At 45.8% G+C, this 72,089-nt stretch overlaps 1 protein-coding gene across 1 annotated transcript; it reads right to left on the bottom strand.

Annotated features, from left to right (window-relative positions):
* Positions 1-48,143: 48,143 nt before the first annotated feature.
* On the bottom strand, positions 48,144-69,570 carry SEC22C (SEC22 homolog C, vesicle trafficking protein). The gene is made up of 8 exons (XM_035554405.2): positions 69,493-69,570; positions 64,647-64,741; positions 63,862-64,071; positions 61,336-61,499; positions 59,281-59,463; positions 54,247-54,365; positions 53,547-53,612; positions 48,144-51,783 (listed from the first exon to the last, which is right to left on the bottom strand). Exons 3-8 carry the CDS (start codon positions 64,041-64,043, stop codon positions 51,583-51,585), a joined length of 915 nt encoding a protein of 304 aa, XP_035410298.1. The 5' UTR covers positions 64,044-64,071; positions 64,647-64,741; positions 69,493-69,570; the 3' UTR covers positions 48,144-51,582.
* Between the last annotated feature and the right edge of the window lie 2,519 nt (positions 69,571-72,089).

The raw sequence follows: 72,089 nt of genomic DNA, 5'->3' as shown, positions 1-72,089 counted from the left end.
CTGCACAGCAGTCAGGGCTACCACAGCTTTTGAAGATGCCCACTAAAGACACTCCAGCCCTAGTCCAAAAGAAAATAAATAAACGCCCTCCTGAGATGACTATTTTTCACAGATAAAAGTCAGAGCAAGTGCTGCGTGCATCTGGAAAAATCCCAGAGTGCTGCTCACTTCACACACACTCCCTCTGTTAGCAGAGCAAAGGATGCACAGCGATGCTGCCCCAAGCCCTGCTGGGGAAAAACCTCACTGAGCTGGGAGTGGAATGGAGCATTTGGTCAAAACCTTGAAGTTCGTCTACAAGGGAATGTCCCAAAGGTATGTGAGCCTGGGGAACTACAGAAACAGCCTGGGAGTTGTTCAGGGTGGTTATTTTCATATCTCAGACCAGCAGGCAGCTCGGACAGGCTTAGTTTCTTGTCAGTGAATAGCACCAAAACCCCCCCAGACTCCTCGCATTGCTTCTGCCCTGAAATGTGAAGACCCCTGGATGACAGCTTTAACGGGCTGTATCTTCCAAATGCTCTATGTGGGATGAAGCACAGGGAGAGGTGTTGGTGGGCATACGGCCTGACAGGAGCTGTACCATGCCAGAGCTCTGCTCCTGCCTTCTCCAGCCCCTCTGGCTCACAGGTCAGGCACCAGGCACAAGGCCACCACTGCACAGCACCAGGCACTGCCCTCGCCGTGGGTCAGGGTGTGCTCAGCTCACACGCAGCTCATGAGACTTGACAGGCCTGTGAGGATTGGCACGGATCAATGATGAGCGCTGGAGAGCTTCGTCAGGCAGCAGTGCCAGCTGGAGCAGAAGTGGCCAACAAGCTTTGTCCTACAAGAGAAAAGAGAGGCAGCCTAGGTTTAGATATAACAGTCCTCTTGAGAGATATCCATGGCTCTCAGGATCTTCTTCTGCTGGAGCCATGCCCCAGAGCTCACAGCTGGGCTCTGGGAGGAGACCCTCCATCTGCTTTGCAACAGCAATGGTCGAAGCTGATGCCCTCAGGTCAGACTCAGCAAGGAGCTTGGATGTCTGGTGGTCCCCACCAACCTGGGCTCCCTGCAGACACCACCACCCCTCCGCTCACCTTCCAGTGCTGTCCTGCAGCCCACCAAAGCCTGGAACCTTCCCCACTGAGTCACCTTGAGTAGAAACCTCCTGCCCAAGCCACACACCTGCAGAGACCTCAGGAGCCCCCAGTACAGCTCGACCGATGCTAAACAAGCCCATCCTTAACCCCATGCACTTCCCCTGGGTGAAAAGCAGGGTGGAGATGAGGCACAGCACACTGCTGTCCCTCTCTCGCCTGCATTTCCCTGATGCTGCCAGAAACTAGGACAGCTGCAGGATCATTATCTGTGTGCATAACTTCTGCTGTCAGCCTGCAAAGAAATATCAAAAAGGCAGTTCCTGGTGCTGCAAACTTCCTAAGAAAATGAGACAGGCCTTTGTCTTTCTTATTGCTGTGGGCTTGCAGGCAGAGCCTGGCAGCAGCATGGGAACACCCCCTGTGTGCCACCCCGTCCTGCTGCTCTTGCCCATACAAGTCACACGCCTGGAGCTACATTCTGCAGTCACACGAGTTTTGACATTTTTTTTGAGAACACGACTCTAAAGAAAGAAGCATAAGCTGTTGATTTCTGACTATTAATAAGCACAATACATATGCATATAATATGCATATTAATTCTGTGTATTGGGCACACAGCAGTCTCTAAGAAACTGAAGCAGTCTGAGTACAGAGCTGTGATTTCTTGCACTCTTCACCATTTATTCCCTAACAGCAAGGGCAGCAGCCCCACTTTTATACAGACCAGGTACAAGGCAAGCCTGAATCTATGACTGCTTTTACAAAATGTTCTTCAGTCTCAGAATGCCTCAGGGCACATCCCAGAGCCATGTTTCCCTGGTTCTGCCAACTGCTTACTTGGTTCAAGCTAAGGGAATATCCATTAGAAATCAGTAAAATTAAAGATCACATGCAGGAGAGCAGTACATGCAGATACACTAAGGAGCAAAGGGATCTTTGACAAAGTTCCCTTCCCTTCCCTTCCCTTCCCTTCCCTTCCCTTCCCTTCCCTTCCCTTCCCTTCCCTTCCCTTCCCTTCCCTTCCCTCTCCCTTTCTTTTCTTTTTTCTTTTCTTTTCTTTTCTTTTCTTTTCTTTTCTTTTCTTTTCTTTTCTTTTCTTTTCTTTTCTTTTCTTTTCTTTTCTTTTTTCTTTTCTTTTCTTTTCCTTTCCTTTCCTTTCCTTTCCTTTCCTTTCCTTTCCTTTCCTTTCCTTTCGTTTCCTCTTTTCCTTTCTTTTCCTTTCTTTTCTTTTTTCTTTTTTCTTTTCTTTTCTTTTCTTTTCTTTTCTTTTCTTTTCTTTTCTTTTCTTTTCTTTTTTCTTTTCTTTTCTTTTCTTTTCTTTTTTCTTTTCTTTTCTTTTCTTTTCTCTTTTCTTTTCTTTTCTTTTCTTTTCTTTTCTTTTCTTTTCTTTTTTCTTTTCTTTTCTTTTCTTTTTTTCCTTTCCTTTCCTTTCCTTTCTTTGCCTCTTTTCCTTTCCTTTCCTTTCCTTTCCTTTCCTTTCCTTTCCTTTCCTTTCCTTTCCTTTCCTTTCCTTTCCTTTCCTCTTTTCCTTTCCTTTCCTTTCCTTTCCTTTCCTTTCCTTTCCTTTCCTTTCCTTTCCTTTCCTTTCCTTTCCTTTCCTTTCCTTTCCTTTCTTTTCTTTTCTTTTCTTTTCTTTTCTTTTCTTTTCTTTTCTTTTTTCTTCTCTCTCTCTTTATTATTTTTAATAGGGGTGTGCGAGTATGTTCCAGATCATGATAACTATCAGAAAAGGGGAAAAAAAAAAGTCTGGTGTTTGTTGTTTGTTTGTTTGTTTGTTTGTTTTTCTTAGAAGAAAATTATCTTAATATCTCCCACCAAAACTCCATTGTAAATCTCAACATTTTTTTGCCATGGAGAGGGCTTTTACAAACCTGACAAAGAGAAGGAATGGAAATGCTTCAAATGCCAGATAGCCTGTGATTAATCTGAGAGAGGAACATAAATAAAACATAGTCTGCTTCTCTTCAACTGATAGACTCATAAATAATAAAGCTATGAGATGTGGAGCCCAAAGTGAAAAGCTTCTTTTCAGTGGCAGGAACAGTGGGAAAAAATCTCCAAAAATTATGTGGGAGAAGATAATTTAGAAGCTCCTGTTGCCTATTCAGTGCTCTGCCTTCCTTCACCCCCTTCCCACAGCATCCTTCCACCTGCACGAGGCATTAAGCACCCAGCACTGAGATATCAGTGACCCACTAGGTAGAAGATGTGATCTAAGTCACACCTAGCTGCCTTTCTCAGCTATACTAGTGACTTAAGAGAGCATGAATTAACACAAGAGGTAATAAATTCCTCCCTTGCCTTTAATTATGCCAGCAGAAAGTCATCTTCCAGGAGCAAAAGGTTCAGGAATGAAAACCAAGCCAACGACTTTCCTTGATCATAGGTCAGAAAGCGGACTCAATTCAATGATTAACAGTTTGACTTACACAAAATAAGATAACTCAGTGCTATAAAGAGTTATATGAATGTACTTTACAGAGGTGAAGGTTGGTTAGTGTTCGTAATATCCAATTGTCTTTAGCTGATGAAGATGTGATCTCTGTGATAGCAGAAAAGGGACCCGGAGGTGTCATTGCTGTGGCATGGGACCTGTGTCCATGCTTAAATTCCCACCTGCAAAGGCCCAGCTCTTTGGATACTTAGTTTTCAGTTTGGGTAAGATAAGAAAGATGTATTGGCTCTTGATTTTAAGTGATCTTCAAAGCAAAATGTGGATCTATAGTTCTGATTTGAATCTAAAGCTTTATTTCCTTTGCCATCTATTTGCATCTCTTTTATTTTTTTTCTCTACTACTACACACAGAAATTTCACAAGTGGCATAAGGCTGCCATGTAGGAATTCTTCATGCCTTATTTGAATTGCTCTTTTTTTTACTAATTAGGATATGTTTAACATTTTAAGCAAATATTCCTTTCTATTCTATTTGTTTGAGAGACTATTTTTTTCCTGAGTGGGTTCCTTGAACTCTCTGTTCAAGGCTGGGGGATACAAAAAGATTAAAGGAGCCTTAAAAAACAACCGTGTCTGCTGCTCCCTTGGTGTTTTCAGCAGTGATGAAGCTGAGAATGGTTGGACTTGGGCTGCAGTTTTGCTATCTTTTCAAGTGCATTATAGTGCAGTCTGAAATTAGCCACTTAGATCAGAGCAGTCAAGAAGCCATAACCTTAAACTATCTCATGGTGAACTCTGGAGACCTGTAATTGTGATCAACTGTGCTAGCCATGGGTAATTGTGTTGCTCCAACATGCTGAATGCAGGTAGAAATGGAGAAAAATGCATTGCAAAGCAACATGCCAATGCAATGCAAAAAGTCTGTGTGCACGCTGCCCCAGGAGAGGGAGGTGAGATCTTAGCTCTGCTGCCCGTGGTTTTCTCCTTCATCTAAGGTGGCTCGTGACTGTCTTCTGGCCCAGCATGAGCTACCCGTGCTTCTGCAAAAAGTCCACCCTCCTCCAGCTGCTGAATTCTCCTCATACCTAATGGTAAAATAGCTAATACGGGGTTATTTTCTTTAACAGTCAACTTGCAGAGTGGTGGACAGGACACCAGGTTACCTCCCTGGTGTCAACCAAACACATTCATTTTTCATGGCTACTTTCATTCTTCAGCACCTCCCAAAATGACAGGTGGAACGCAGCTGAGCTTTTGGTTTTGAATGACTCCTGGAAATCTGTGTGGAAGTGGAGGGACTTCAGGGTTGCTAACCTGGACAGAAACCGGTGGCTGATATGGAAAAGTATTAGCAAAGCCAAAGGCATCAGATCAGAAGCATATTCTGTCTGTGCTGGGAAATCCTTTCTGGGCCTGCCCTTAACAACGATGGGAACGAGAATAAGCCAATGCACCCATCTATCACAGTGACAGTATCTCTAAAGACAGCACTTTTCATCTGAGGAAACATTATGCATTTATCATAGTGACTGTCTACAGAGTTTGCGGTACACTTCTCAGCCTGGTATCTACCTATCACCCTCAACCCTGTCTGTGAGAAAGAGAGATAAATGTACTGTTCAACAGAAACTGAAGTGCTGGACAGTGAGGGTGGTAGAAAATAGCTATTCAAATGGCAAATCAGCCCTGGAATTAAAATGCATGCAAATGTATTAGTCCAAGAAGGTGCAAATCAGCTGCCCCCATCGTTTCTGGTGCTGCACCCATGAGCTGGAAGGAGGAAGGATGTCCTGATAGATGGCACTGCTCCTTCCTCCATGATGGGATGCTCTTCAGGGGCCTTTGTGTCCTTCCCAACCACACCCATCCAAAATTATGTTGTGTGTACCCCTCCAGAGTTTGTGACTAAATACTCATCTAATCCACGGCAGTTTCTGCACCAAGGAAAATGGAGGAGCCTGAGCCCCAGTAATATGAATTTGTGAATCCTGCACAACAGGATCCCAAAAATATCCTCACAGAGGCTTAATGGGGCTTTCCCATCCATCTGCTCTTCCACTAGCAGGTGGGGCAGAGCAGGCAGCTCCAGCTCTTTATGAGGAAACATTTCCCTTTCTGTCTGAGTGAGGGACAACACCTACATGCAAAGCACCCTTTACTAAGACAAAGACAGGGCAAAGGAGGTATTTGGGTTTCCTCTTCTACCTTGAGCAAATTGAGAAGCATAGTTCAGCCCTGTTTGCCCAGGGATATGCTGGAAGGAAGAAGAAAGCAACCATCACCTGACAAAGATAGGCACAACTGACTTAAGTCAGTAGTGCCGTGCAAGTTTTAGAATTTGATCAGATGTAGTTTCAAGTCAGGCTTTAAGCAGCACTCTCCAGCCACAGAGAAGAGTGAAGGGCCCAAACCTGTTGCCAGAGGATGCTGTGGAGTTGCCATCCAAGGTTGTGTCACCAACACTAAGGCCCCAAAACTTTAAACAACTTTTAAAACAAATCCTGTGTACCTCCAGCCCCTGCTATCATGGCTTGCTCTCCCAGTTACACCCACGCTCAGCAATGGGGGCGACTTCTCCTCCTCCTCTTTGGCCCAGTCAGGCCTGTCCTCGCCAAGTCCCTGCCTCTCCCCATCTGCTCCGCTATACACAGAGGGCCCAAACCCTGCTGGTTCTTTTTGCTTCTTCAACTTCAGTCTCAAATATCTCCTGAAAACCCTCAGAACCGGTGGATACCCAGTTTTGCAGTATCTCACCATCACTAGATTGATCGGTGTCAGTCAGATATTTCTTCAGTGAAGATTTGGTAGCCAGGCTCTTCCCCAGCAAGCACATCACAGGCCTGTCCCCTGCTTGGTCTCCACAGTTGCCTACGGGAGCTTGTTATTTTTCTCTTGGTGGTACTCAAACAGCTGCAAGAAGCAGATGCCCTCCTAGGAAGAAGTCTCATTTTCTCTGTGTAACTTCAACTCCAGTATCTTAAGGTCTGAATAATGTATCAGAGCTGTGATGCCTACCATCCCTTCAGCTCCGTATTCGCCCAAGTCTCCTGTCATCTTGGCCTGATGCAATCAAAGAAATAGCACAGGATGTTTTCCTAGCTCCTGGCTACCACTGCTGAAAAGTCTCTGATCACTGTTAATAACACTGGTTGCAGCAAGGCCCAAATTCTAACGCAATTAACAGGGGAGTAACAAAATCAGCTTTACTGCTTCTCCTCTGGGGACACACAAAAGTGCCTCAAGGCCTATTGAGGCTGTGTGTAATTCCATGGGCTTAAACACTTTTCCTTCACATACCCCCATATATGAAACTGCCAGAAGTTTAATCACATTTTTCTTCCCAAATTGCAGCGTCAAGGTGACTGGGTGACCTATGGCTGAAAATCTCTTTTACAGAGGCTCTTGATTTATTCTGATTAAGATGGATAAGCCCATCTCATATTCCCGGCAGAGAAAGGCAAGTTTAGGATTGATATGCACCACTGCTAGATGTGCCTCCAGCAGTAAAATCACAATTTCCACCAGGTAACCAAATGCACTTTGAGCAGAGCCGCGCAGCTGGCAAGGAGGGTGGGTGGAGGCTATTTAAACCCAGTTCTGATTGCAGGTCTCAGGAGGGAACTGGCTGCTGCTTATTCAGCAGTTCAAATATTTTGTTTCCTCTCTTCCACAGCTCTCTTTTTCCTTTTCCAGTTTTACTATGACTAAGGGGAAAATAAGAAAAGAGAATGGGAAGAAGGCAAGTGAATCTTGAACATCTACCCCAGATGGGCAGGTTGTGCAGGCAACTTTCATCGTTGCATTCATTAGGCTTTGGTTGCTTGACTTTTATGTTTTGTGAACGTTGAATGTGTAGGTATGCAATCAGAGAGGAAGAAAAATGAGTGAGCAAGACAGATTCTCTTTTTCACGTGAACCGCTTATCAACATTTGTGGAACACTGTATCTTTCTTTTATCAAGCTAAATGTGAAAGTTCAAAAAGCTGCCCTTCTCCCGTGCCTGGATAACAATACAGCCTGAGCAAAGTGCCACATTTAAGTAGGCACAATAATAGTAAGGTCTTTCTTTCTCTGAAATTGTGCTCCAAAATGCCTCGTGTATATCAACAAAGCTTTTGAAGTTTTTCTGGTGAAAACCAGTGAAATTTATTGAGCTTTAGCAATAGCCGGTGCAAATTCTAAAAGGAATTGACTTGTGTCATGACACAGTTGAAATATAAAATTAATTCCAAAAATACTTATTGGATCTAGAGGGAAAGTACCCTTCTTGGCCAGTAAGCTGTGGCCCATATTAGCATGGGTGCTACTGAGACTGTTTGCTTGAAACAAGCAGGGGGAGGAAACCCAGTGTACCACAAATTTGATCACTAAAATTCAGAGTTTACTGTTGAGAGGAGGGAAAGTGACAGCAGCTAATTCCAGTCCTCTGATGTCATTTTAACGGCACAAAACCTGGCATCACAACATTAGCATTTAAGACCACCTGCCCTACTTCCTAGGTGTGTCCTGGCTGGGAGAAACAGGGGCCCAGGGAAATTGGGATTCGGTTCACGCAATGCTGGGCATCTCCAGTGTAGATTATCTTCAGCTAGGCTAAGCACTGCAGGCTTCGTTTGGTGGAGGCAAATGGGCACGTTCAGTGAGTGTTTCTTTTCACCTATTTTAGATGCCTTCTCTAGGACAGGCTGAGCTCCATGGCTGGCATGGCTGATCTTCAGGAACTGTGGTGTGCATCTCTGCTGGTGTACCTAGGGGTGGACCTCATCACAGTGCCAGGGTCTGTCCTGTCAGATGAGTCTAGCCTAGGGGTCTTTCTCTTGCCAAGTTAAATATCTGGAGTTGAAAATTCAAGAAGAAGGAAAACAAAAACAAAAAAATCTTCATGCTCTCACTGTAATTCACATAATTTTCAGAGTTTCAGATGAGCAACCAGGGGGCTGATCTCCTCAGCATAAGCTCACCTGCAGTCCACTTGGCTGGGCTGGGGAACTTCCATTAGCTCTGACCCAAGGCATGTGGCACTTCCTAACAGGCTCTGTGATGACATTTTGGTCACCAGGCTCAACCTAATAAAGTAGAAGAGGAGGAAGGCTTCCTAGACAGCTTTGTGAGCTCCAGGTCTCATTTAGGAAGGCAGCACCAGCTGATTTTCTCTGAGATGGGAGAGGGTCAGGTGTGTCCTTTGCTGGACTTGCATGCACCTTGTTCTTTTCCATTTACATGCTAAAATTCAGCTAATTGGTAATGCCATTCTCTCCTAAATCACAGATTCTCTTTCCCATTCCTTGTACCAAGAGTTAAGGCAGCTTATCAACCTTTCAGATGTGGCTCTTTATGGGCCAGTCAGATTCCTTGTCCTTTCCCATTACCTTTAGCAGGGTTCAGGTTTTGTCACCCAAACTTCAGGATTCCACACGTGGTGAAAAAGCTTTCACCTGTCACTTCCAGAAGCCCCTCGGTCGAATCACTGGAAAATTCAATTATTCTCCATTTAATACCTGCAAAATTCTAAACTGTGAAGTTCTCTCCTCATGATATTTTTACTGCTTTAGTAGTGACACATAGATCTTTTCCATATTCAAGCCTGAACTGATAAAGTTTTGCTCATGACTGCTGGGTATGCCAAACTCCAGCAGATAAAATAGTAATAGAGATCAAGCAGTGAATGTGTCCAGAACAGCTTTAACACCTCCAGAATAAGCATAGAGAAACCATCCTCAGCTTTTGACACGTCTCCACATGCCAACCCAATTCACAGTAATTATGGGCTTGTCAATAAATAAATCCAGTTTAGCATATTCCTAAAAGAGGTGGATTAGAAGTTATGCTGGTATTCAGCACCTTTTCATGAGTATCTCTCTCCCCTATGAGAAGCTGTCATGATCTGTATAGACATGTATGAACACACAGCTTCCAAAGGACTAAAATACTGTGGATGTTTTGAATGCATTGATGTGACTATGGGCCAGAATCTCTGCAACCATTGCTCTCCTGAAGACCTGGTGACAGTGGGGAAGGTGAAGATGGGAACCTACTTCTGGGCCTGACAAGTCTGAAATGCTGATATTTGAACCTGTACTTCTCACCCCAGTCTCCTATAAGCAATAGGGAGAAATGGGCACATCCAGAGGGCAATTTGCCTCACCATAAAAGAAACGTGTAAGGTCCGTTTGGAAATGATCCTTTGGAAGGGCTCACTGACAGATACTGGTCATAGGGCGACCTCAGGAGAACCAGGAGAACGTCAGGTGTGGACTCTTCTCTGTGTTTGGGATTAAGGAAGCAACCCACAGCAATGTGGTGAGGGTGAGCGGGTGTTCAGCCACAGCAAGAGAAGCACAAACTGGAGGTCAGTGGGAAGAAAAGAGTAAATCTAAGCCCAGTAATCCCCCTGGATCAGTCGACTAAAGCAAATAAGGCTTCACCAGTGAAGGCCACCTGTGTTTAGGTTACATCCAAAGCCCTCACTCACAGAACATACGATGAAATCCTGTATTTCCTAGAGAGCTCAGTTTGGTTTATTTTCTGCCTTCCTTTCTACCCTCCCTTGGGAATAGGTTGATAAGATCATCGCAATTGCATAAGAGGCCAATCTTGGCTGAATCACACCCCGTCAGGGGAGCGCTGCTTCATACCACATGATGACAAAGGTGGCACGCCTGAATTTTTACCTGTGCGGTGAGATGATTTCAGCCTGAGCTGGACTCATTATAGAGGCAGAGCAGCTCCCATGCTCTGCATTCATTTACGCTTGGAGGCATTCTCTAAAAGTTCATCTTTTTCCTCAGTACTGGGAAATCATTTCACTTGTCAGCACGACAGAACCTTTTTGATCAGCCTCAGACAGGATGTCTTACAGTAAATACCTTGCTGCCTGCAGCAAGGTGCAATCTGCACTATTTTCCAGGCATCATTTCCTTTGTTTTCCACCCTCGAGTTTTCTTTCACAAAACCACTGCAGACTGGGACAACTCGCACACTGTTGGAACCCATTAGATAAGTTTTCAGTCCCTGTGAGCCCTTCCACTATTTTTTTTCTTTAAGGGTCCAACAGAATTAACTTTACTGGACAACTTTTTGTTTGAACTTGCCCCCAGATGTGTCATAAACACTCCCATGTGTAGGCTGGAGGAAATTTCAGCAGCCAAATCTTGGTCTCAGGCCTGAGAAACTGACCTGCCCACGTAGTACAAACAGCATGGTGTAATGTTCTGGGGAATGAGGGAAAAAAAGAGAACAGGTGATACCATCCTATGATACAGCCGTGCTGCTATGTTGTTCTCCTAAATGAGCAATTCCAAAACAAAAAGAAAATGAGCATTCTTAAAGAGTTCAGATGTTTTGATGACATTTTTGAAAGAAACTATTTCCACCCACACGAGCTTTTCATTTTCAAATTTTCCTTAATTGCTCTATTGTTACCTGAGTACTCAAACTTTGATCAGAGCACTTTGATTCAAATGAAATGTTTTATTCTTAGTTGCTAGTAGCTCAAAACATCACTTACTCTAACTGCTCTAATTGCAGAGGAAGAGCAATTTGCCTACTTAAAGCAGGAGGTATCAAATGGCCTTTTTGCTCCTAGAGCCAGAGCTGAGGCACGCAGGTCACCACAATGTCCGGACTAGGATAAAAGCAGTATTCTTTTTTTTTATTTTTATTTATTTTCTGTAAAGGTTGGTCTTGTGAGAGAGACAATGGAGAGGGATGTGAAAGTAAGGGTTCAGCTCCATTTTTTTCTTAGGCAGCCTGTGTGGCGTCCAACTCAGTAGGCTTAGCTGCCTCTCTCTGAGCTCTTCATCCCAAATGAAATCAGTCAAGGGGGTAATTCAACACATCCTAAAGAGGATGTAAAGTAGGTGGTCAAACATCTCACTCTGTAAAAGTACCAGCCTCTCCCCTAAGTCCGTAATCAGAGGCTAGAGGCATAGTTTAGTTGCCTAAAAGCAGACTTCTAGTGGCTTTTGAAACCCATAGGGCTCTCCCACCTCCTGTCTGCTTCTTCATAAGACCCCAAGTATTTTGTAGGTACAGCCAGTCCCATTCAGATGTCTCAGACCTGAGAACATGTAAAAAGGCCCTAAACATGTGTTTAGTCAACTGAACAGAGCCGATCACAAACTTCAAGAGATGGAGAAAACAGTAACTCCCTTAGGAGTTTGCTCCAGTAAGTGAATCACCCTCTCCATTAATATTTTTCTCCTTGCTGCGTTGTGCTCTTGTCAAGATTAAAGAGCCCATTAGCATCCAATATTTTCCTCTCAGTGATGTACTTTTAAAGACCACAATCAATCCCCCTATTGACAGCAGCAGGGTAGATAGTTTGTGAGGTCTTGTAGTAAGATCTATTTTGCAGTTCTGAAATCATTTCCAGGGGTAGCAGCAATAGGCAGCGTAGGGCAAAAATAATCTTTGAATGGAAACTGGCTCTTAAAAGGAATTAATTCCCAGTAAGTGCACATAGTTCACAGGACTCAGAATTGCAAGTACACAATAAAGTCTGCTTAAAAACCAATTTCTGACCCTTCAAAGCATCATTTCTAGCACAGAATGTCACTCTTGCATTCAGGAATGAATCTTGCTCCATACAATGCGAGTAGTCTCCTCTAACCTCATCTCAGCTCTAACCTGCTCTTAGCTACCATGGGGTAAGCAATCAAGGTGAGCTCTCTAAAGGAATTGCTAGTAAGACTAGGAAAAAAAAAACGTAGCATAAGTAGCATGTGAACTACCGAGTTCCCTTGATGCCAAGGGCATGGGGGAAGGGAGCTCTGCCAAACAGCCAAATAGTTGAAGGGAAAGTCATTTGTTCAGTCACCCGTACTGTTGGCTTTTATTACCGTGCTATCAACCTCTACCACTTTCAGCAGGAGGAACAGAGACATTTATTACAGTCGTCAGCTAATGCAGGGAAGTAATTATGTTAATGAACAAGACAAACAGAGATTTGTGAGGCAAAGTCAGAGGAATTAGCTCATGCAATACATCAGAGTGCATTTTAGCAGAGTACAGGTGACAAATGTCCTCGTGACTGACAAATGAGGGAACTGAACCAGCAATCTCAGGAACAGAGGTGCAAGCAGTTACTGCTGCCCTGGGAAAGAAAAAAAAAAAAAAGAAAAAAAAAAGAGAGGGAGAGAAATCTAAATGATAAGGATTGTAGAGTACCTGGCCAGAGACCTGTTAGACTTGTGCAGTCCATGCGTCCAACCTCTAAATTTTATCTGACGGACATAAACCTGCTGATTTACAGCTGAATGCCACCCAACTGCCTAGGACATCATCAGAGAATGAACCACCCTCTGGAATTATCTGCTTCTCCTGACTGGAATAGAAAGACCCCGGAAGAATAATTTAAAATTATCACTTATCTTTTAAACATCTGAGAGCACAGGTGAAATGTATCCTTCCCTTCTTGTTTCAGAAGGAAAGACAGGATGACCACTTGCATGGAGGAAAGGATGAGCCTGTAAAATAGAGTCTACCTGGACTGCTTGAGCTTAGGAGTATGTGTGCCTTACTGATTTTCTAACTGTTTTTGTGGTTTTGTTGTAATAAAAAAGTAAAGTCTCAGGGAAGCAGCTTCAGCTTCTGCACTTGGTATAAGTCCTCCCCCATCAGATAGATATCTCTTCCCTCTCCTACCTGTCTGTATGAGAGGGGACAGGTGAAACCACTCTTCTCCACAGCAGGTGCATTTCAGCAGCCCCCTGCTCCTCTTCTTTGTCAAGAGTTTCCCAACAAACAAAGTTTTTTCCCCACCCTAATCCTTGCACTTGCTTCTAGTTGTCCATGCAGAACCAACAGAGGAGCCCACGATGGCCCTGCTGACCCCACAGCTCCCCAGCTGGGCTGTCAGTGCCTTACTAGCCTGCTTTCCCCTGGCAGGGACTCACTTGGCTGATAGGGTTTTGCATGTCAGGGGGCTTCAATGAACAGTGCATGTCTCTTGTTTTTTGTAGAGGATGCTTTCAGGGTGTACTAGATACCTCTGGCAAAACATGCTGCCTGGGGACACTTAAAAACCAGACAAGGAGTTAGTCATGGTGAAGTTTTTGAAATATATGAAAACTATACTTCTGATGGACTAAAAGCTACATATTTGGTCTATTTTTAATGTCACTGGCAAAATATTACAGTGAATATAAATACAATGTTTTAGAGGATGAAAAGTTACAGATCAAGTCCCCAGTTAACTGATGTGTTCTTGGCTTGTTCCAATGACAGTTGTCCTAACCTGTTTCCTTGCTCACATTTGTTCCCTGTTGAAAGTCCACCTGTAACAAGTCACCTTCACTCAGCTGATAGACGGCAACTTGTCCATGGGCAAGTTGTGCTGATTCAGATCACTGTAATTAAAGTTATTTAACACCCCTCAGGCCAGTTTGGGCATAACGATGCAAGAATGAGTGTGTCAAAATAGCTCATTCCCATAAACCTTAAGCAATGGTAGCATGATTGAGATGAATCAATTTAAATTCAGAAGGGTAAATCTGAATGTCTCTCTACACTTACACCTTACACTGCTAACTGAGGTGTAAGCAAATACCTCACGCATTCTGTGAGAAACAGAGTCAAAAGTTATTCTGGACACACGGTGCCACTGCACAACCCTGGTTAACAGAAATATATGTGTCTTGACAAAGCTGGCACCTGGGATTGGGGCAGGCTTTTGACCAATTTCAGTAGAAGAAATGGAATAAATGACATTGCCTTGGCCATCCTTGGCTGTCCTGGGGGCTGGATGCTCCTAGGAGGCAGTCTTAGCACGGCACTGGCTGTGTGTGAGTTATCACTTAAAAATCAACAGTCTGTGGATGAAAAAAATAAAATAAAATAAAATAAAATAAAATAAAATAAAATAAAATAAAATAAAATGGAGTTTATGCTGAATGTCAGGCCACAGAAATCCAATGGCTTGGAAAAACTGTGACTACAAATAGAGCAGGAGCAAGAAAAGGGGACAGGTTGTCTTTCTGACAGCACATTAGCTTTTGCTTCAGGTGCTTCAAAGCTGTAATGCTTAAGAAAACACTGCCTACCAACCCAAGTGGTGTAAAATGTTACCTGAGGACCTGGTTCAAAGTTCACGTGTCCCATTCTACCTGGATGGAGGAAGAGCTTACCCTGCACAGCTCCACGTGGTGCCAGGGCACGGTCTTCTCAGGGCACTGCCACCAGACGTCAGTAGGAGCAGGATGTCACCTGCAGTGCAGAGACCAGCCCTGAGCAAAGAGCTTCGTGTGAAGGACACGTTATTTCTTCCTCCTGAGGAGGACCAGACATGCAGAGGTTCCTGGCCTCCCTCCCCACAGGGTTTAGCACACCTCCTGATCTGAATGCACCTCTCTGTCACTCCAGAGTCACCCACCAGGACACCCCAACATTCCACACCCTGGTCTAGCAAAGAAATTGAGAATGCCGACTTTACTGCAGAAAAACAACCAAAGTCAGGAACGACCTGAAACCAGGCAGCACAGCTTCTACCTCAACCATAAATCCTCCTCATTTCGCAGGACAGATAGGAGCTCTGATTTCCTGGTCTAATATTAGCAGTGAAAAATCAATTACACTGAGGTTCTTTAAACTTACTGAGCAAATGCATTAGTAGGTACATGCTGTCTGGGCATTCACACAGGCAGGCACCTAAGGAAAAAGTGAAAAGCGGTAGCAGAACTTACTCATGATTGATTTTAAACATATATTCAGAACTGAATTGAGGGATATATCACTGTTCACTCTCCGGAGAATAATGGAGAGGGCTGAATAACTAAGGAGAGTTTTGGATATATGTTAGTCTTTCAGGTTAAATAAGGAGCCAAGACAAATTAAAAGAATTAAAACGATGTGGTTCTTGGGTTATTCATTACGGCAATAATTTGGCTATGGGCATTTCTGGCATTTGCATGCAATGGATCCTTCATGAAAGGCAGATGGAGACATAGCCACATCCACATTTTGAATTTTGTGGGCCTTGGGGTACATTTCTCCAGAGTACACAATTTATCATGACTCTTGGCACAGACTGGTCATGACCTGGCATCAGGGAGGATGCACAGCAGAAACCCTCAGAGATCTACCCAGAGCGTTTTGTGGTTGCCCAGGTACCTCACATCATTGACATTGGCTCTTCACAGCTCTTCTGTCAATGTGCTGCCTTTGCAGCACAAATATGGATCTCCTGAAATGTGCTGTGCTACTGAAGCCTTGAACATGTCCTTTCCAGACATAGCACAGACATGTAACAAGGGCAGATATCTATGCTTTGAAAATGCAGCTGCACATCAGCTGAGCTAGAATCATAGGACCAGAGAATTATAGAACCATAGAATCACAGGATGGTTTCGGTTGGAAGACACCTTAAAGATCATCTAATTTCAACCCCTGCCATGGACTGGGACACTTCCCACCAGCCCAGGCTGCCCCCAGCCCCATCCAGCCTGGCCTTGGGCACTGCCAAGGATGGAGCACCCACAGCTCCTCGGGGCAGCCTGGGCCAGGGCCTCACCACCCTCAGAGTGAAGAATTTCTTCCTTATATATAATCTAAATCTCCCCTCTTTTAGTTTAAAGCCGTTACTCCTGGTCCTGTCACTACACTCCCTGATAAAGAGAGAAATCACAGAATCACGGAATATCCTGAGTTGGGAGGGACTCACAAGGATCATTAAGTCAAACTCCTGGATCTACACAAGACCATCCCAAAAACAGACCCTATGTCTGAGAGCATTGCCCAAACTCTTCCTGAACTCTGGCAGGCTCAGGGCCGTGACCACTGCCCTAGGCAGCCTGTCCCAGTGCCCGACCACCTCGGGCTGCAGAACCTTTCCCTAACACCCAGCCTGACCCTCCCCTGTCCCAGCTCCATGCCGTTCCCTCGGGTCCTGTCACTGTCCCCAGGGAGCAGAGCTCAGCGCCTGCCCCTCAGCTCCCCTCACGAGGGAGCTGCAGGCCACCATGAGGCCTCCCCTCGGCCTGCACTGCTCTGGGCTGAACAAACCAAGGGACTTCAGCCAATGCTCATAGGTCTTCCCCTCTAGACCCTTCATCAAATTCATAGCCTTCCTTTGAACACTCTCTAATAGTTTTATGTCCTTCTTGTACTGTGGTGCCCAAAACTGGACACAGTACTCAAGGTGAGGCAGCACCAGTGCAGAGTGGGACAATCATTTCCCTTGACCATTAAGAGAGTTTTCCTTAACACAATGGGACTTTTCTGAAATCACAGGATGGCAGATCACATCAGAGCTCTGCAGTCCAGATGGAGGCTAGATTTTACATGTAGAGAACGAGACTGCATTCAGAGAGGAGGTGAAGGTTGCACATAATCTGCTCTTAACCCCAGAAACATCTTCACAGAAGATGAAATTAAGCTCGTCCTAGGGAAACGGGAATATCGTAAAGCAAGATTTTTGCTGTTACACATAAGCATAAAATGTTAAAGACCATAAACGCCATCAGTTCATGGATGCAGAGAACAAATTCAAGTACCATTATTTCTGCTTGACTTGCGCTTGACAACACAATTTCCTCCCAATGCTTGTTAATGCCAGCATAAACAGAGGCCAACCACTGACACATACCATCAATGCTAATAAAAAGCACGGTTGCTTGGCACACAAAGATTCTTCCAAGAGCTCCTAATAACTGAAAAGCTGCTGCTAATATAACTACAGCCTCTATGAATGTAAGTTAAAGCACCTCTAAATGGAGGGAGTAAAGTGCAAGGGAGTCATACCATCTCGGCTGATTTTATGGAGGCAATAACATTTCAATTTCTAATTCATCATTATTTCAAATTAGAAATTCTCAGAGCTAGAGCTCAGCCTCTCTCAGTCCTTTGTCATATTATCTCTTACCTTATGGCAACTCACAGGTGGTCCCACCACTGAGGTATTTGGTCGACCATAAGTTGTAGTGCACTGATCCCTGTGGTGACCCAGTAAGTGAGGGAAATGTCTGCTTTCCAGAGGATTTTATGTCTATAAGTGCTTGCTAGGTCCTGTTCTCTGGCTCTGGGGTCAATAGGTTCACATCCAAACAGTAGAAGTTAATGCTTCTGCCCACCTCTCATGTAACTGTCCCCATAGCCCTCCACTCACAATCCCCATCTTCTCAGACCAGATCTCTCATTGCCTCCCTGGTGGAGCTGGCCAGCCCTGATTTATGGGTCCCTTCTCATTCCACCACCTTTGAGAAGCACATTTTTAATCGTGAGGGTTGGCTGAGGCATTTCTTACCTTGTCACTGCCACATATTTCCTTGGTCCCTCAGTTCAGCTAAGCATTTTTCCTCCCTCCTCCTGCCCTGTGTCACTGTGAACATCCTTCCTGTTGGTCCTAGCCGGAGGTCTACCTGTGCTCAAGGCAGCCTAACGAGCACTTTGTTAAAGAGTGAGGGTTAGAGAAAGACGAGAGTAATTTTGATGAGAAATACCTACAGTTACATAGCCTCAGGCTGCATTCTTGGCAGATCTTAGACCTCATTAGCACAGTATTGCATTTATTTATGGAATCTGTAATACACTTTGGGATAAAAGATGCTATATAAATGGAATATTGCCAGGAATCATTAAAGATTCAAACAATGTAAAAATCAGGATTTTCAGTACTTATCCACTTCAGCCCTCATCCCTTTTGCAGTTCTTTATATTGCTGTACTCGGTAACTAATAGGGGGTGTGCAGAGTAAGGAAAGAGGTCCAAAGGGCACCAAAGAGAGTGGTTCAGTCTGTGAAAATTGTTAACAAAAAAAGGTGAAAATCTCTTTTCTTTCAAATGTGACTAAGAAAGCAAAGAATTGTTTGGAACATATTATAAGGCCTGGACAATACAGTGTTTGTACCAGTGTAACCAGTGATGGAGATGGCCATGTCTTCTATGAAATCTTGTCCTTCAGACAAGAAAAGGGCCAGTATGGTGCCAGTTTGACCAGCACAGTTAGTTTGGTGCTGCGAGAAGGGTTGTTACGGTATAAACATCTGTGGCAACACATTTCTGCTGCTGGATATACCTGTTTGGGTCATGCAGTATGCTTTCACTACACCTGGACCATTGTACCAGTACTGCGCCTGCTGTGGGTACAATTACAGATATATAATTCCATCATTTCTGTGTACACTGAGCTCTGGTGATGAAACATAAGACCTCAGGCTATAGGCAGATGTGCTCTAGCAGATGTAGCTCTGCTGGTGAGAGACACCAACCACCCCACCAGCTTTTCTCCTCCTCTTTGGGTGAGGCCACTGGTGGTCAGCCAGGCTTCTTGTGTGAGCCCTCCCAGACCACAGCAGGCAAAATCAGAGAGATTAGCACAGCTAAATTGATTTAGTAGGGAATTTAAAAAAAATAAAAAATCACTGCTAAGCTGGAGCAGCCTCAACTCTCCATCAAGAAGATGGAATGGTAGGAGAGTGACTCTATACTTTCCCCAGGAAAGCCTGGGAGAAATGCCTGTTCACAGTCTCCTTTTACAGAAGTGTCAGTTTGGTGGTCTCTATCAGTATGTCTGTTTGCTGCAAAATCAAATCTGACTCTTGTGAGAATGGCACGCACCACGCACCTGCACAGGTTTGGTTTCCTGCGCAGGCTGGGTTTTCCTTCCTGACCTTGCTGGCTTCATGACAAAGAAATGACTTTTCCCTTATCTGTAAACATCTTTTCTTATTGAAGACATTTACCTTCACCACTTGCATTAGGCTTACATGCCAAAGGTTTGTCAGCAGAGGGGCTGCAGGGGTGGCCTCTGTGAGCAGAGCCCAGCAGCTGCCCCATGTCAGACCAGAGCCAGCTCCAGCCGGCTCCAAAGGGACCTGCTGCTGGCCAGAGCCGAGCCATGAGTGGCGCTGGTTGGGCCTCTGGGAGAGCAGAGTTAAGGGAAAAAATCAGCTGTGCTACAGCAGCTGGAAGAGAGGGGTGAGAAATGCAAGAGAAGCAGCCCTGCAGCCCCCAGGGTGAGTGCAGCAGGAGGGCAGGAGGTGCTCCTGGCCCTGGGAGGAAGTAGAAGAGGGTGTGTGGGGGAAGGTGTTTAAAAACCTGAGGTTACATGACCTCTCTGTTGAGATAAGATGTTTATATACTGGTAAGCAAATAACACTGAGGCACAGACACTCTCCAGTGATCATCCACAATGCCATCACAATCTGTTGCTCTGTAGGGGGGCTTTCAGGGCCTACTTTATGACACATGGGGCACTGCAGGGATAGGCCTGGACTAAACCAAAATGAAGGAGAGCAGCAAAGATGTCCATTGGAGTGCTGGACAACAGAGTGGAGAGAGAGGAGCAGACAGCTTTCACAAATGAAGGGGAGGACAGCCTCAGTCTTTCTCAGGTACATCAGCTTGCTGCATGCATGTTGTCTCTCTGAAAGCACTGAGCAAGCTCACCACAAGGATACAGCGTGTGTTTCAGGATCGTGGCTTACAGTCACATGTGCATGACTGAAATAAAAGCTTGAACACCCCCCCACACACGTATCTGTTTGTCTTAACGGTTTTGTTTCTGTCTCTGAGGTAAGCAATATGCATCGTTGATGTTCCTCTTGGGTCAGCTGCCAGCGCCATGCGATGAGCAGCAACCTGGTGATGGAGGCTGCATGGCCAGGAGGAAGCAACACTCCAAGAAGGTGAACTTTGGAGGTAAATATGTGATTGAGACCCAAGCATGGCAGGCAGAGGTCATAACCATGCTGCTTCAGAGCAGATTTTAAACCAACACTTCCTCCAGCCTTGTTGTGTGACCACAAGTTTAAAATAGGAAGCAGACCTTGTCTTGCAAAGACAACTGTAACTGTAAAGATTTGGTGGGGGAGGAAAGAAATAGCCCTTCTCCTCCACCCCCCAAAAAAAAAGAAAACAAAATGAAATGCAGCTGGCCACAGCTGATGCTGCCTAAGATATAAAGCAGTCTGCAAATGCTGACTGTGCTGATAGGGCTCCCACACATCTCGTTGTCCATGGACTGATAAATGCCTCAGAGACATCAGCCTGCCCCTTATCTTGAGGGGCTGGCCATGCCCTGCCCTCAGAAATGACACTTCAGCACTCCTTGGGAAGGATGTCCCTGGTTTGGTCCCACAGCCCAGGAGTACACAGGTAGGCTGTGAGAGATGAGTTTAACATTTGTTCATCCCTCTTTGACATCCCCTTCTGCTGTCAGAGAAAGTTGCCTTTTCCCGTGCTTCTAAGGAGAGGAAAGTAGTGCAGTTTGACTTCTGGTTTAGGAAACCTGTGGCATCACAGGGCCATGGGCCACCACATCATGAATCCTGGGAAAATGGCAAACTTTCTCTCCATCACGCCTTCCTGCTGCAGAAACCTGAATGGTGCTCAGTTCTCCTCCTGAGCTTCTCAACAGGGACATTTCTCCCCTAAAGCCAGAGAGAGGGCTGCCTCTGGGAGCAGAAGGAGCAGGCAGCTTCATGCCACACCCTGTTCCTCTCCTTTCTTGTCCTACAATGGAAGCAGCCTGGATGTGGCTTGGTCGTGGCAAAAACCCAGAGAATCCTTGACCCAAAATCCACCAAAAGTTTTGGCCAAGACTCCTGCGTTGAGCCTGGCTGGCCTTTGTACTGCAAACAAAAGGGCTGGAGAACCACTGAGCATCTTCTCCATCCCCCCATGCAGCCATACAGCTGGGATCCAAGTGACAGCATTCCCTCGGGATTAGTGTGCACTTCAGGAGAGGCACCAGCACCTCACCGGTCCTCTCAGGCCACCCGTAATCCCTGAAAAATGCTGTCTAATATCAGGATAATTAGTGATACCCCAAGTTAAATGAGTTGTGGATATTCACTTCGGCACAGAGTGCAGCTGAGAAGGGAGCAAGCTCTGAAGATGCAGGTGGTCAGAGGCGAACGTCTTGCTGCCATCCAACACAGCCACAATCTCTCCCCTTTTCGAAGCTCTCTGCATAGTGCAGATATAGAGGATACCGTCCAAAACCACAGGGCAGAGATATGAAGTATAGCTAATGAGACTGATAAAATTTCCGACAATGACTCTACGCCACTGGGTCCCTTCGTCCCAGGGCAGGACCCAAACCTTTGTGTTGCTGTTGGCTGTGATACAGGTCACAGGATTTTCCAGAAAGCAAAGAAATGAAGATTCCTATCTTAGCCACAGTGATTTAATGTCATTAGCAGAGGCATGCAGAGAAGAATTTGTCAGCCTTTTGCCTTTTTCTGATATTCCTGCTCACAAAAGCCTAAATCCAGGCTTCACTCCAGGGCTACAGAGCAAGGCAAATCCTCCTCAGCACATGAGTGATCCGTGCAGCTTCCAATGACATCCAACAGGCTAAATCATTTCCAGCCCCACCAAATGCTGAGGACAATTACTTTTTCTCTACCAGCAATAACAGCCTCCAAGCCATGAAATACGCCATTAATAAATCATTCTGACCTCTCAGTCCCTATCAGAGGGGTTTTCACATGCCTTGGTAACAGAGGAAAGCGAAAGGACAGTTGTTCTTCATTTAGAGTATAAATACATGGACATTTCCAATCCCCGGATTTCTTCTTTGGGGCTGGTTTCACCAAAGAGAGCAACAGAAAGACTGAGAGGCTTCTGAGTTTCCTCCTAGGTGAAAACGTTGCCATTCGTTATCACAGCTGCACACAGGGAGGGACTCAGTGCAGCCCCCAGGAGGGTCAGGAACAACTCTCTCAAGTCCTTAAGAGGAGGGGATCAGATCTGCAGAGCTAAAGGGGCATCCCAGGAGTGTCTTTCCAGCTGATACAGAGGGAAAATGAGCACCTTCAGAGCACCTTGGCATTCCCAATCAGCCTGAAGTGTCACAGGCTGGGTATTTAAGTCGGGAAGGGTCTGGCTTGGTCAAGACGATGCCAATAACTGCAGTGACAGACTGGCAGTCTCAACAACTTTACATTTTGACTGAGAGAGGAAAAAGTGCAATGAGCAAAGACAAACGAAGTCACAGATCTCACTAAGAAGCCATTCACATGGCCCAAAGGTCACAATTTGCAGCCAGAGGGAAGAAAAAAAAAAAAAAACGCAGATGCATTTGCTTTTAAAAGACTGGTCAAAAAAAAAATGAAGATAAATATAACCATGAGAATGATTCACAGGCAGCAGAAAATTACTTAGAACAAGATTTAAGGGCTGAATCTGTTCAGTTACCAGAAAGGAAAATTAAAAGAGACTTGACCAAGGGGTGTAAAGACCTTGTGGTAACCCTGGGTTGTAGAGGGTACCTTGGCAGGAAAAATAGAGTTGAAACTAAAGCTGGACAAAGTTAATATGGGAACCAGCAACAGATATGGGGAGTGGGGCTGGGTTTAGTGAAATGGCAAGTTCTTCTTTACTGGTGGCTGCAAACGAGGATGGGTTACTTCTGGCAGAGCATGCACAGGTCAGGGGTTAGCGAAACAGAGCTGAAGCAGAAGCAAGGTGAAAAGCAGTGACTGCTTCACACAGCACAGACGTTGCCCTGGGACCTCCCACTGTCCCAGATCTGTCTTCGATTCACAGAAGAGGCACCAAAGTGTTGGGATCAAACTTCTCTGAAATATTGAGAATCGGTTGCTGGGTTATAAACACATTCCCGTGTTTACATCGGGAATAACCTGGTGAGCTGCTCTGCCAGCCATTTATATCCTTCTCTGAGTACTCAGCATTCCTCGCATATCCCCCTGCAATGGGAGGCTTCTGTCCGTCCAAATATTTATGTGGGTGTCAGCACTTGAGTATCTGAGCATTTACTCTTCTTTAAACAACCTACCCTTAGGTGAAGCAGCTTTGTTCCTGGCCATGAGGAACATCTACAGCAGGATGCATATTGGGCCAGAGCAGCGTTGCTAATGCTGTAACAAGAGAAAATCTTCTTTTTAACAACTCCAGGTAGTCTGCATCCTATTTCATTCCTTCCAAGAGAAACCAGGTTAATATCATGCTGCAGAGATTGCCTACAAACAGAAAAAAAAAAAAAAAAAAAAAAGACAGTAGAGATTATAGCGAGAGCCTCGTGTCCTTGTGTCCCTTTTTTTCAAGGGGAAGCACCAGAAACTGTCCCCAGCATCCAAGATGCAAACAAATCCCAATTAACCCAGTGGCAACTGGTGAAACTTGCAGCACCTGAGCTTTTTCCTGCCACCCATCTCTCCAGAGCAGCACAGGGACAGTATTTCTTGATGATATGTGCCGGCAGCACGCAGCTGCCCCATTTCTGCCCAATGACCTGTGAAGACTCCTGGAAGTAATCAGGGAATCGGGGTGGTGGCCACAGCTTGGTGTCAGCTTCAAGGCCAGCAAATGCAGGCACTGCTGAATGCCTGCTGAGACAAGTGTACACGGACACACACACACACCAACACGTCTGGTGTCTTAAAAGCATCCACTCTTTCCATAGGGAAATTTGAGAAAACTGTGTTAAAAATGAAGCAGCAATGGACTCAAGGTCCAATGAGCACCTGGTGCAATTTGGTGTGGCCTCTGTTGCTCCTGTCACTCTCCAAATAGCTTTTATAACTCTAAGACCCAGCCTGGTCCAAGAAGAAACAGCCATGTCGCTGGAAACCAAAGGCCAGGTTTGATAAGAGAGGGCCTGCAATTAAATGATGCTCTGAGCAGACTAGGTGAAGTGAAATAATAGGGGCTGTTCCTAGGTTCACACTACCCATTTCACACTGGTTCACACAGCACCTTCTCCAGTCCTGGCTCCCAGAGTCTGTCACTGTTGTTTTCAACTCCTCACCCTCAGAAACGTCTTTCATTCCTTGTAGTTCCCCTGTTTCCCATCCATCAGCTGAGTTTGGTCTCTTGGTACTCAGGTGGCATGGCCTAGCCCTAAGGACACGTCACTGTGCCCCAGAGCAGCTCCACGTGGGCTGCAGGCTCCAAGTCAGATGTGCTCCTCTGGCCCAGAGGGGCTGCTGCTGCCTCACCCAGACGTAAAAGCTCTGAGAGGGGGGAAAAGGAAAAAACACAGCTTGCCAGCACCCAGGACACATCAGACACACCATGAAAACCCATGTCGTTAAACATAGGGTTGGCTCCAGAAAAGGGTGGGACGCTTCCTTCCAGGATTTTCCTCTGGAGCACCACAAGCTTTTCACATTTGTACTTTTCAGGCTTTAATTCAATTCCCAATTGTTAAAGCCTCAGGCAAAAACATAGGACACACAATAGCAAAACTGGTTGCAGCGGTTTCTTACCCTGGTTTGATCCCACCACTGAGGTGAAAACTCCCATCACCTGCTCAGCGCTGAAATCGCTATTTGAGGCTGGGGTTTTCAGGGACAGATGCCCAAATGCCACAATTTGGGAGCTCCTAGTCCTTGTAAGTGTCTGCAAATACCCATGTGCATTTCCTTTAGCAAGATGGTGAAATCTAATGCAGGTATATACACGGGGCTGATTTAAATGAACAAATAAATAAAGGTGAAAAGCAACACAAATGTTGGCTGCTGCAATGAAATTAGTAGCTAAAAGGAGGGTGTTCAGGCTCTGGTCCTTCAGTGCTGGCACCGAGGCCACCAAGGCTACACGCTGCAAGATGCAGTCCCCGCGGGATGCTCTCGGTACCCATCCTCTCCCCTCGGCTGGTGATGGGACAGCACGAGGCTGAGAAGACAAGACTTACCACTGCTCCCTCTCCTCTCCTGGACGCCCCCACCAAGAGCTGGAGCTTTGTGTCCCCTCCCCAGCAGACCCTCACTGCCTGCTTCAAGAGCTGGAGAGCAGTGGCTTGGTTTGCTGATTTGCCTCCCTCTTCCCCTCTTTTGCACACACATGGCATCGCCTTCCCCGTCAGCTTTTTGTTTCTCTGAGCCGCTGACAGAGGAATATCTCCTCCACGAGTTCAAAGAATTTTCTGTTTTTTTCCAGCTTGAAACTCCGGGTCCTGCTTCCTCCAACTCCACCTAATGGCACACAAGAAAACAGCGTTTGGGTCCCGTGTAATTGTGTACGACCGGTGTGCAGGAGCAGGCTCCCATGGAGGCACCCGTGGGACTCACCTGTGTGTCTGCCTGTCTAGGTCGAGGGGAAGCACAGCCAGGCCCTTCCAGATGGATTTGTACAGACAATTAATGGCACCGGGATGTTCTGACTCCTTCCTACAACAAAGACGAAGCCACCAGTCAGACAGTCCTCTTCTTATACAGGTCTTCACCTTGTACGTCCGGGGACAATCACAAGCAGTCATCTTATCTGCCCTCACTCACCTTTTAGCAAGACATCTAAACTTGAGCTGCTAGGCCTTTTTTCCCCCAAAATACTCCTCCTTTTTGCAGTGCTTCTAGCCATGCAAATGTCCCACTCAAGAAACATTCAAAATATAATTTTCCTGACATATTCCTGAAGATAGGTGTGATGCTGTATATGGTCTGAAAGATCTCCAACATGCATCATATCAATAAATCCCGAGCAGGAATTTGCGGTGCCAGGAGGTGTTTAGTGCTCCAAGACTACTCTTTAATGAAAAATTTCAGTGGAAGTGCCTAGACTAGCAACGAAATCCTCATCAAGAAGTGACACTGTGGGTTGTATCTCTAGAGGAGACAGTACTTGTGGAGAAATATAGATGGAGAAATATAAAGCCTTGGCTCTTCCCCATTCTCTCCCACCACCACCACCACCACCACCAAAAAATAATAATAATAATAATGCATTTTTTAGCATTGAAACTTCATCCAAACACAGGAGTGACGCCCATTCCCTTACCAAAACCCATCCCTCAAAGCTGCAGACAGACAGGGCTGTGTCAGGGCTCTGCTGACTGCTGGCTCCCTCTAACCCCACACAACCCCACACCCTGCCCCAAAAGGGGGCTGTTGCCTGCCCGGTTTGGGTGACAGCCCCTGCAGGACCAGGCTGCCACCAGACATCAGAGTTTCACTCCTCAGCCTCTCCGAACAGAAACCATCCTCTGGCAGGCCCGAGGAGAGCTCAGCTTTGCTCTTTTGGGAGCTCACAAAACACCACCTTCCTCCCCACCATGCACAGCAGTTAATTACAGCATCTGCCCTCCGGAGATCACCCAGGCTTAAACATTCCCCTGGATTAAGAAAGAAACCGTCGTTTGGCACTGACGAGCACAATAAGGAGAGGCTCTGACAGGTCTGCCAGTGCTGAAAGCTGCTGGCAATGTGCAGAAAAAAAATCAGCGTATGTGGCATGTCAAGGATGTCTTGTCCCTTGAAGGGCGAAACAGAGGGAGAGAGTGTGCTTTGCTTTAGCTAAGCCTCATCCGAGGTCTCCGAAGAGGGAAATCATCCATCCTTGAGAGCCCAACTCCGTTACAGAGGGAGTAAAGGCAGACTGGGGAAATTTGGACTGCTAAGAAGCTCAAGGACCTGCCTAACAAAAGCATTGCTCCTCTTTCCATCTCCTCTGCCACACAAACCTGTGACTGTGGCTTCTTGACCATGGCTCAGTTTCCCCTGTCTGAAATGCTCAGTGTTGGCCATGGCTGTAGAAACATCCTGATGAAAGTGAGATGGGGTAACCAGCGCCATTTGTACCTGGGGTCGATCCTCTCCCATCATTATGCTGCTCCCTGCAGGGTCTCCTGGTGATGATGCTAGGGGAGGAAGAAGTCAGCAGTGTTTGGGGCACATTTGGCTCCATTTGACAGCTCTCCAAGTGAAGGCACATGTTTTTAATTCATCCTCTGTCTCCAGCAACAGAAATCCTCTCTTGCTTATTCATTACAAATATTTATGGTGCTTTGCATCACGCTTGGTAAATGCAGAGGGGTCTGTTCCACCTCCCACAAACAGGGTAAAATTTGCTTTCTCCTAACAGCCAGTTTCACAGCTCTAGTTGCCTTTTCGCAGAGACTTTGAATTACAAGTCACCGCACTTCACAGGCAGAGGAGGAGCAGGTTTTCCCTGTGCAGTCATGTCTGACATGGGCATTTGCTCCTCGCTTTTTAGGAACGCAGAAGGAAAACAAGCTACACACTGATCTCGATCAAATAAAATACAGCCCTGTGTTCTCCTGCCCCTAAAGAACAAAAAGAAGGGAAAGTGCAAGCACCCTGGTACCCCTTATGCTCACTGCATATAGATGTAACTAATAGTGAATCTGGGCTAATGGCACAGATTTCCGTCATCTCGGGAGCTATGATCCCTCAGTTCAGCTCTGCAGCGGTAAGGTATAAATTTAATCCCCGTTACATGGGGATGTGCAGCTCCTGGCATAACCCCAGCTAGTTTACAGGCTGTTTGGGGTTTTAGCAACCTGCAAAGCTCCCAGGAGGATGCTGGTGCTGGGGGGGCTTCTGGAGAAAAGCACTTCCCTAACAGCCAGGCTTGGGATGAGAAACTCATGGCACGATGGACGGGGTGAGGATTTTATCTGGCGGCTCCTGTTCTCCCCAGCAGCACACAGATCCTCACAGCAGGTTTGAGAGTCGCCGTCTGCCTGCAGCTCAGCCAGCCTTGCCCATAAAATCCAGCTGAGCACATGCTGCTATCCCCTCCCTCGACATCAACCTCCTGAACCTTGGTCCTCAGGCACGCCGTGTTTTCCTAAATCCAACGTCAGTAGGCACAAAGGAGGTGCTCCTCTCAAGTTTCCTTGCTGCTCATTCTCATTCAGGTCTGAGGGGGCAAAGGACTGGTTTTATTGTCGGGGTAACTATTTATAGTTGCTCTTGTTAACGTCTAGAGACAACGCCCTCACGGGAACACAACTTTAACACAAGCTCTTAGGTAAAACCAGATGACATTACCAGTCGTAAAACCAGATGACATTAGTCCCACGCAGAAGTTCATTTTCCACAAGCAGCATTTTCATTTTCACTGTCTCTACTGCTGCTGTCCATATACTTGCACAACCCTCTCGATATCTACAGTTGGATTCAGAGGTCACCTTTAACCTTGGCTTGATCGTGACCTGCAGCACTCTTCCTTAGGATTTCCTCCCCTTAATTTTTACATGTTAGGTAAGATTAATCCTGCTGAGAGAGCTGAGGTTGTCTAGCCTCAATAAGAGAAAACTCAGAGGGATTTTGTTAAGGTGTACAAATACCTGATGCTGGGGGACGTAAAGAAAATGAAGCCAGACTCTTCTCAGTGCTGAGAGGAGTGGCAGGATGAGAGGTAATAGGCACAAACTAAAATATTGGAAATTCCACTTCAACTTTAAAAAATACCGTTTTCACTCTCAGGGTGGTCAAAGCCTGGACCAGGCTGCCCAGAGCAGTTGTGGAGGCTCCATCCTTGGAGATACCATCCTTGATGTTTGGACCAGATGATCTTGAAGGTCTTTTCCAACCTTAATGACTGTATGATGCACAAAGCTCGATGGGGCACAGCCTGCTGTCAGTGACCCTGGTTTTGGGAGGGGGGAGGACTGGAGACATCCAGACACCTCTTCGAGACTCAGCTATCCTGCAGCATCCCAAACATGGGCATGGCCAGAGATCTCTTGGACAAATGTCCAAAGTCTTCCAACTCCACCTAACCTAATTTCTGATGAAGAAGACAGACACCTAGGCATAATGCAGGTCCTGGCTTGAAAACGGCTCAGTGCCTCACTGACAGTGTAATGAAGACAGCTAAATAGGGTGCTGTGAAGCCCTCTGAGGCCATCCTTATTCATCACGTCTTCTCTGACCACTGCTAATGATGAAGCAGAGAACATGACTGAAGAGGATGTGGGCAGCAAACCAGAGGCTGTGAGAAACCCTGAAGTTTTGTGCAGCTGCATAAGCTTAAGAAAAGTCATGACACATAGAAAGGGGTTTATTCAACTCTTTCCTCCAAGTTGTAAAAGATATTGTGATAGCCACAAACCTTCTTCTGGATGGTGCCCAACAAACAGTGGGCACCTAGAGACTGTTGTCCTTATGCCCTCATGTCCTTGTGCCTGAGCTCCTTGGACAACTACAACCCTACAGTGCTGTGTGCGTCCATAAAATCATTCCTGTGGGTGGGGAGACAAGGCAAAGAGAGAAACCTGTGGAGGAAACTCAGGAAAACTATAACAGGGCAAGGAATTAATTCCAGGTCTCGGGAATTAATGTACTTTTAAAGTACACCTTTGTTTGTACATCTCTTAGAGATTAGCAGAGAGAATCTCTTAGAAATAGAGATTAGCAGAGAGAAATCTGCTTCCCTGACCCTTTCTCCATGAAGGAATGGATGAATGGATACCCGTGCTGGTGGCAGCTGCTGGAGGCTTCATCCCTGCTGGAAAACGTGCAGAGCAGTTCTGATTACGGGAGGGTCTATCAGAGCTCTGTCTCAAGCCCATAGCACAAAGCAAGGAGGAAAACTGAACCCCAGGGACTGAATATCAGCTGATGACACTAAACTTCTGTCTGCTCAGAGCAAAGGGCTGAGCCGTGGATCGCGGTGGCTGGCTGGAGCAGCCTTTTCCTCAAAGAGACATGGAGCCTCAGGCCAACGAGGGTCTCCCGGCAGGACACTCCGGGGAGCAGGAGGGAGGTGGTGCTGGCTCTACCTCTGCTTTGATTACCCTTTCTTAATGGTTTGCTTCCCCGTGGGTTGTTTTTAGCTGTCTTTGATGTTAGAGGGAAGGACAGGCGCAAGGCTCAGCGATTCTCAGACACAGACATACTCATCGCCCCGAGCACTGGGGAAACGACAGAAGAAGTGATGGGAAAGGACATCAAGAAGCCACTTGTCTGCCTTCTGCTTCAAGGCTTCTTTACCCAGACTGTCCTGATAATGTGTTTCTAACCTTCTTCCTCCAGGGACATAAGCCCTTCCTCAAAATCCCTTCGCGTTTTAAACTACCTTTACCATCAAGAAGCTTCCTGTAACATTTAACTAAAAATTCCCTGTTGCAGCATAAACCTACAATTTCTAACCTTTTCCCTTTGGATGTGGAAAATGGTGTATTGCCTTCGGTTGTATAGCTCCCTATTACCTTCCTGAAGACTATTAACATCTCCTCTGCTCTCTCCCTAGTGCTGAACAAATCCATCTCTCCCATATGACAGTAGGATATAAGGTGCTCTGACACTCTTATTGCCAGCAGATCTCAAAACCTGCCCTTTGTCTGATTCAGCCTCACTCGCAGAACCTTTCCTTGTCTCCCCCATTCCTTAAATACTCGCTGATGAAAGTGAGCAAGCAGTTCAGAAGCAAGGGCAACTCTAGCACCTGAGCTCAGCCCCCGGCTCTTCTATTCTGCAGCCTTAGGAGCACCATTATGCTTACCACAACGGAAAGTTTTTTCACATCATCTCATCTCACTGCTTCTTCTTGGGGTGCAAACTTACTTGCACATGCCTCTCACACACGCAGCCACATACCAAACGCAGTCATCAGAAGGCAAACACACCTAAAAAAACACATGCCCAAGCACCTTCATGCTCCACCCAAGAACGGGGAAGTCACTGAGCCCATGTTTTTCGTTACCTTCCTGGTGTGATCAGACTGGTCTCCTGCAGCTTTCTCCACCAGGGCCCCATTCATTAGCTCTTCTACTCACAGCAGTTCTGAATCGATGTGGTTTCATTGACTTCTAAGGAGTCACTCTGGATTTATGCTGGTTGAACAGATAGGAACCAGTTGGCAGTTTTGTTAAATGCTCGCCCCTCGAATCGATACTTAATGGATGAGAGGGATACCTCAGAGTGAATACAATTCCTCCAGAGTGTAAGATGCTTCATTACAACGTGACTGTCTGCTTTGTTTCCGACAGCCAACTTGTAGTCTCTTAAAATGATAATAGATATAACTTAAATCAAAACAAACAAGCAAATATCCCATGTGAAAAATAGCACAATATTGCCCTTGGCAGATTTCCCTTTGGAAAGATAAATGGTATTATCACCATTTTAAAGGATTTATCCAATTTATAAAGACAAAAATTGCAGTTCAGAAGAAAACTTGACTTGTTCAAGGGGGACGTGGTCCCGGCACCCTGCTTTGGGTGGCCCGGCTTGAGCAGGGCTTGGACCTGATGGCCTCCGGTTGTCCTGCCAACCTCAGCTGTGCTGTGACCCTCTGACATCTCCCCAGACACATCCAGAGAAGCAAAGATGCACTATATCATAAAATACAGTGTCACATTGCTGCCAGCTCATAAATATGTGCTGGTTTGGTTATAAAACTTTTTTTTTCTAAAGCACCAGACCTTGAAATCTTGCAAGAACCTAAGTAGACGCATCTCAGCAGGCTACAGCCATCAAAACTTTAACTCCTCCTGTTTTCTGTTTGGGACACTGAGTGACGTGAGGAGAGGTCCCGCTGTAGCCCAGTTCTCCCATTCAGACCATGCTGCAGCTGCATTGTGACCTGTCTTATAAAACATTAACTTGATCCTGGTAAAACAAGCCCAAAGGCAAAGCCCAAGAACAGCAATGGGAAATCGCTAAAGAAATAACTTCTTTTACGGAGGACAAACCACAGCAGGGCTGGACTGGCTTTATATCACGGTGACAGACCAGGCTAGGAATGTCCATATCAGTAGGAAAGCAGTTGAATGAAGCAGCCCCATGCAGCAGATCCCAGAGGAACGGGGCAGCGTTAACCCCGCTGCCAGTCCCACCAGGTGTGAGGGTGCTTCGTGACATCTCTGATTCCCCGTGAGAAAGCCCTGTGATCTCAGGGAGCTGCATTTTTGCACCCAGTGATTTGAGCAATGGAGTGAATTGCTGGTTGATCTCCTTGTGATCCAGATGTCCTCAGCATCCCGCAGAGCAGCACAAGCTCGGTTACACCATCCATCAGCTGAGGTTTCTGTAGAAGCCAGAGAAAGAGGGTTTTCTTTTGTAACTCGTTATCTCCTTTAAAAAAAAAAATAGCTGCTTGAGGTTCTTTACCTGTTGACTGAGGCATTCCCTCACCAGCGATGTCCTCTCAGCATTAACTAATTGCTTCTCTGAATTTCTCAGCAGAAGCCCAGTGCAGACAAAGAGCATCTGAGGATAGGGCCAGCACAAGGCCAGGAAGGATGCGGGATTTTTCACACCATTACTGCCATGATGAAGACATTTGAGCAGCACAGACACACTCTCCAAAGCTTTGAGTCCAGAACAAAGTGGGAAACCACTTTTAAGGTAACTTTATAAAACTGGAGGAAATCAAACCTCTGCAAGACTCTCATTGCCATTTATCTGCTAGAGAAACAGGCACTCCTGTTAGCCCAGAGCACATTTACCTGGTTAGTAACATCACTGTTGTCTCCTCCAGACAGAGCAATCAGGTTTGGCTCAGCACAGTAGCTTCTCCTTCCATTCATAACTCTCATAAACACCCTGACCTCAACACTGGCTGTGGGAAAAGAAAGCATCTTCATACACAAGAGCCTTTCGTAGCTGGCCTTGCAGCAGCTCAGTTTGGCACGGGGACAGTGAGCTTGGCTTTGGTTTGAGGAAATGTTCCAGGAGATGATGGGACTAAAAGCAGGAGTTATTCTGGGAAATCCATGGCAGGTTTTGGCCATGGCCCTAAAGGAAGGAGGAAACACAGGGCAGTAGTCTCAATAAGGAAAGGAGCAAAGTTCCAGGATGCACAAAAAACAAGGATGGATGGACTGAGAAAAGGGCCGTCCAGCTATCCGCCTGCCTGCCTGCCACCACCCCTGGAGCAGCACCCGATCCTGCAGAGGGAAAGATCTCTAAAAACAATGTCATCCTCCGAAAACAAGTCTCCAAGATCTCTAAAAGTCATCCTCCGAGGCATTAGGATACCCCAGTCAGCAGGAAGAAGGGAAACCAGAGATGTCCTGGGCTGAGAACTGCACGTTGCAGCCAGTTCTCTCCAGGGGTGTGGTCCCTGCAATGAGAAGTGGTGGTGCTACTTTTGACCCCCTTTGGTGCTGAGCTGCTGGTGCTGGGAACGTCTCAAGACCATCTTCACCCATCACAGCCCCTTGCAGAGCGAGCCCCATCCATGTGGACGTCCAACTTCCTGCAGGCGGGAATCCCAAAAGCCCCATCACTGTCAGGGTGTGTCACCCGTTTATTCCAGCTGAGAATCCAGGCTTTTATTTTGAACCTAGATGCATTAAAAACTGGCGGCGACCTGAGCTACAACAGCCATAGACAAGTGAAAAGTTAACAGAGGGTGCTGGAAAAATAACCAGACTTAAGAGAGAGGTTCTTCAAATAAACATGACCTCAGGTTGGCTCCAGCTCAGCAGAAAGATGGAGATGAATTAACTTTTCCCAATAAAATCATATGCCCTGCTACTGTCAAGATACAGATGAGACTGGTGACATTTTCTTGGCTAGGGTACAGAAAGAGCAAGTTTATGTTGGCCACGTGAGCTCTGGGAGATGAGGGACCTCTGAAATAGGGATATGCACAGATTCACCTTCCACCCATCTACACAAATGCACCCTTCCATGGATACATAGCTCTGCACCTTCACGTACCCCACAATGCATACAGGAGGGTGTGTGCATGTCTTTGTGTCACCCTGGGCTCCTCCACACCCCACAGAGGTCCCCTAAATGCAGCCCACCTGCAGTTCACCTTGTGAACAGCCATCCAAGCAGATGTGTCTTCAAGAACATGTGTCTTCAAAGTGCTGATGTGGGCAGCCACAGAAAGCCATATAAGATTAATCTATATAAATCTCACATGATTTAAACGTGGCTAGGTCATACACCAAGGACAACACAAGTAGTAGACGGGGTGAGCAGCTTATTCCTGCTGTGACCTCAGGGAAAACGAGCATCAGGAAAATCAATCACTGCACGTGTGCTATGTTCGAAATGCCACCAGGAAGAGTCCCCTGCCCGAGGGTCGCAAAGGGCTCAGGGGACACAGCAATGGCCTGGAGCTCTTTGAAACGTCCCTTCTGTCCCGTTAAGGAGAGGTGCAGCGGTTCCATCTGAGCCAGGTGAGACGGCTCCTTTCCCCGTCCACTGACCTGGGACAGAGGATTTGGGATTTGGGTAGAAATCTTCTCTTGGTGATGTCTTTCAAGGGCCAAACTTCAGAAAAGAGACAGGTTAAGTTCTGACACACTGGGCTCAAGGCATCTGCCTAAACACAGATATCTAATGACACCTGAGAAATGCTGAGACACCTGAGGAGTCCACACAGGACAGGCACACACCTTCAGGAGACCCAAACCCAGGCTGGCAGCGTGGGACCAGGCAGGAAGCCCAAGAGGACCTCAGGAGGCATTAGGCACTGACATTCGGACAACCGAATCTCAGTGTGCCTAAATTAGGGGAAAAAAATAACCAAAGACACGAATTTACATGTCTCTTTATCAGAACCACATTAATATTCAGATGTTTACCACACCACTTATACCACAAATCATTTCTTTTTAAGCACCGCTTTTATATGCTTTGTATAAATCTCTTTGCAGAAGAAAACCAGCAATTATGCTAAGCTCTCTTCAAGTAATTCAAGCCTTTATCGGCCCAGTTTCAGTGTCTGCTTGTCTAGCATGCATACTATCACTCTCTGCTTGAATCCTACGAGTCTAATAAATGATCTTCATACTGATGGGTATTGACTAAATTTATGGATAAAATTCAATGCATCCACATCGTCGAAGGGCACCCGAGATGCAAGATGACAGAAAGACTACCGAGCAACTTTTAAATTTAAAATAAGAGAAACACCACTGAGTTCTTCCCTTCGTGTGTTAGCCACAGCTAAAGAGGGTGAGCTCATATCTTTTGTTAGACCTACCACCATTCCGAAAATAGAGAGTATTTTCTGAACAAGCAGTCCCTTCTTCAGACCGAAACCAAAACCAAGGTAGTGAAACTAAATATAGGGTGAGAGGAAAAGCTCCAAAACTAATAACGTTGGACATATAGGCAAGTTGAAAGAAGCAAATAGTTAGCACCTGCAGGCCTCAGGTAAGGCTATAAGCTTCATGAGACGCAACATAATGGGATGGGGAGGGAGAGAGCAGGAATGTAATTATTTATTTACTTATTTATTGCCTGCCACTGCCAGGGGGAATGAGATACAGTGTGGGAGAAAGTGTAATATACCATGAAATCAATGTCTCTATTGATTTTTCACATCTAGTAGATTTATATATTTTACTTGATAGGCTCAAGTTTCAACAGATTTTATAGGTCTTGCTTGGGGATGAAGATTGAGTGATTGGAGATGAAAGTGTCAGCCCATGAAAAATATTTTCCCGTGGGCGTCAGAGTGTTTCTGCCTAGCTTTGCCCAGCTGGGTTTTTTTTTTTTTTTTTGGATCCACACAGGGTGTATGGAGGTATTTGGTACCCTGAGTGAAATAATATGAAATATATCCCATTCTGCCACATGATTGTACAGGGTTTAGGTTGGAAATGAGGAGACATTTCTGCTCAGAAAGAGCAGTCAGGCATTGGGACGAGTTGCCCAGGGAGGTGGTGGCGTCACCGTCCCTGGGGGTGTTCAAGGAAAGGTTGGACATGGTGCTTGGGGACGTGGTTTGGTGGTGACATTGGTGGTAGGGGGGTGGTTGGACCAGGTGATCTTGGAGGGCTTTTCCAACCCCAATGATTCTGGGATTCTGGGATTCCACGATTTTGGCAGTCCGGTAGTGGTGCATTTCTCATGATACATACAGATAATCTTTGCATTTGGTTCCTCACCACCACCGGGCTCCTGAGACTGCACTGGTCCATGCAAAGTCTGTAAACTCAGCCAGCAGGGGTGGAGGGGACATCTGAAGACTTGATCATCCAACGAAACCTTTTTTTTGGATATGTTCTTCTGTGAGTACAATTCTTTCATGTTTTTTCTACCACATAGTTGGATACGTTACGACACAGACATACGCATAGATAACTCAGAGTCTATTGACGCTGGGTCTCCCTGATTTGTGTTCCCTGATTTGTGTTTGTTGGTCTCCCTGATTTGTGTTGCAGCGAAGGCTGGCTGGATGTTCAGGCAGCTGGTTTTGAAGGTGAGAGCTGTCTTCCTCGATAGTGATTTGGAGCTGGTGGTTTTTCACGCTGATCATGGTGTCCAGCAAGGGGATAGATCCTAGGAGGGAGGGGGAGAGGGAGGACAAAAATGGGTCAGTGACAGCTCAGCACTACGGTCAGAGCGAAGTGTTTTATTGCTGTTATTGTTTATGACATCACATGCAAGAAATAAAGCTTGGGTATTTGTTGCGCCCTTTATAGTGCAACCTAAGGTAAATTTAGCAACCCCAATGCTATGCTGATGCTAAAAAGCATCTCATGCTGCCATCCTGACTGTCTTTTAACTTCCTAAATCAGCTGAACAGGAGGATAATGAATTGCTGGAGAGGGAAAGCAACTGCACACTGAGCAGTTGTTTCATTTGCTTTCTCCAGTTTATGTATCCAACTCTCCAGTGGCACTTTGCCCAGTTCATTTTACTTTAGCAGCTGGTAAATGAATATGTGATCAGGAAGCATTTCCAATAAATGTAATTACTCCTCTGCTGGGGAGGCTTGTGGCAAACGCAGCCCAGCAACATTTTACACAAAACAATAAAAAGAGAGAGAAGAAATTAAAGAGGGAGGCTTTTCTCAAGAAATTCCAGCTTAACTCGATTCTCACGGGCTAAAGAAACCTGGTGCACAGATCCTAACCTGGTGGAAATCTGGAAACAGCCCTTTAAACCAGGGGAAGGATTTCCTCCACTGGATCTACACGTTCCGCAGCCACTATGAGTTTCTCTTTAGGGGAATAAGCTGCGGGTGGAAACAACAGTGATTTTAATGCAGCAGCAGCTGGAAGCTCAGCTGAGAGCAGGGTCCAGCCGTGCAAGGCGCTGTAGGAAGCACAGCAGCTGTGGGGTTTGCCCTCCAGCATTCAGGCACTGAAATTATGTCCCAGCAGCTGTGGGGTTTGCCCTCGAGCATTCAGGCACTGAAGCTATGCCCCTCTGCTCCGCAGCCGGTTGCTCTCAGATTGCAGGCTGTGATCATAAAGCAGGGCCTCTCTCTGAGCAAACTTAATGTATACAATAAAAACATTCCCAACCTGTGTTCAAAGGCACAGTTCTTGAAAATGCTGCATTTAAATAAAGGAGAAACAAAGGAAAAAAAGAATAGCTGCTTGGACACCCCATTATACCTTTCCGTTTAAATGTGCTTGCAAAAGTATTGCCATTCCACAACAGAAGTAAAAAAGCTAAGGTGAGGGATTTTTTTGGTTGTTTTTGGGTTGTTTTTGTTTGTTTGACTGTTTTCTGAAAGAACTTCTATTTGGGCTCATTCAGACATTCCCACAGCAATAAAGCCGAACACTGTGGCAAGACTTCGACTTCTGTTTCCTTTGATTGCCAAACTGGAAGAGGGGGAATTGTTTCAAAATTTCCCAATGCTCCTGTGTTTTCAAGAGAAATTTCATCAGAACAGGCTCATTTCCACCGGACTTTTCTTTGACAGAGACTAGTCCAACAAAACACTTGTGTGGCCATTCTGTGCAAGAAGAAGAAGACAAAGTGAGACATCCCACAGCCTGTGCGCAGGTCAAAAGAGCCTCCCATTGGTGTCAGATATACCGCTCTCAAGGGGACCTGAGCCTGGAGAGGAGATGCTCCAATTCACTTTCCTGAGCTTAGGCACTCTGCTAACCATGACGACTGGTTTCTGTGCCTGCCTGATGGAGTCCGAGTCCTAGGAGAGCTGCCCAAAGTCAAGCAGGATCTGTAGAGAGGAATTGAACACAGGTCCTTCACAAGTGTGCCAGACTCCATCTTCTTGGCTTTCCAGGACTCTCTGTTGAGACCCAGGTTGGTGAATCCAAAATGGGAACCCTCTAAGTCTTCAGGTTGGAAAAACTTTACCAAATTAAGTAAACTTGGATTTACTTTATTTGGATTCAGTAAGATGAGCTTCAGAAATCTGGCCCCAAATCCAACCTACGTACCTAAAGAAGGGAGTTGAATGGTCAAAGGTGCTCTGAAATTAGTCCTGCTGCTCGGGTGCCTGGACATGCATCTCATAATCTGATATGAAGTTCTCTTTCTGTGTTCCTCGGGCTTCATCCTTCCTTCCATCCTCGCTACACCCAGACCCTCGGGTCTCTCCTAGTGGTGCAGTTTGAGCACTCCTACCGGCCACAAGGGACCTGGCACCATTTCCTTATCTCTCAAATACTCCCACAAAACAGTGCCTACTGATCCTTGGTACAAATGTTTTTTTTTTACTGCTGTTTCTAAATCCAGCCTGTTGCATTCAGCACCCACAGGCCAATTAAAAACTTTGGGACTTGTCCATCTTGACAATTTGCTTTTGTAGCTTCATATAATGCTGCAGTTTTACAGCTGAGATCCTTTTTACTGAGCCATTCGTAGCCATCAGGAAGACCAGATCTAAGCTGTCACCCTGAGGGACTGCAGACAGTTCTCTGGTCTTTCAGCTGTGCATAAATCTCTGCATCCATCACACCACAGCTCTCATTTTTTCCTCTATTCCCCCCATACTCAGTCTTGGCTCATAAAGTAGGTTTACATTTCTGCCACTTTGAAGTAACTAGAGTTACTGATAAAACGGAACAATTTAGTTTGAAGCAATCTCAGGATGTCTTTAATCCAATTCCCCCTCTCAAAGCAGGCCCAGCTTCAGCATTTACCAGGTTGCCCCATCTTCTCCAGTCCAGTTTTGACTACCCACAAGGACAGAGATTACACAAAACCTCTCCAGACCCCTGCTGCAGCATTTGACCACTTCCATATTGAAAAATGTTTCCTTATATCTCATTGAAATGTCCTTTGTCGCAAGTTTTGCCTGTTGCTTCTCATCCTTTTGCTGGGTATCTCCAAGAAGAAGATGGCTTCGTTTTCTCTCTAGGTAACTGAGGACAGCAATTAGATTCCCCCAAGCCACCTCTCATTCAGGCTGAACAAGTGTAACGCTCCCAACTTCTCCTGTGCCACGTGCTGTGGCCCCAGAGTCACTTCGCCTTGGCTGGACTCATTTCAGTACATTGGTATTTTTCTTGTGCTGGGGGGTCCAGACCCGAGCGCAGCACCCCAGGTGCAGTCTCACGAGTGCCAGCTGGGAGGGAACCAGCCCTTCTCTTCATCTGCTGGCTACGCTCTCGTTGGTGAAGTCCAGGATGCTGTTGGACTTCATCACTGCGAGGACTCATTGCTGACACACGTTCAACTTGTCCACAAAAATAAGCTGCTCCTTTTCTGCAGAGCTGCTCCCCAGCCAGCCGGTGTGGCACTCAGGTTTGGAAATTGACACACAGTTGATCTTGTCCTTATCTCCCAACCATCCAAGAAGATCATAGCTTGGTGCCACCACAGCATCAGGCTAGCTATGTTGTACCCTACCGCAGATGTGCCCATGTGAGCCACAAGGGAAATGACCCCCCCACCTAGGAACCTTTTATATTGGTGTGACCCGCATTGCCACAAAGTCTGGAGACATTACAACCCTCGCAAATATCCGTATATATATTTATTTTTGCAAACACTGTGAGCATCTATCTGGTGCCCAAAATCGTGCCATGACTCTCAGAGATGTCCCTTGAGAACCTGCTGTTGTCATGCCATGGCTTGGTGCCTGCCCCATTGCAAGCACCAAGCAATGCTCTGCTAGTTAGAAAAATCAATCCTACCTGGCCAAGGCAGATCCTGATATCCCTTAAACAGACAAGACTCCGATGGGACGGACGTCCTTGCACTGGAGGTTCCTGGGCAGCACAACATGCTGAGGCAGCTGGATTGCTGCGAGATGCCTTGGCTGCTGCTGACAAATTGAACCACAAACGTGCAGGTTTTAAAAGGCAAAGCCATAGACCATTTAAGACACCGCCGCATTGTGCACGGCACCGTGACCTTTTGCATTATTGAATATGCTCATCGCTACAGAAATGATTGATTTTCTTCCCGAGCAGTTCTGGATGGGTAGATATGATCCAGGAAGAAGAGCTGCTTATTAAGTTGTGTCAAAAAAACTCTCAAAGCCCTTTTCTTCCTTCGCCCAAATACCCAAGAGTGTCTGAATCAGCACCAGGTCCCACAATTAGCTGTCTGAAGCCCGTAATTACTGAGTACATCAATGGATTTGGGCACCATACAGCTGACCAGCCAGCAGTGGATGCACTCAGTTGCATTCTTTATTTTATTTATTGAGTATGTCAATTTTTCAGCCAGTCCTAAAAGGCAGTGAGGTTTACACAGGGCTGAACACTGAATTTTAGCTGCTCAAGATTGTCAAAACAGGTGCTGAGGCCAGATATATTCCTGTCTTTAAAATCCTTGTGATCAAGCTGTTTGCTCACAGCTTACTGCTGCTGTCTCTAGGCCTTTCAGGACAAAAACTGTCTTGAATTGGACAAAATGTTTCATTTTCAGGATGTTTTCCTTTTAGCTTTTACTGAGATTGCAGCTGACAGTGAAGGAAGACAATGTTTTGAACAAAAACTGCAACATTTCAAGTTAAAAATACATCATCATCTTTGGGTTTTTTCACTTTGTGACTGAAACAACTGAATTATATCAGTTTATGTTTGAAAATCTCCCTTTTTTTCTGAAGAAAATATCCACCAAAAATATTGTGCTTGGCCCTGACGCATTCTAAAATATTCATTGATGGGAACAGCGAGGAAGGATTGTCCAAATTCAAGGCAGCAGGCATCATGAGTGGCAGATGTTGTGGTGCATGTCAGTCCCCCCTCTAATACGCATTGTTCCCAGCCATTAGATCGGCTCCACAGCGTGTTTGAAATCAGAAGTGATTCACAGGGCTTTCAAATGGCCAGAAGTGATCAAATCAACACCTCAGTTCTGCACGAACCTGACTCACCCAGTCCCCAGGGGATGCCAAGATGGTGAGGTCCACGCGGATGGTGCTGAGAGCCAAGCAGTGTGGCAGCAGCCTGACGGGAAAACCAAAACACGGCCCCACAGGTCCCAGCACACTGGTTTTGTTCAGGAAGACGAAGGGTCGCTCTTTGTTGCCATGATGAATGACTAAAAGTGGCTGGGAGTCCTCCAGAGAGTAGAAGCTCCCAAGAATGGGCACAAAGGTAGAGCTGGGAGTACTCAGGGGATGTCAGTGCTTCCCGTTGCAGGTTGGATCCTCGCACACTCAAATAGTCAGTTAGGTCTCTGGTACAATCATGTTTGGGTTTGTTTTTTTTTTTTTGGAGCACGATATGTCTCAAACACACACACACACACACACACACACACACACACAAAACAAACTGGTGCAGAGGAACATCACTGCCTTTCTCCAAACATAACCCACAGCAAACATGAATCCCACTTGGGGAAGGCACTGGTGTTGCCAGATTGTTGTAATTCTCCCAGAGATATATTATACACATGTAAATTGGAGGTTTATTAAGTCATATTCCCAATAACTGCAAAAATGATGCAAAGATGATGCCCAGGAAAAAATAAATAAATAAATAAATAAATAAAGGGAGGGGTCTTTTTTTAGGAACTGTTTTAGGAACAGTTTAGGAACTTTAAATAACAATCCATGTGTAGTTATGCTGCTTTGCTACCAGCAGGCCCTAAGGTCATCTTTCTAAAAGGGAAGCAAGCTCATTAAAGCAAAAGCAATCTGCTCAGATGGTATCGCCAGCCCTAAATCTGCCGTGCTGCAAGTCAGCGCCGCTTCCAGCCTCGGTGAACCCACTGCAGTGCATAAGGTCAGATGTGTCCCGACCAGGAAAGCCAGACACTGCCCATGTCAAGTGATAAAAGTGAGGGCCTACAAATTACACTTCAAAGCCTCCCTGCTCTTTCCAAATTTTGGTCAGTTTAGAGTGAGAGAACCCTCAGGATGGTCAATTTGATTTAGGGTTGTTGCCTGGGATCCTTTTAATGTCGTGTTAATTTATGAACCAACAGATGTGAAGTAGCTAAGCAGCATCAAGAATCCTAAACCACAGCACGCCCTAGGACACATCTCTGAGATGCTGGTTGGAAGGGACCCATAGTCCAGCCTCCTGCCTCCAACACCGGATCATGCTGACTGTGGCTTGGCCCAGCCAGGATGGGACAGCCTCTGGAGATGGAGGAATCGCAACCTATGCGACCTATTCCAGTGCTGTGCTTCCCTTCCAGGGAGATTTTTATCTGGTGTCCATGTCTTTTGCCCATAGCCATCCTGACTCTCTTACACAGCATTGTCTCCAGTTTCCCCACATACCTTTTGGATGGGATGCAGAGGTGCAGAGCAGGATATGAACCGCACCCCAGACATGCGATGACCATGTCCTGTCAGGGCTTTTGCAAGAAACGCTGAACAAATCACTACTGTGAAAATAAAGGACCAGGGAGAACAAAGGGTTATCAGTGTTAGAGCTAATGCCAAAATAATGCAGTGAAGCCAACACAGGAACGGTTTAAAACTGAGCCCTCCAGCCAACTCACTCCTCCAAAGGCCTGAGATGTTTCTTCAGGCAAGCAGGGAGCATCCCTCTCTGAAGTGCCTCTGGGAGAAGGCAGCGTGGACAACTTTCATGCCAGTTCCCGATGAATTTCCCTCCAGAGCCGAGCTCCTGTTGAGACATCAGCTGGCAGTTACAGGTCTGATTGCTCCTGGTTAAACATGGCAAGCAAACAGCTGGGAGCTGTCTGAGCTGTGTCAGGATGGAAAACGCTCTCATTAGGTAACTGACCCAGGAGTTCAGTTCAATGCTCATGTCCGAGCCACGGCAGCAGATATTGGGTCGTGTTGGGTGTTCCTGGCTCGCAGAGAGCCTCTCATGGCCATTCCCAAAAGGAATTATTCCCATGGGGAACTCAGAAACCTTTATCACTCCTCAGCCAGGCAGGAGCAATGTCCGTGCAATCGCTTGGCTTGCTGCCGCCCCTGCCAGCAACCCCCTACCATGGCCAGAAACCTTCGGGGCAAGCTGGCAGGTGGCTCCCAAGCAAGGCAGGAGCACACTCGGGAGCTCAGAATTTGTGTAGCAAGCCTTGAAACTTCAGCTGCGAGCACACGGTGCCAGCTGAGATCCCCCGACCTCTCTGCTGGTAAAGATGTGGTACGCCACTGCGTCACTATCCACACAATGATCAGAAAGATTAAAGGGGGAAGAAAAGGGTGAAAAAGCCTAACATTTTTGATAGGGAAGGAAATTCCTTACCATGCGGTGATAGCAGGAGCAGGCCAAGCAGATTTCCCCATCTCTCTCTGTGGAGCAGCCAGATCCAGCCCCGCCGTCCCAAGGATCAAGGCCTGGGGCCTAGCAGGCCGAGGAGCTCCTGGCACACACACATACACACACACAAAAAAAAATCTCTGAGGGAATATCTCAGGCCACGACCACCCAGAGGAGGTCCCTCACCAAAACAGAAGCTGTGCTGATCATCTCAGGCTGCCACCTCAACTCCCCTCCCCAGCCTGGCAGCTCTCTTCCACCCCTCAGCTGCAGCAGATTTGCTGTGGGATTAAGAAGGAGACCCCACAACCTCTCTGGGCAGCCTGTTCCAGTGCTCTGCCAGCCTCTTTTTGTCTTTGTGCTGCCCACTGCAGCGTGCTGGTGTGTGGAGGCAGTGCCAGGTCCCTCCTCCTTCCCATCCAATCCCCCCTGCAACCATGGAGGGGGGCACAGGGAAATCCCAGCAGTGCTGCGGGCAGGGCAGGAGGAGGACACAGTCACTACAAAAACAAGCTCATATAAGAGCTGAGAAGGTGCTGAGAAGGAGGAAGGACTAACGGGATCCCGTGAGGACCCTTCCAGCACAGGCAAAGCCTCTCCCAGCCCATGTTGGTGGCTGGAAGCGGCCTGGTGAGCTCCACCAGCTCCAGCTCTGCCCAGTGCTGGCTGAGGGCACAGACCCCAGCAGCATTGGGTCCCCTGTGTCTTGCAGCCCCACCAGCACCCCAAACATCCAGGCACCCCATCTCCTGCTCCTGGCGGCATCACTGCTCACCTTTTTATTAGCAAAGCTTCAGAAACAGGGTTTTTGCCTCAAACGCCTTCCTCTCTGCCTTAACTTTCCGAGCAGTCTGCAGGTGGATTAAGTGCCAGAAATGTATGCGTGCCTGCCTCCAGCCTTCTCGCTAATTAAGCCACCGGGTTTTCCTCTCTTAAACCCTCCGGACCCTTCCTGAATCCTTCAGGCTGAGAACAAAGCCCTGATGCTCAGAACAGCAGAGCCAATATTTAGCACAAAGAATCACACTTTGTTCCTTAAAGACTAGCAAGGCAAAAAGAAAAGGAGATGACTTTGCTTTTGACAAATTGGTTCCAGCCTAGCAAGATTTGCATCCCTGAAGTGATCCTCCTAACGTCTCTGGGGTGTTTTATCTCTCTTTTGCGAATCCCACAGCAAAATCTTCTGGGAGAGCCGTAGCATTCGTACGAGCAGGTAGAAAAACGGGCAGGTTCCCTGAACCAGCTGCTTGGCTCGCCTCCCAGCCTGGGCACCCAGCCTTAGCTTGTACACTGGTGCCTCCCAGTGCCTGCAGGAGAGAGAAGCAGAAAGCTGGAGAAATAACACTTAAAGGCTGTTTCGGTATTTTGATTTCGACTTCAAATGCACCTTGCACCTTCAAATCAGGCCTGGGGGGATCGGGAAATCCTGCATGAGCATGGGTAGTGCAGCTAACGACACAGGAGGGGAACCAGCAAGGCTTCTCCCCGCTGGGTTTAGCACCTTCACCTGCAAAGCCCGCTCCCTCTGACCCCAGCATCTGCAGAGCAAACCAACCTCAGCAAGAAGCTTCAAGGCAAGAGGAACAAAACAACCCCGTGAGTGAGGTGTGTATGGGCTGGATCCAGAGCAGCAGCTTCAGCACCAGCACGGGACACGATGGGGGAATTTTGGCTTGTGAGTCCAAGCCAGCAACACGGCCTGACTACACTGCCAGCTCTGAAGATGCTTCAAGCATCAGAGGTTTCTGTTCTGTGACCAGAAAGTTTCTCAAATATTAACAACTTTTACCTGTGCACAGGCCCCTTTACCTTGCCAGGAGTCCCATATTTTGGAAGGACGCTCTCGTTCCAGACCTTAGGCCAGTGTCCCCACTTGAGCCTCCAGCCAGCCTCATCCAGCCAGCACACACAAATTTTGGGAGGCTCATCGTGCCGGGAGAGCTGGGCCCATAGTGCTCAGCCAAGGCCACAGCGGGTAGGAGGAGGTGGCACCTCCTAGGAGAAGGCCCCGTGTTTGTTTCACACGGTGCATACCGATGAGCACGAATGTATTTCAGAGCTGAACTTTCCGCCTAATTGCTTTTTAGTGTTTCCCTACAAGAGCTACGGAGTAAGGGATTTTGTATGTTAATGTCTTGCCTCGCATAATGAACGAATAAATCTCAGGCCTCCCCAGCTGTACGTCAGGCTATACCGACTGGTGCCCTACGTTTTAATGGTCATCACTTCGAGCCTTTCTTACCACTCTTGCATGAACAAGATTTATTCCAGCAAAGGGAATTCAATATGCTTCCGTGTTTTGCTATTCTTATAACTGAAGTAGGAGCAGAAAGTACCAGCTTTTAAGGGCTTTTTGAGGTTTGCATTACCATTTCTTTACCTTACACACACAGTTCTCCGAGGCAGCCCTGAACCAGCATTTCTAGGGCTAGAAAAAGGGGGTAGAAATTACAGGGAGCCACCCAACCTTTTAGCCGTGTCCTCCTGAAGGATAGGCCTGAGCCAACTGTTAAAGATGGATGAGTCTGAACTCGTGATCCTCTTCACTAAGACGGCGATGAGGAGGCACTGCCCCATCTCCTCCCATCGAGGGAAGGGACCTTTCCCGGTCGGTCTGCCCACAGGCAGAGGTTAACAGCCCTGATCTCCAAACATGAGCCACCAACCCTACCTGAAGTGGCTGAAGAGCACAAGCCAATGACGTTAGACACTTGTATCAGGGCACACGTACACGGATACCACTCATTGCCCCTCCAAGGTCCTCATTTTTGCCAGAACAACGCTTTGGAGGGGAAACACAGCACTGTAAGCAAGTGAACCGGTCACACTTTAAAATCTCTTTGTTAAGCCTGTTGGAAAAGAAACCAGGGGTGGAAGAGCACTAAGTATTCCCGTCCCCAGGGAGCTCAAACACACCTTCATTCCCTTTCAACAGGATGCTGCTTCTTTCCAAAAATATTCTCCGAATGACTCAAGCGGGCATTTATTTGCCGACAACCCTACAAAACAACCTACAAAAGCCACCAGCTGTGGAATAAAGCATCTGAGCTCCTCTGCCCACACCGAGATGTGCTTTAGAGGCAGCCGGCACCCGGCAGAGGCTCTCGGCTGTCCTCACCTCCTGCCCAGCAGCTCCTGACCTCGCTGCGAGGGGCTTCACACCACTTTTTCTCCCTGCCATACAACAGCCAAGCCGAGCCAGCCACCCCGAGGAGGCAACATGTGCGAAGACAGAGCTCAGCTGCTTCTTCTGTCCGCGGTTGCCTTGCCCACTCGCCAGTTTTTACATGCAATTAGGTCACCTTTGAAAGGCAGCGCACAGCACAAGTCGGGTTAGTTTGTTTAAAACAAACCCGTGCATTTCTATCACCTGAGGAGTTGTTTCCTTTTTGGCACAGGGACCCTCTGATCCTCCCACCTCTTTTTATCAGCATCTTCAAAAGAAAAAGGGAGTTATAATTGCTTTCTCCCCTCACCTTAAGAGGAAAAAAAAAAGGGGGGGGGGTAAGGCTGCTGTTCTTCTCTGCTGGCATCTCGAGAAAAAAGCATGCTTTGAGCAACTGTTTATGTACAGGGAAAAAAAAAACTCCTAGATTTCAAAGGGGAAAGCAGTTCAGAAGAACAAGGCTCCCCCCTGGTTTTGCTCATTACCGCCTGCTGTCTTCACACCCTGCCACACTGCCTCCCCCTCATTACAGGGCCAGCCACAGGCTTCTCCCTTCCTCTTGTCAGCGCTGCGATGAGCTGCAGCACCGCAACCATCTCAAACCCACTGCTGACACTGCAGTGCCTTAAGCCAGGGGAGGTTCGGGTTGGAAATGAGGAGACATTTCTGCTCAGAAAGAGCAGTCAGGCGTTGGGACGGGTTGCCCAGGGAGGTGGTGGTGTCACCGTCCCTGGGGGTGTTCAAGGAGAGGTTGGACGTGGTGCTTGGGGACATGGTTTAGTGGTGACATTGGTGGCAGGACCAGATGAGCTTGGAGGTCCCTTCCAACCTTAATGGTTCTGTGATTCTGGGATTTGGTGCACAAGCCTGATTTCTTCCAGCTTTATCAGATCCTTTGGTGTCTGATTAGGCAGATTCCAAAAGCCATTCGTCCCTCTGTGAGGAATGGCCCTGCCGTGTCCAGTGGGGATGCTGGACTCAGTCGTGCATTCCAGCAAAGCCTGATGAGGTTGTGTTTCAAAGGTGGCTGAAACTGGGAAAAATAAAAGTAAAGTCCACAAGGGAAGGGGTAAGGACCGATTGGTAGGGATACCTACTAGGCCTAGTTCAATTAACTGACTAGGCTACAAAAAAATCTAACAGCAATCTGCAAAATCCCCACCTCCCTCTGCCAAGCAGCTGGAAAAGGACCTACAGGTAACATCAGACTTCACATAATTCAATGCTCCAAAATGCAAGTTTTGCAGGAAAAGCCTCTCTAACATGGTCTCAAAGTAAAAAGCAAGATTGCTGAAGCTACAGAGACTATATCATAGTCTGCTGCCTGGAAAAGCAAGTCTCTATATACATTTTTATAGCCATTTTATGCGGCTCAGTCAGTTATTTTTGAAATATTTCGGACACTGCCACATGAAACACTGATGCATATGAAGCATATGAAAATGAAATAGTTCATCTACCTTGTGTCCAGTGTACCCAGCTATTTCCAAACTACAAATGAAGATATAAATGAAGGCAACCATTACAAAAAAAGCCATTTATTAGGTATGTACATATATACATATACATGCAAAATGATTTTATACACATTTACACAGGTTCAATTATTAATACAGTGCAAAAATGTCTAAAAAGGTACCAGCCCACCTTCTATAAACTCAACAGGTCTTTGGGAGAAGAAAAAAACACAGAAAATAAACAGTTTCATAAAGTGACTATGCACTGCGAATCTTTTAAATTAATGAAGTTTATTCTTCGCCAATTTCCTTGTGCTATGCTGCTGGGTGAGGAAAAGAATTTCCAAGGGACTTACCTTGAAAACTGACAGAGTTAAGGAGATACAAGTCAAACTACATTAAACAGTTTGAAGTCGAACAAAAAGGGATGGATTCCTGTTTGGGGATTTGATTCAACACCACCATAATCCCACGTTATGAGTTAGATTTCATGTACTCAAACTGCAAGTCATTCTTTTTTATTAAATCTTAAAGCACTGAGATCGATGTAAGCTATTCTATTCCTCTTGCTGTTTCACTGGACAAAAAGTTTAATTGTATAAATACCACAGATACAGAAGCCATTCTAAATAACAACACAAAATAAAAACTGGTTCAAACAATGCTTGCTCTTCCTCGCTCCCCAATCACAATCCAAAACCACAAAGTGCACAGATACCAATGCACGCAGATTAATCCACACCGACTCCTTAGCACAGGTTGCACATATTACAGAAAAGAAAAGGTTGCAAAGGGATGAAGCAAACAGCAAACCGGAGCTTTGTCCGTGAGCAGAAGAGACCTCGTTGCATCCTCTGCCTAATCCACAAAGCCAAAAAAATTACATGAAGGCAGAATTGTACCAACGGAGTTTGTTGAACAAAGCATTCTCAGGAAAAAAGAAAGCATTGAACAAAAGCTGATTTTAATCTTTATCAACTCCAATGATGTTAATTACACGAGCTATTTAAACACCTTGCTGTACCGCTCGCATTGCGGAGCTGCTGCTCACATCACCTGGCACAGAGAGGTGTTTGCTTTAGGATAAAGCAGTCGGATGCTCGGGAAGCATCAGGACCATTACGCTTTCTTCCCATCAGCTAAATAAAAGGCTGAGGAACACAAAGCGCATCGTGGTTCACTGGCCCCCTGCTGTCAATGCTCTGTGTGCCTGAAGCTATGGCAGACCGGCTTTCTGCAAGCCCGCGGAGAACCAGTAAAGCTCTTTAGGATTCTCTCATCTGTAGGAGGCTGAAAGGGTGGGGATGGGGAGTTGGATGGCACCGCTGCGGTCCCTTTTTCCAGCTTTTGTAGGACAAAGTGCCTCATCCTTTCTCCAGGGGATGAGATTCCCGTGATAAGCCATGGGCTGATTACACCCCAGGTAACCCAGCATCCTTATCAAAGGGTTAGTTTCCAGTAAGAGACTTCTCAGGTTGTTTTTAAGTATTTTTTTGTAGGGGGGTTGTTTGTGCATTTAGTTTTGTTGTTTTGTTTTTTCTTACTTGTAACCCAACGTCACGGCTTAATTTCCTGCAGCCTCCAATCACACAGAAAGAGAACCTTGACAAGTAAAACGGGGACTGAACTGTACGGAAACTTAAAGCTCGACAGCACTCAAACTCCCATATCTGTGGGGTCATCTGGGTGCCTTAACGAGAATGGTCGAGTCCTGGCTTCATTCATCCACCTACCGCCAGTTTTGTGCCAGAGTGAATGACAGGCAATCCATTTTAATCCACTCCCCTAGAACGGAATAGCATTACCTTGTGGCACAGAGCTCTAGCTGTTTTCATAACTGGCTGGCTAAAACATTCCTCCATCACTTCCACTAGGCTATTCCTCACGGTTTAAAGGACCTCACTGCATAATTGTTACAGTAAGTGAGCTAGCATGAGGTGGAAGAGAAATGCCTCTATTTTATTACTGGAAAAAGCTCTGGAACCAAGTCTCTGGATGTCCTAGAAACTGTTCAGGTTATAACGGGCTGCAGGTTGCTGTCAGATGCATCCCAAAAGTGCTTCCAAGGTACAGCGCCACGTGTTTCTACTCTAGCAGTCCACTGAAACTTGCAACATTTGTATCTTGAGATTTCAGGAAAATGTACCGAGATGCAAGGAAATAATTTTGTTAAGCATTTCTGCAAACTCAGAAAGAACTCTGCATCGTGTTAAGCTCTTTGCAACCACTAGAGGTAGAGACTACGCAAGCGAAAAATAAGTCTTTGGTGAGAGACTGTTGGTGAAGGAAATGGGGTCACCAGAAAAAATAAAAAAATAAAGAAATCTAGGACCTTACTGGGACAATAACACACCTACAGTTCCCTACATCATCTCAGTTTGAGTCTTTACAATCCTTCAGGGACAGCTGCATCAAAATGCTATGCATTTTTTCAACACAGGCAGCCTGAAGTATTCGTATACGTGCTAAAATGCCCATATGCACCTCGGTATATCACTTACAAGAATACCCAGTGCAGCAGAGGTTAAGAAACTCAGCTCCTAAGTACCATATTCAAAAGTGCACACTCATAAATTCTTCTTAGGGTAAGAACTCAACACCATTAACTAAAGGTGTTTTATATAATAAAGAGAACCTGCTCTTGCTCTCCATTACTGGAGGTGGCTTTCCACTCACCTGCTATTCGTTTTTCTAAAGGTGAAGGAGTCAGTGGCCTGTCGTAAGTAGGCTTGGGAGATTTATTATCTGTACAGACCAAGCAAACACGGAACTGCCCTTACAGTAACAGTGACCTTAACCGGGGAAATAAAGGCCACCTGAGCTGAAAGGTCACTAATATCCCCTTGGTTTATTTTATGCTGCCCCAAGCATATTTGTAATTAACCAACAAGCACGTACTTAACTAAAATGCGCTGTATAGCCAGGAAATATTTAAAACCTGTACGGTTTTTAAAGCAGCCACAGCCTTTTCCTTTCATTGAAAACCCAGAAAAAATATCCTGAACCTCATCCTAACATTTTTTTTCCCATTGATAATGAACTCACCTAACTACGGCAAACTACTCCTTTACTTACACTTACCAAGAGTCTACAGCCAGAAGTGTTACCCACCACTTTACAATACAATTTTAGTCTTTTCAGAAGCATTTCCACGCCAAGACATCGACCTGCCAAACTGTTACAGAGCCAGTAAGACAAATGGCAAAATGCTGCCTAGGTGGTAGCAGTCAAGGAGTAAGAGCCTGTTTTAAGGTGAACCTCCATCCGCTGACGACACCTAACAAAATCTACCATGCACAATCACCACATGCCATGTTGAATACAGCCAAATTCTTCACTGTGTGTTTGACATTACTACAGGATCCTACTTCGTTTCAGGTTGCTTTGAGACACCCTCCTCGCAATAACCACTGTCACAAATCTTTAAAAATACTCCAAGCTATTTTTGCCCGTTTTAATACAAAAAAATGAGCTGTAAAAACAGAATAGCAAACCCAAAGTCTTTTTCATACTCCATAGTCAGGCTGTTTCTCCATGAGTTGCCTTGTCAGTATCTGGTAGGAAGACAGAGATGCCACTCCTATGTGAAAGGCTATTTGCCAGACGTTCCGTAATCCGTACAAGTAAACGTTGCATAAACAGACAGAGAAAAAGAGTATAAATGTCTTCACTTTCCTCGTCGAGCTGTAGAATAGGTACAAGTAACACTACAAAAGGACCAGAGAGAAATCATTAGCATTAAAGTACATATATACAAGACGAGTTATACATATATACAGGCAAGCTGGGGACTGCTGGCACATCCATGCCTCTCAGACGTGCCTACCACTGCTGTGACCACTGAGAAGCTCAAAGCTTTCCTCCTACTCCCATACTGAAAGGTCCTCTGAGAACAGCAGCCTCAGTCCAGAACCTGCTGGCTAAGTGTAGGCAGGAAACGAAGCCTGTCAGCACACTCGGAGTCCCTCCTGCCCACCTCAGCCTGGACAAAAAGGAGTCTAAAGTTTGAGCCAGTTTTCAAAACCCACCTGTGATTCTTGCAAGGCAAAGGCTCAGAGGCAGGAAACAAGCAAACCCCAAACTGCTGCTGCTGGATTTGCTCTTGGGGTAAGTAAAGGACTTCGTTCTCTAGACTTGACTTGGCAGCAAGAGCATCATTTCTGCTAACATGGGGCTCAGAGGTGTTTTGGGGCTTTTTGTATTTTTAAACTCGAAACCAGCTGGAACCCACTTACTAAGCAAGTGTGAAGAGCAACAAGCCTTACAGGAGAGAACTAAAAACTTCACAAATTGCTGGCACAAGAGCTACTTTTTCTAAGTCAGGCAGTAACAGATCAGGCTTTCTCACTTAAGGTCACAGCTTCCAACTGTGCCGATGACACAAGTAGATACCATGAAGTAGAAAGCACTTCACATTTGAGCTCAATTTATGCTCAAGCATTTTGTGGAGATGACTGCTACAGATCAAAAGGATAAGAAAGAACACTTTTTTTTTTTTAAGCTTCTTTAGCTTCAGGTGCTAACTGGAATAAAGCAGGACAGAGCCTTTCTGTGTGACGACCGACCTGCATTCAGTTTTCAGATCCTGATTTTTATCTCCATTTTAAAGCTCTGCCATAAGCCGAGGTGTAAGAAGGCTGAAAGACACTCAATTGTCTATTACGATACGACAAATAGCATCGTTGCAAGTTTTAAATATTACAGATAAAGAGAAGCCTTCAGATAGCTATCCCCAAATTTGGTTGGCCAAAGGCAACAGCACTAAAACACATTGTATTATACTTCGTCAATTAGCATCCTAACTATAGCAGCTTCCTGTGACAACAGGCAAAAAACGGAAGATTTTGCAAACAACGTATTTCCCTGAAACCTCAAGGTTGTGGACCACTGTTTTAGGCATTTAAGAAACCTTTCAGAAAGAACCTGTTTGGAGCATACATTATTTTCCTCGTTCAAACTCTTCTGCGTAAGGAGGTCAGAGAAAATAATCCATTAGAAAAAAGACAATCTAAGGAAGTTGGGAACTGTATTTGTCTCAAAAATTTTGACTAAAAATATCAAATATTTGACTTAAAAATAACTTTTCACGTAAATTACAAGACTTTCAGTGGTGGTGTTATTCTATACGTGCTTTGTCTTTCACGGTGGGTATGCTACAAAAGCCCATCACTAGGTCAGAAAGACAACATGTCAATCACTTTGGGAAGAAAGGCATCTTTGGGCCAGCACTTATTTATCACACTCAGCTCCATTTGGCATGCCACAGCATGGAAACACTGAAAAAGGCTGCAACTCCAATTGGACAAGGTCAATTTGTGCTCTTAATTATATTTGTGCCACTTCACTGGAGCACTTCTGTGGAATCGACTAGATCGGATGCTAAAAAACAAGTTGTTCCTTTGCTTAGCTGAAAATGGTTCTGTATTGTAACTCATAATATCAAAACTCAGAAAGCATTAAGTTAACGTACCTGAAAAACACAGGCTAGAAAAGGTAGAAAAAAAGCTATCACATTTCCAATTACTTCATGGTCCTCCTGTTTGGATAAAACAACAAACAAGGAATTACATCAACTATTTTTTTTTTTTTTTAGCAAGTACTACTTGATATTTTGGAATACTATACTTCATCAAGTACCCTTCATCCTAGTTTATGTTAAGTGACTGGAACAGTATCAAACAGCAGCAAGATCAATACCATTCAACAAGATACCAAGAACTGAGGCTTAGGTGACAATAAATAACTAAATAATTATTATTATAACCAGATAAATAAAACTGTGAGACCCTGCAAGATCAGGACACTTTTTTCCCCTTTTTAAAGTTGTTTGCAGTTACGTATTTAACGAAAATTACACAGAAGCATTTAGAACAAAATACAAGAAAGAAAATAATAATAATAATATATCCAGCCAGCCTAGCAAGAGTAAAGTATTTCTCCAAATTTCAGTGTCACCAGGAAGAAGTAAAATGCAATATGCTGGAATATACAACAAAACACATGGGTTCTAGCAGGTGAGCAATCAGAACTGTACAATTCCTGGACAAACAAAAGCTTTTTGTGGAGAGACGTACGGTCTGCTATGAAGCAGAAAAGCCACCCCTGATCTGGCTACAGCAACAACTCTCTTCCTTCATACCATTTTCAGGTTTCAACCCAACCAGGATTACCTGAAATGAATGCTCTGCTAGGTGAACTCCTCGAATGAGATTCAAAGCCCCACACATGATGTTCAGAACAAGGGACAGGATCCCCAGGGGAGTCACACGTTGCATTCTGTAAGTAGGGACTTAAATAAAAAAATAAAAAGAACAAAAAAAGAGAATGAAAAGAGAGCCGTTAGTGAAAGTCAGCACTACTACTTGGAACATTTCAACATAAAGCAACTCAAATCAGCTTATCTGGATTTTCCAAACCTTTCATGCTTGCTCCAGAGAAGACCAATTATGAATACAAACACATTTGTCGTTGCATTACACTGCTCAATTTCTTGGACATCTAAAAATATACAACAGCTCTGGAGTACCTTTTAAACAGGTTAAGTAATAGAATTTGTTCTTGAACTATTTAGCATTGATTTCTTCTTTTGTGCTGCATATAGGTATTTTTCAACTGTTTATTACAGTAGATTAACATAACTGACCATTTTTCACGGGTCAGTAGAAAAATCAAAGGCTTTAAGCACTCAAAGGGATGGTAAAAACCTTAGATTTTTGGCACACGTAAGAGCAAGAGACCAATTTGTTTCTTCCTCAACTGGTAGCCACGCATTTCTCTCCACGGACAGTTTGAGGATTTAGCACTGGGAAATTCAGTTTCACCTGCACCATTTCCATACCACACTTGGTGCCCTAATTAAGCCGTTGCCAGAATGTAATATGAAACTGTTCAAACCAAGGACTTAGATGCCCTGCTGCAGGAATATTTATTGGGGCGGTTCTCAAGATGACACCACCTGGTCTCGTCAGTGCCAGTCTTCAAGGGAGACTGACAAATCACAATCAAAACTGGGGCCTACGGACTGGATTCTGAAGTTTTTGGCCTTTGAGACACATTTTACAGCCCGCTACAGTTTCTTTCATCCCCTTTCTGCCCACATCTCAGAGGTAGGGAACTACCCGTCTCACCTCCTCCACTACTAGCACTTGCTCAAACACCCACACACCGTTTCTTCAGGACAACCTAACTGATACATACCTAAGGTCAAAACAATTATTATTGCTTTGTATTTAACTTTGGAATTTGCCACTTCTAATTAAGGGTTGGGTTGTCCAAAAGCTCGCCTGTTTTTCAACCTAGCTACACTAGCTAGCGCAACAATAGATACTGCACCTCGATCCTCACCTACATTTATTTCTTGCCATATTCTATCCGTGGCTCACCACAAATAGAACACTTTCAGCCTACCAATAATAAGGGCAATTTGCACCTCAGGCATCAAATCCAGGTCCTCTCCTGCGCCAACATCCAGAAGATACGGGACAGAATGGATGAGCCCTCACGAGGTCTCCCCAGTCTCAAGATGTTCCGTGCCCTGACCAGCTGTAGCAAGCTCTTGACCAGGAGATAAATTATGCAAGACAGAGATCAACTCTGGTTTTGCTTCAGTGCGAGGTGAAATACCCGTACCTGCTTGAGCGCTGCACTACTGCATGGCTTAAAAAGGAAAACACTTGTGTCTCCTCCTTTAAGAGAGATTTTGATAGATGGATGTGAAAAAGCTTGGTGCCAAATTACTATAGGGATATAAATCCTCTTTTATAAATGTCTGTGTAATTAATTTCTCTGGCACGCATTCATACCTCCATAATTTCATCCCGAAAGCTGCTGCAAAGGGAACTGTATTAATCTCATTTGCAATATGTCACATTATTTAGTATTACTGTGTATTATTGTCACACACATACACACATTTTCATGTAAATAAATGGTGCAAGAAACCCGATCATTTAAAGGCAACTTTACTTTTCTGCTATACAGGGAAATTTAAAATCCAAGCAACACACTGAACAGAAGCTGTACCAACATGTTTGTTTTTATACTGACTGCGGCATTCAGTTTCCTATTATTTTTGATAAATTAAATAATGTTGCAGCTATCTACTTCTCTCTCATGGAAATTTCCTGATGAAGACTGCCATTTCTTCTTCCTGAATTGCTAAGATTTGCTTTAGAGGCAGGCTGCGTCTCTCAAACAAAAAGAAATCAACAAGTACAAGTGCCGTTCACTGTACAGGATCCTGCAAACTACACGCATCAAGAGCTTCCAGACCCCAGTGAAGAACAAGGGGGAATGTATTGCTTCTGCAGGCTGAAGACAAAAGCATGAAATATTATTTAAAAGTGACATTTTTGCCCACTAGGATAAAAAGAATTGCTATCACAGATGCAGGGGAGATTACAGTATCTAGTTGCTCAGGGCTCACAGTGTGTGAAAACTGATCTTTAAATTGCTTGCTGTGGAGCTTTGTTTCTGCTGGATCTTTCTGAGGTTTAATCCACAAACTGCAATTGCACAGAGCAAGAGAAACGGGTACTGCTAGGACAAGATTATTACAATTCTGTGTGCAGATTCAATCACGTTTTCATAAAAACACTTTAATACAGGAATTGCTTATTACATTAAATAAGAGAACGAGAGACCATAAGCTCTGTTAGTCCAGGATAACACAGTTTTGCACACACACACACAATTAAATGCTAACTGGGATTCAAACTGATCTGACTGTTCAACAGAAAAGTCAGGCACTTCAGAGTACAAGAACCGTGCAGAGGTATTCTGGGCACCGTGGATTAGCTAGTACCCAGGAAAAATGTATCTGCAGGCTTCAACAGGTATAGAACAAATCTGTGAAAACACACTTGAACAACGAAGATGAGGAAATTTATAAAAGATTTTCTGAGCAGAAGCCTCTGGCTATTTAACTGGCTGACATCAGTGCCAGTGCCATACTCCATTCTGTCTCTTCAAGGGTTTGACAATGACTCACATACACAAAGCTCCAGATAAAGACAGCACCGGGAGTGAAAAGATGAAATCAGATTCAAGCACTTTAAAAATAAAATACAAGCAACTGAAAAACAGAGATGTAAGAAGAGGTTACCAAATCTTCAAAAAACATCTTGAAAAGGACTCTGAAGTGCTCCCCGTGTGCCTACAAAAGACTAAGAACATTCATCAAGGGGAGCACAATGCTGCATAACTTAATAGCGTGCTTCCTAGACAAATAGTACAAGTTGTTCTTCCACTTCTTACAGCCAGTTCTGATGAGAAAACTCTCCCTCTGCGCAGAAAGCTACTTCCATTTCACTTTTCTTTTACATACACACCCCACTGCCTTCCAAAGCTTCACCAGCTAGCCTAGATTGAGGCACAAGGTTAAGCTTTTGCAACAAAGGCTGAGGCTGTGCAGACATTAATCAAGGATACAGTGTTAGTGTCTTTCTAGGAAGAATTGGGCTGGATTTAGTTAACAAATGGAGTAATAAAAGGAAGAGAGAATGAAAAAAAAGGAAAAAAGTCTTGTTTCTATATATACACTGACGAGGACAAAACTAGCCTGGATTTTCAGACTCCTTTCACACTACAATGAGGAAGAGGCAGGGGATGTGATTGCACAGCTGAACAGACCGGAGCGGGTTACAGCCACGTGAGGAGACTGATGTTTTGATCAGTCCAGGATTTCTTGTCAGCACAGAATGCAGACGTGATTAAATTCTGCTCTCCTGCAAGCACTTCAGCATATGCTCAGTAAGACTCCTGTATTGCAGAGCTGCAATATAAATAACATTAACAAGGCAACAGACACTGTGCACACGGCTAAACTTAGAGCAGCTAAGTGGGATTCAGCAGCTCGGTGGTGATGAGAGGAGAGAAGAATAAACCAGGAAAGCTGACGGAAACAGATGACCATAAACACAGCCGTTTATAAAGATGGAACAATTTGTATGAGTATTTGGGTTAGAACAGAGAGGGGAAAAAAAAGCCAGAAACACAAGCCAGATGGAAAATAAAAGAAAGCAATTAGGAAGATGAGGCAAACTGAAAACATATTTCTGATCTGTAGACACAGACTAGCTAGCAAATGTTCACTGGCGCTGAAACTGTTCACACTAGTGCAAAGAATTTCTAAGCCCTGCCACACCATGAAAATATTTAGCCTCCAAGCACGGTTTGGAGGCACACTTACAAATCTGACTTGTAAATCAAACGTTTTCTTTTCTATTTTTAATTCTTCCTGGTCACTGATCCTTTTCATTTTACCTTAAAATACCTTTGTCAAATTAGATTCCAGCTCATCTATCAGAAACATTAAGACCAAGCAAATAGAATTTAATTTTGTTAATGCTTCATAAGCCAAGAGCAACAAAAGAAGAAATACAACCAAGAAAGTACCCCAGCTGCATTTCAACTGCAATGCTGATAGGATTAAAATCATTTTATTTTGCAAAGGAAGTAGGCAGGACTTTGACTACGCAACTGAAACACAAACAAGAAGACACCAACTTCAGAGAAAATTAGGTAGAGGGTAACACTTTTGAAAGCGTTTAAAGTGTTTTAAGTGTTTAAAAATGTCAGCTTTTGTTAGAGAAAGTTCCCTGGCCAAGCCTCTATGCATTGTTTGTACAGACATATCATCTTCCAGAATTTTAGTCAAAGGCACTACATTTTAAAGAACGGGGTAAAAGCAGAAAGTGCAGGTGGGAGAAAACCCAAGATGGATAGTCCGAGAGTTCTGCCCTCAGCTCAAACACATTCTTCTGATCTTTTCTTTCCTCGGGGCTGAAGTAACTCAACGAGTCTGTAATTACATATCTTCTATCTGAGTCTGCAACAGCCGGTGAAATACTGGAGCTGCTTCTGCCAAATCAAATTTAACAATCAGCAACTTTAAAAGCAGGATACTTTCACGTGCAAAATGCCAAGCCCGGTTATAACTGATTGCCCATGTGGAGCAGCTTATCTAAAACTGGGGAAAAAAAAGCACTGCCCTGAATACTTAACGTATACCTGCTACAATCCAAAGCCCACACGCTCTTCGATATGGCAGAAAGGCAAGAAAGGCAGTCTTTTCTCCCAGGTTTCGTTCACATCACCCCTATTTCTCAGTGCACAAGGAGCAACTGCTGCTATATGCTTTCATATATGCTTTGCTGTCCTTTGCAGTTAGGTTCAGGAAGTCTACTGTCACCTGTGCAACTTACCAACCTCCACATGAACTTCTGCGTGCCCACCGTTAGCCATCCCGTTCATCAGCTCCGCGTCCTCCAGCTTCAGCTCAACCGGGGGCTGGAACTTCAGCTCCTCCTCAACCTTCTCCCAGTTGACCTTCGCTTGAGAGCCGCTCGCACAGTTAAAATGCCATTTCACTTTCTGAATGACGTTATCTGAAACGTTACAAAAACACACTTCAATTAGCTCTGCAGAATTTTAGGTCACTATTCATCAAATCACTCCATTCTTTTCTTTTTGGATTTTTTTTTTAATTACTTCCCTCATTTCTTTTCTTACTAGTTCCAGGTGTAAAAGTTCACTGTGGGTTAGCAAACAAAAGTACCTTCCCTAGGGATTTTATATCACACTTAATCCCTTCAGGATGCTCTAAATAACCCATCGCAACATCCTGCCTGCTAGTAGACTGAAAACAAACTTTCATATTTAGGGTAGATGTAACATATTTTAAATTACCCATGAACTCCATGAGGCCTGAATGAAGCAAATCCATTTCATGTTTTAATAATGCCAAGGATTAGGGATTTTTCAGCACAGAGAAACTAATTCAACCCGTATTTGCGTTGTGAAACAATTCTGAGTGGCAGAGGCAATTGCAGTGACTCCTCCAAATTGTGAGCCACAGATTTAGGTACAGATAAACCTGCACCATCACTCACACTTTACATTTAAAACCACTCATAAGCAAGTCCCTTTTCACAAATGTGGCTGCAGGTTTGACAGGAGTTACCACAGCACTGAGACAAAGCTGAGAATGTGTCTGAGGAAGAACTGCCCACACACCCAGAGCTGAAGGACCAAGCCGTGGATACTGCTGCTTCCTATTTAACTGTGCAAAGACATGGGCAAATTTCAAATGCTTTGGCAAATAAAATTCAGTTAACATTAATTCTGCTAAGACATCCTGTAATTAAAATCCAGCTCCTTAAAATACTGCTATGCTAGAAGACTTGCATAGATTGACCACAGCTACTGCTGGTTATGATACATATGGAATAGCTCAAGTGTGAGTTTAGAGACCACACAGGACCTGGATGTTGTGCTAGAATACACGGAGCCATAAGCATTCATCACAGAAAAATCCTATATTTTACTTCAAGTTAGCTTGCTATAATGAGCTGTAACTACCAGGCAAAAGGTTAAGATCTGACATATCAAGTGCATCTTAGATCCAAACACAAGAAAATCATGCAGCATTAGGTAGACTCAGTAATAAAATACAGTACGACGTTAAAAATGAGAAAAATGCATTTTCTTTTAAAAGGAGCATTATGGAATTAAAAGAGGCTAAAAATTCTTAACCGAGTTAAAAAAAAGGAATAATTTGGATCTCAGCATAAAATTACACCTGGAATGTACCCAGAAAACAAACCCCCCAAACATAAGATGGCTGTATAATGCGCTTTCCTTGGGGATTTCTCAATCTTTTAAGCACGGGCTTAACGATATTACAGAAATCTGGGTAGAAATTTGCTAACCTACTCCGGTCTCTTATCCTTTCCCAAAATAGAGTTTCTCGCTGCAAGGGAAACATGTTTTTCAGAGGTGTGAGGTTCAGCAGAGCATCTGCTGCTTAGCAAAAAAAAAAAAAAACAACATTTATATCAGGTTAAAAAAGAAACACTAGGCATGATTATGAAGTACTATGTGAATCTAAGTCGTGCCAGAAGTAAATCTGTCCCTAATAATCTATTTTGTTTCCCTTTTTCCTTGTACCCATCTGTCTCCACCTGTCAGATTTCTTTTTAATTAAGTTATAAACTGTTCGAGATGTGGATTTCTTTTTCTTCTGCGCTTGTTTATTAACCACCGCAACGTTTTGCTCATCTGTTACAGGGGCTCTCAGGAACTGGAGGAACAATAATCTAATAGTTTAATGCAGTTACGAGATTCTCCCCTCCTCCTACACAAGCAGGCAAAGGCACAAACACACAGGGTCATTTTTACGATCAGGCTTTAGCCAGGAGACATTACTCAACAAAAAAGTATCAGACAAGAAATTCTTATTAGAGAACAGAGCTACAAACCAAATTCCAGAAAAGCATATGGTCTGGAAGCTAAACTGATGCTCGTTGTATCATAGGAAGCAGCAAATTCCCACTGAAGCTCTTCCAGGAAGCAAAACGCCATGATGGTTGAGTAATTGCTGGAACAGATCGCCATGCAGGCAATATCCCCAGAAGAAAGGAAACTGAAATATATGTAAAAAGAAAAAAAGCATTATCGACATAAAAAGGTAGAAGGGTCATGCTGAACGTGAGAAGTAAACTGTGCTTTCTGTCGAAACAAAATGTACAGACTGCACTGACTGGAAGAGCAGACTAAAAAAATGTGTCGGTCCTGCAGCCCCTGCCAATCCATCACTCGCTACAACTCCTTCGGCAGGCCCGAGCATACTGAAGAACAAAACACCAATATGTTTTAAATTGCAACATCAGTAAAACCGAGGGCATTACTTTCCCAGACTGGCCTTAAATCAGGCTAATAACAAAAGAGGGGGCCAGAAAACAGCAGAGGGAAGGAGATTTGCAAAGAAAGCACAGTGGCGTTCCACGAGCAGGAACAAGACAGCTTTTCACAGGAAGCAGGCAGAGGTATTCCTCGTGCCCCTCGACCGCCATGACTTTGTATTAACAGCAAGAGGTACGGGTCAACTTGCACAAAACCAAGGACGCTTTTACTGCCACATCATCTACAGCAAAGTCAGATGATTTTGCATCAGAGACAGCATAATAAAAATTCTCATCTGAAAGGGTCCCTCTAACAAGAAAGCCGTATTTATACAGAGGTTTTTGCCCACAGATGCCCCAAAACCTACTAGGAAACTTAACGGGTTTCATCAGACCGAACTATAGGGGTGTACTTAAGGATGAGAGCACTCGCTCCAGTCTAGACTTCACTAAGTAAGTCAGGGAACCTAGCTCACAGTGTAGAGCTAAACCTCCGCAACCCCCACCACAATCACACGCTCATAATTACCTTTAAAGAATGAGGAAATCTTTTCTTACAGGCTAGCAATTTGTTAGCAGTATTTCAGTATAAAGACTACATTCTGAAGCTGAACAGTTACACTTTCTGTATTTTCTCTCTTCTGCTGTTTCACCTTGCTTCTCCCAAGCACCAGGTGACAAGAGAAGAGGAAATGGCCTTAAGTTGCACCAGGGGAGGTTTAGGTTGGATATTAGGAAAAGCTTCTTCACTGAAAGGGTTGTTAGGCATCGGAACAGGCTGCTCAGGGAAGTGGTTGAGTCACCATCCCAGGAGGTGTTCAAAAGACGTGCAGATGTAGAGCTTAAGGACAGGGTTCAGTGGTGGACGTGGCAGTGCTAGGTTAACGGTTGGACCAGATGATCTTAGAGGGCTTTTCCAACCTAAATGGTTCTGCGGCTCTATGGTTCCGTATTTCATCCCTCTCACAGGGAAATATTTGTGGTTTCTATTTTATCACAATTCTATTTATTCATTATACTATGTACTTGGGATTTATGGCTCTGATGAGCTCCGTGACTGCCTAATTAGTCTGCGTGTTCCCTAAATTCCCTTTGTCCCCAGCTCGCAGCTGAGAATCAACACCATGCCTGTGTAAAACTACTTTTTCCCATTTGCCAATTATTTATAGCCTTTTTGCCACGGATCTTTTTGCACTCTCCTCATTTCAGAGCCAGACACGTAACTACTTTTTGTAGAGACTAAAGATTAAAAGCAGCAGAACACATTACTATTAGAGGGCGAAAGTTCAATGTGAAGAAGGAATTAAAATGCTAATCTCTGCTGTCCCAATTCATTCGGTGCAAGTTTATAGATCTTATTTCTCCAATCACTCCCCCCAAAAACGGATACTTACAGTTCTAGCTCAGGGTCACTCTAAGTTCTCTTACATTTGCTAACCAGGAATGCAGTCACAAGCTAAACCTCATTTTTAAAACTAAAATGGACTGAATAGGAAATAAAATGCTCCTCTCTGAAAGGAGCCTTAATTTCTTATTAAAAAAGACTAGCAGATCCTTTTCCAGAAAATAAAAGCAGAGATTTAGCATCCATATAGTTACAGGCCACTGTCAAGAGGGAGTCAGGGCAGTTCTGTGCAGGCCAGAATAAGAACTGCAGGAGCCCTGGGGGTTTCAGATCACCCACTGAGAAGGCATCAGGACGATCTGACTGTCACTGAAGAAAGGTGTTTAGGCTCCTTTTTAGGCAGAACTATTTAATTCCTAGGCACTCAGACTCAGAAGATATTTGGAGAAGTGCCACCTACTCCAATTGCCACTACTAACAAGCATTGCCCATCGAGCTGAATGCATTTGCTACAAAAAATAACAACTGAGATGAGCAATTCTTAACGGATGTTTACCTAAACTGAGCAGGGGCGGTGAGGCTCTGGCGCTGACAAAAAAAAGTTTCAAAATACGGCTAGGGTTTACAAATCTATGATAGGATTTCCTGTGGGAGCTAGGCACCGTAGGGTACCCCTAATCCTTGAAGTTGTACCAATCCCCAGAACAACCACCTAAAGAATTCAAGGCAGAAAGCAACCAACAGAAGCAGTGACTTACTGGATGCTAAGGTCACGTCCTTTTGCCGTGCCTCGACTTGGATACTGGGCCAGAATCGAGGACAACGCCTTTAATCTTCTCCTGCATTCCAGGAAGTCCTGGTCGAAATGAAAATCTGTGGAGGCTGAGAGGGGAAGCCCGTCCCTCACCCGCACCACGCAGGCAAAGAAGATCATGGACATTCTCCGCTGGAGTACTCATGAGGACAACCTGAAAACGAAATGTGGCATTAGGTTAAGGATCCATTAACGGACGCCACCGCAGTTATTTACCAGCCACTACACAAGCCCAAAACATCTCAAGGTAAGAGCTTATTCACCACTGCTACTGACCAACCCCCCGTGTACCACCGCTGCCACTGCAAGGCAGACAAACCAGCCCCAAGGATCAGAGCTGCGTCCCTCTGCTGCCTCTCTCAGACAAAAAAGTGAGGCTGGGGATCTGACATGGAACTACCTGTCTGAAAAATTTCACTATTTTTCCTCCTTCTGCTTTACCTTAGTACCAGAAATGCTGAGTAAGCTTCCTACAAGTATTTATGGAAAGCAGCTCACTCCCACGGACACTCTGCAGCCTCGTTAAGTCTCCAGTTGCATTAGCGTTGCAGATCAGGCCCGATTTTCCAGTGTAACACAGAAATAGATTTTTAAAAAATGGCTATAGCCCATCAGGCTCTTTTTACAGAAGCAATTATGGCTAAATATAGAATAAATGTTGCTCTCTCTCGACGTCTTACTCTTTAGCAGGTCACCATCTCCCACAAAAAAGTTATTACGGGGATTTACCTGGTACATTCACATCACACAAGAGATCTGTCCTTCGGACATACCACGAGTAGTCAGCACCAGATGTTAGAGGACTAACACAGCTCCAGTCGTCTCTGAAAGATAACCATAATGAGCAGTTTAGATAACTCACTAATGACCCTCAGCTGCACCAATATGTAAAACCTGCCTGCAGTGGGTGAACGTAACCCAAGGAGTATTTTGCCCCAAGGAAAACAAACGATTCATTTTCTTCACCCAGACATCGATTGCTAGATGCACTCAGATCACCTACTAAGAAATGATATGCAAAGTATTTCTGCTGCCCCAATCACCGCCTTTAAAGCGCTGTAAAACAACAGCTCCAACTCAGCAGACAGGCAGTGATTACCACAAACTGTGGAGGGGGGGGGGGGAAAAAAAAAACAGCATTTACTCTGCTTCAGGCAAACTACATAAACGAAGCATTAGACAAAACAAACCACTGTGAAGTCAAACTTTTGATAGAGGGTTGCTGTAAGCAGCCCCGTACCAAAAATCACTGCCAATGCTCCAAGTTTGTTTAAAACGTGTCTCGCTGTCAAGTGGTTTCGCTATCTAAGAAGGTAAGAGAGCAAAGGCCCCTCCAGTTCGGCCGTTCATCATCTCCCTCGCCTGTAGAGCTTGTCGGATGTCTAACAGGAGCTGAGCTCTCACCACGAGGTGCATCAAGAGGGTGTCAGTTCTGCTCCACGGGAATCATTTCCACATAACTTGCAAAAACTTAGCAATTTTAGACCAGAATCCCTTTGTCAAAGGTGGCTGGCGTTAGCCAGCACGTTAAAGCAACAAACACTCGTCCGGGGAACAGACAGAAAGCATAACGAGTCCCTTCCTTAAAAAGCAAATTAAAGCTATTTATCTATTTATATATCTATCGAATGTTCTCATTCACCTTTCACAAACAACCAGAAGACGACCAGGAAAACGGAAACATATTTAGAAAACAAAGACATTTGCTCTAACATATCTAGCCTACAAAATTACTCAACTCACCGTGCCACTAACAAGAGTTTAAGATAAAAAATGTACAAGTATGCCCCTCACTACGGACATCACCGCCTGCAGTTAGCTGCATGGAAAGGCACACAACTCCCCAGGGTGTACAAACCTTCGTGCTTCAGGGCTAAAGGCTCTCATCGAGCATCAGCACACCCCTCAGAGGGGCTCTGTGCTCTCCTGGGAGAGATCCGGTATCAGTCCCCACCAGGAGACTTCCAAACCGAATGCCAGACTGAGCCGGTGCCCCTTCCTAGGAGAGTAGGGCGCTAGAACGTCCTGCCAGGGCTGTGTTCATGCCAAAAGGCTGTGTTTATTTATGGCTTTAAATCCGTGTGTTTTTACCTTCGATGTCTAAGGAAAGGAGGCTTACACAGTCAAGCTGTAAGCGCACGTGGGCCACGTATTAGAACGGTGGGACGTGCCTTTTAGTTTGGTGAAAACAGGCAAATGCACGGAACAGGAGGGCCACACACAGCCCCAGCAGACAGCAAGGTGATGCGGTGACTCAAACCTCCAGACGTCTGCGAGCGGGTGAGCACAACCCCAGGGCAAATCACCCGGGGACGCGTTCACCGATCTGCTTCTCGCCGAGCTCCGTTTGCGCAGGCTCAGGGCGTGTTTGCACAGCTACCGCCCCGCTCCCCAACAGAGCAAAAAGGGAGTAGGGCGGTAGCTGTGCAAACGTTAAAAAAAAAAAAAAAAAGAGGTTTTCAGCGATTCAGGGGTTTATTTGAAGTGTAGCGTAGATATAGCTGAAAGAGGTGAGAGACGCAGGAGAAAGCAAAACCTAAAAATAATTTAATGCAGCTGCTTCACCTGTCTTCTCATCACCAACAGCTGCCACTCAGACTCGCCCAACTCTCCTCTCCTCTCCAATTCCCCCAGCACGCCTGCTCTGGCACAGCACCACAACCACCTTTTATTTCTTTTTCACCACAGCCTCTTGTTGCTCGCACACCGGAGGTGTTCTGTGCCCACGGCAACAAAACAGTTGCTAACACACCTCAAATATTTAACTACTCGCAAGCAGTTTTGCCACACCGCCTGTAAGGGAACGCACAGAATCGTGGCATCAGCTGGGCTGGAGAAGACCTCCAAGACCTCCAAGATCACCGAGTCCCACCACTAAACCCATCCCAACGCTTGCCCGCCCTCTCCGTGAAGAAAATGCTGTCACAACTTACCAGACCGAGCAAGGTATGAGCATAACCAAGGAAATCTGATCCTGCTCTTGAAGCCTGACCTACCCTTTCCTCCTCTGGCCTCCCTGTCTGCGTGTGACTCGCTGCCCAAAGTATCTGCAACGGCCTTTACGTGGCAGGCCTTTGAACTCAGGTCCCGAACTCTGACAACATCCTCGTGTCTTTTGATTAATTACACATCAAAACTTCCGCTAATTCCAATTAGTAACCCCCTGTCAAGCCCAGCGATTTTACTGGCACGGAGCAGCCGGAACTTGGCAAAAAACGTTTATGTGATAGCTTTAGAAGAAGAGGTTGTAATTTATGATTGAAGGCTCGTTATTCTCACTCCGTGAAGCACCTGCACTCCCCACACTTCAGGAGAAAAACGATTAGCATGAGACTCCCCCAAGCAGTACGTATTCACCAGCCTCTCAACAACCAAGGCTCTTCAGGCTACTGCCACAGCAGGCATCTAACCGAAGTCACCCGAAACGCAGTTCCTCCATCCCTCCATCCTCACGGAGCAGCTAACTCTCCCCAGTGACTGCCTAGGGGTTATTAAGGCCGCCTGAGCCAGCCCGCTGACGCTTCTGCACCATTCCCCAAGCTCCTCCGGAGAAGATCGGACCCAATTCGCAAGCAGCACGCTTCTACAAACCCTCAACTCCTGCCTCAACTTCTCTGCTTGCAAGCAAGGCTCTGAGAGCAAATGCAAACCCCTAAGTAGGCGAGGGAAGGGATTGCTTTTAAAACGCTGCTCTTTAAGAAGTTATTTGAACCAACCACCAAAAGGAGGAGTTTCCTTCTCAGAATGGCACAGCACTAGCAGGGCACACCTCGCTACCAGCTCCTCTCTCGAGCATTCATTCTCTCTCCCTGGTCAGAATTTCCCCTTTCCCTAAGGGCAGCACGCAGGCCAGGTTCAAACCTAACACCATGCAACCGTTTTGTCAAGATCTGATCTTACTACAGAAAGCTTTAGTGGACGTTACCATAACCCAAGAGGCTCCCGAAGCAGTCTGAAAAGTTGTTTTTGTACTCGATGGCTCGATATGTGGTAGTAACCTATTGCACCAAGCGCCCCTTTCCTCAGCCCGGTCAGATTCAGAGGGAGTCGCAGGCAGCTAGAGGTGTGATGACAGAATGTGAAAGGGATTCAAATTCTCTCAGTCAAACATGAAACATCGAAAGGAGCTGCAGCTCCATGTTGATTTGAGCCTCACCCAATAGGAAAAAAAAAAAAAAGGAACTGAGAAATGGTTTAGAAGGGAGTATGAAAGCCATTTACTACTAATTTTCAGGATCACAAGGTGGATTTTCTCCTTTTCTCACATATATAGAGGCAAAACTGAAATCCAGTCAAATTTCTCATATTTTAAGACTGCAGTACATATTTCTCTCTACGTCCCTTCTGTCCCTCACCGCTCACACCAGTGCTGTCCAGCTTCCTGAAATCACAGGCCTGCAGTGCAATGAGCACCACATTCAGAGTAAACTTCTCCAGATTCAGCAGTGAACAAGTAACCACCTGAAAGCACAGCATCGCAACTTTTAAAACGCCATTTGTAAATATCAAGAGCCTAAAGGCCACTAAGAAGCCCCCAGGCTTTGTAGTTATCACCGAAGGGAAGTTCAGAGCCTTCCAGCTCCAACCTCTTGCTCAGACACAGGGCTATCAATATCACAAATACCGCGTGTCGCACGGAGCTCAAAGCCCAACGTTCAGCTCCCCCCGCCCCAGCAGGGCCACCCCGAGCTGCTGCCCAGCCCCACGTCCACCTTTGGGAGATCCCCAAGGAGCTGGAGCCAGCGCTCCAGGTGCAGACCCAGTGGTGCTGAGAGGAGAGGAAGGGTCCTGCTGGGGACACTTGGCCTTGTGCGGCCCAGGACACCGCTGGCCTTCCTCGGAGCGAGCGCACTTGGTGCCCACCCAGAACATACACACCCAGCCCTCAACAACTCCAAGTCTCCCAAAACCCCATCTCTGTACTTCCAGCAGCTCACAAGCCTTCAGACCCTTTCCCACCCCACTCCATTCACCACGTTATGTGTGTCCAGCTCATCTCCTCCCCCTCATTAGGGGCCCCCAGGGCCCCCCCAGGCATCCTTCCTCACACCCTTCCAGCACCCCACACACCTGAAAGCCACCCCCCTACCAGGACCCTCCCATACTGACAAGCCCCCCCACACACCCCTCAAGTACCCCCACACCCCCAAACCTCCCCCACCCACACCTCCCCCCAGCCCACCTCAAGCCTTCCTCAGCGCCCCAAGCTCCCTCCCCTCACATCCATCCCTCCACAACCCCAAACCTCACTTCCCTCCCAAGCAACCCCCCAAACCCCAGATCTCCCTCACCTCCCCCTCTACCCTCCCAGAACCACACCCCCCCCCCCCCCCAAAAAACCTCACTTTCCCCCCACAGCCCCCTCGCCCACCCCCAAAACCCCCTCAGGGCCCCCTCGGCGCCCCCCCCAAACCCCACACCCACACCACAGCCCCTCCCATATACCCTCCCCATCGCCCCCTCACGCTCCCCAACTCCCGCGGGCACCCTCAAAACCCCTCCCCGGGGCCCAGCAGGGGATGAAGAAGAGGAGGAGGATGAGGAGGAGGAGCAGGGCCCCGCGGCCGCCGCTCACCTTCCCCCGGCCGCCCCGCTCCTTTCCGCCCACAGAGGCGGCGGCCAGAGCGGCCGCGGCGCGGGGCACGACGGGAGCGGGGAGGCCGCTGGGCGCCGCGCGGAGGGGGGGGGGGCGCGGGAGGACCGGGGCTCAGGGGGGGCGGGCTCGCAGCCTGTGGGGGTTGACTTGGCGGCCCTGCAGTGCCCCTCCTCAGCGTGGGGAGAGATGTGAGGGGAAAGCGGTTACGAAAGCACGTTGATTGCACAGCGAGCAGTGAGAAATGAAGCTAAGCACACCTTCATAGAATCATCGAATCACAGAATCATTAGGGTTGGAAAAGCCCTCCAAGATCGTCTGGTCCAACCACCCCCCTGCCACCAATGTCACCACTAAACCATGTCCCCAAGCACCACGTCCAACCTCTCCTTGAACACCCCCAGGGGTGGTGACGCCACCACCTCCCTGGGAAACCTGTCCCAATGCCTGACTGCTCTTTCTGAGCAGAAATGTCTCCTCATGTCCAACCTGAACCTCCCCTGGTGCAACTCGAGGCCACTCCCTCTTGTCCTAGAACTTAGTCAGCTTTATGGAATTGGACTGATTCTTTCTTTCTTTATTTATTTATTTAATTTATTTCTTATTTTGTCATTTTAAGTTCAGTAAAGAAATGCTACACACAATGTCTATACTGGCCATTGAGTGTTCTCCCTGTTCTCCCTGGATCTCTGACGAGCAGCTGAGGTGCCCAGCTCACTTGCTGTGGTGGCTTCACCCTGCTGGGCAGGAGAACTCCACCACAACTGCTCTCACTCCCCCTCCTCAACAGAACCAGGGGAGAAAATACGATGAAAATGGCTCATGGGTTGAGATAAAGTCAGGAAGTTCCCTCACCACTTACTATCACAGGCAAAATGCTCAGCATAGGGAGGTTAGTGTAATTTATTGCCTGTTACTAACAGGCTAAAGCAGTGAGCACTAAAGGCAAACCAAAAACACCTTCCCCCATCCACCCTCTTCTACCCAAGCTGCGCAGGGGAACAGGGAATGGAGGTCAGTCCCTGACGCTTCATCTCTGCTGCTCCTTCACGGTCACTCTCTGCCCCTGCTCTGCTGTGGGACCCCCGGGCTGCAGGGGGACAGCCTGCTCCACCAGGGGCCTCTCCACAGGCCGCAGGGGAATTGTGCTGCGTGCCTGGAGCACCTCCTGCCCTCCTGCTGCCCTCACCTTGGGGGCTGCAGGGCTGCTTCTCTCCCATTTCTCACCCCTCTCTCCCAGCTGCTGTAGCATAGCAGGTTTTCCTCTTAACTCTGCTCTCCCAGAGGCCCAACCAGCACCACTCATGGCTCGGCTCTGGCCAGCAGCAGGTCCCTTTTGGAGCCAGTTGGAGCTAGCTCTGATCTGCCATGGGGCAACTGCTGGGCTCTGCTCACAGAGGTGAACCCCTACAGCCCCCCACTACCAAAACCTTGCCACATAAAGCCAAAACACTTGGACACCAAGTCAAAAACGAAGCAGTGTTACCAGGCTCTTCTGGAAGGTGTTGATGAAAGTAAAACTTAAGCCCTCTAGCTTAGTTCTTGCACTGGTACTTCAAGATGAAGTCTGCACTACAGTACATCCTAGGTGACAAATGGATTTTCCTTTTCAATTAGCAGCCACTGCAGAAGATGAAGTGGGAACATTGCATAGGAAAGCAGATTACCTCCTTCCTTCTGATGGTGCCATGTACATAAAAAAGTCCAGAAGCATCAGGAGTGATCCCCGTTCCTTGTTGCGGGCATTGTGGCAGTTACTAAGCACAAACTATATCTTCTCATGGGACATTCATCTCAACAATAGCAGGATAAAAACAGTATAAAGAAACCTAAGTTATTGAACGTGACAGCTCTGAACTCACAGATCTTTACGTGGGGACATTATCTGAGTATAATCAAGTTGTTGCTATTTCTAAGTAATAGCAGCATTGCTTAGCACCATGAGCACTGAATAACCATTAAAGTTCTTCTGTTCTTCTAACATCTTCCAGTCATCAAAGCATGTCATCATGCTGCTGCAGATCTTGCTTGTTTCACAGTCTGATTCCATCCCCGCTGAGTTTTGCTGCTTTGGAATCTTTCTGCTGGTGAAAATAAAATGACCTGCTTTAGGGGAAAATTATGTATTTGAGATGGGAGGGGTGAGGGGAGAACAGTAATGCAGTTTAATTCCAAACCCATCTTTCCGTTCATCTATGCAGGGTGCTGTTTGCCCACTTCCTACAGTGCAGTGTATTTTGACCTCATTTTGATTTCATTTGTGCTACCTTTAAAGGCAACATCTCTCTGTTTACCAGCATCACTAAAATAGTTATACTGCTTGGTAGATATTTCTCTATATATTTTAGATCTTCGTTAGGAAGCTGGTCACCTTCTGTGGTGGTTTTACTCAGCTGGGCAGCTGAGCTCCACCACAACCGCTCTCTCGCTCCCCCTCCTCAAACGGAAAGGGGGAGAAAATACGAAGAAAAGGGCTCAAGGGTTAAGATCAAGGGTGAAGATAAGGACAGGGAGATCACTCAACAATTATTGTCACGAGCAAACCAGATTCAACATAAGGAGATTAATGTAGTTTATTA

This window comes from Cygnus atratus, chromosome 2 (assembly GCF_013377495.2).
Source record: "Cygnus atratus isolate AKBS03 ecotype Queensland, Australia chromosome 2, CAtr_DNAZoo_HiC_assembly, whole genome shotgun sequence".
NCBI lineage: Eukaryota > Metazoa > Chordata > Aves > Anseriformes > Anatidae > Cygnus > Cygnus atratus.
Note: the sequence above shows the minus strand (reverse complement) of the source record. Positions and strands in the feature narration are given on the sequence as shown.

Bases quoted from the DNA above. Each gene is read 5' to 3' on its own strand.
- SEC22C (XM_035554405.2), bottom strand. From the start codon at position 64,043: ATGTCCATGATCTTCTTTGCCTGCGTGGTGCGGGTGAGGGACGGGCTT. The intron at 61,500-63,861 runs GTAAGTCACTGC...CATATATTTCAG, and splicing joins GGACGTGACCTTAGCATCCA to TTTCCTTTCTTCTGGGGATA. The intron at 59,464-61,335 runs GTTTGTAGCTCT...GTAACGTTTCAG, and splicing joins ATATGCTTTTCTGGAATTTG to ATAACGTCATTCAGAAAGTG.